Genomic DNA, 72,089 nt, shown 5'->3' with positions numbered 1-72,089 from the left:
TTTTTTTCTTGACAATTGCATTAAAATTACTTCCAATGTCCTCTATACTTCTTTGGCAACATTATGCGTCTGTTAGTTCTCAGAAAATCTGCAAGTCACATGAGGTGGCAGAGGTGTGCCCTCCCACGTAAATACACGTACACGAACACACACACAACTGAAATAAAACAAGTCAAACACCGCTAATATTAATCGGATTCACTGTTTCAGATTCATGAGTGAAAGGAAGAACTATATATTTAATGGTTCGTGACGTTTGCTGAGCACATTAAAATGAGAACAGAAACTGATGCTAAACAAACTATAGGGGATTTTATAAAAACTAACAAAATTGTGAATTTAATGTTACCCAAAAGGTAACTTGGCGAAAAGTTTCTAATAGGTTCGAGTTTTTTGACAATTGCACTGACAATACTTTTTATAACATCCCTATATTTTCCTGGGTAGTGTCGTCTGCTAATTCTCGTTAATAGAGTGGTGAGTAGGTCGACAAAGGAAGGATATAGCATTGATATTTATTTTGAACACCAAATGGCGTGAGGACCTTAAAAGAGCGGAAGACACAAAAAATAAGGCAGACCAATTCAACTGTTACTTCCAGTCCGTCTTCACAATCGATAACGGGCTAGTACAACATCCAGGGATTATGCCACCCACCAATAGCAAATTATCAGAAACCACAGATATAAATGAAAGCAGTATACTGTGTCTGCTACTAAAACTTGAAGATAAAAAGAGCTGGGGTCCAGATGGGATACCGATCGTCTTTCTCAAACGGTATGCTGAACCACTCAGCAAGCACCCCCGCTTAATATTGTTACGAAGTAAAGGAAGATGAAAGACAGAATCAGCTGCCAGGCGCGAGTGTGGCAATCAGCCATTGTGATTCTGGCCTGAAATTGTTCCTCTGTAGTTGCGTTTATACAGAAGTCACTGACCCCGTAACATATTGGTGAGAGGTGCTGGGTAACCAACAGGCAACGGAGCTCCGCAGCGGACGCCGCATCGGTTTTCCAGCCATGGCCAATGCTAAGCCCTCCACGTCAACGTCAGCGTCTCCGACGAACACGATGTCGCAAGCATACGTTTTCACGCCACTCAAGGATCCCGGTACACTTAGCGGGACAGATGGCGTCGACGTTGACGATTGGTTGGCCATGTTCAAACGAGTGAGTGTGCAGAACAGATGGCACCCCACACTTCAGTTGGCTAATGTGCTGTTTTACTTGAGAGGCACGGCAAGGGTGTGGTGGGAAAACAACGTAGGAGAACTCACAAGCTAGGACCAATGCAAAGAAAAGATGCGAGAGGTGTTTGGCAAAACTGCCAGTCGTAAGATCGCCGCCAAAAAGGAATTGGGCTGCCGTGCCTCATTCCCAACGGAACCATACCTCGCATACATTCAACACGTGCTGGCCCTCTGCCGAAAGGCCGAAAGCAACATGAGCGAAGGTGACAAGGTAGGGCATGTCCTGAAAGGGAGTGCCGACGACGCGTTCAATCTCCTGCTGTGCAAGAACTTTTCCACTGCGGACGCGATCATCAAAGAGTGTCGTCAGCTTGAGCAAATAAAAAGTCGCCACATTCTGCAAACATTCGCCCTACTTCTAAACACCGGTGCAACATCGATTTGCGAGGACCAGTCCACACCACAACGACCGTCGCCGCCGGAAGACCTGACACGTGTTGTTCGTCGCGAAATGGAAGCTATGGCACCCTCGGCGTTGATTCGCGCAGTACGAATACCACTCCTGTTACTATTCCTCTTGTTCAAGCCATCGTGCGCCAGAAGCTTGAAAACATCGTAGTGCATTTTTTGTGCCATGTCACCGCCCCCAGAGTCAGCGAACGCCCTTTCGCGATGCCCTCCTCCGACCGACGGTTTTCTCCACGTACTCTAAACCCGGCTGAGTAACGAACTGCAGATGCCCGCCCTATATGTTTCAAGTGCCACCGCGTTGGACATATTGCTCATTACTGCCGCAACACATGGTTCTCGGCACCTCGTGCAACGACTAATATGACCCGTTTCCGCGGTACCGCCCGCACATTTTCACCTGCCGAAGAGTCCCATGCCATTGACCCCTTCTCGGAACACTTGGTACAACTGCTCGCCTTTACCACTTGAGCACCAGTCTCGTTCACCACAAATACGTAGCCCATCGTCCCGTTTGCTGCAGCCACGGTGGTTCTCGTCCGCCGTGGCTATCGGCCGAATCGTCTCGGAAACCTGAGAAATGCAGCCTCCGGAGGTGGTGCTGCATTGACGACTTTCGCAGCAAACTCTCTCTCTCTGTTCCTACCAGACGAAGTGTAATAGACGTTGAAGTAGATGGCGTACCTGTACAAGCACTTGTATACACCGGCGCAAGCAATTCGGTCATGAGTTGAAGCGTACGCACACGTTTAAAGAAAGTTCTGACACCAGCGGCTGCACAAATGCTCCGTGTAGCCGATGGTGGCACGCTGATGGTTTTCGGTCTGTGCACTGCCCGCTTAAGTATAAAGGACCACACTGCTTTTGTTAATTTAGCCGTTATTGACCAGTGCCCTTATGACGTTATTTTATACCTGGACTTCTTGTCGAATCACTCTTCTCTTATCGATTGTGCGACCGGCGTCCTTCAGCTAGAACTGCGTCAGATAGTCGCTGAACACCACACTTCCCGCCGCGCCTGTGCTCTCTTCAGGATGTGCGACTGTCACCCCAGGCAGCCAACTACGTCATTTTGACCACACAGCCACAGGTTCCCGATGGTCAATATGTTCTCCTTCCTCTCGCCGACGGCCTCTCGGAGTGCAACATCGCTATTCCCCATACGCTTGTGACTGTTACTGGCAACTGCACCTCACTCCCACTTCTCAATTTCAGCTTTTGAGCTCAAGTGCTTCCTCGTGGCATGTTCTCGGCCAGCGTATCCAATGCTGACGAATTCGAAATAGCGGCTCTCACCACCGAGATTGAATTACTTAAGTCTCCTGTAGCTAACAAGATCTGTTCTATGCCGAGTCGTTTCTCGAAGATGATTGCACCCAACCTCAATCCTGCGCAACCAACGACATCCATCACCTTCTCGGGTCGTATACCGACATTTTTGATTGCGACGACAGACCTAGCTCTAGGGCAAACATCCACGGTTCAGCACCGTATAAACCCTGGTGACGTCAGTCCTACTCGCCGACGCCCCTATTGTGTCTCCCACACCGAGCGCATAGTTATCCAAGCAAAAGTTGACAAAATGCTCAACAAAGGTGTAATAGAACCATCAAGTAGTCCTTGGGCTTCCCCTGTCGTCCTTGTGAAGAAAAAGGACGGTACCTGGCACTGCTGCGTTGACTATCGCCACCTTAACAAGATCACGCAAAAAGACGTATACCCGCTACCACGGATCGATGACGCGCTGGAATGCCTGCACGGCGCTACGTACTTCTTGTCTATTGATCTTCGGTCCAGCTACTGGCAGATTTCTGTCGATGAGCTTGACCGCGAGAAGATGGCCTTCAATACACCGAATGGTTTATACCAGTTTAAGGTGATGCCTTTTGGACTATGTAACGCCCCTGCCACATTTGAACGAATGATGGACTCTCTTTTGCATGGTTATAAGTGGTGTACTTGTCTCTGTTACCTAGATGATGTGATAGTCTTTTCATCTACTTTCGATAGCCACCTGACCCGTCTCGCGGTGATTCTCGCAGTCTTAGAAACAGCTGGGCTACAACTAAACACCAACAAAAGTCAATTTGGCCGCCGTCAGATTACCATTCTGGGCCATCTTGTTAACGGCGATGGCATCCAACCAGATCCTGAAAAGATCGGCGCCATGCGTAGCTTTTCGGTGCTCTGTTCTACATCCGACGTCCGGAGCTTCATCGGCTTACGTTTCTACTTTCGTCGTTTTGTGAAAAACTTCGCCTACGTTGCCAGGCCACTCACAGATTTGCTGAAGAAGGATACTACATTCTCAAGGGGCCCTGAGCAGGCTCAAGCGTTCACCGCCCTCATCGGCTGCTTAACTACACCCCCCATACTTGCCCACATTAATCTTTCTGCTCCCACAGTAGTTCGCATCGACGCCAGTGGCCACGGTATTGGCGCAGTTCTCGCTCAGCGGCACACGGCAGACAGTGCGTGACAGCTTACGCCAGTCGCCTTGCTTCTCCCACTGCGAGGAATTACTCCATCAGTGAGAGAGAGTGTTTAGCTTTAGTTTGGGCTGTCGCCAAGTTCCAGCCATATTTATAAGGTCGCATGTTTTCCGTTGGTATGGACCACCACGCCCTCTGCTGGCTGACTTCTATGAAGGACCCGAGTGGACGTCTGAGTCGCTGGGCTTTGAGGCTTCAGGACTTTCCTTTTAGCGTCAGCTACAAGTCTTGCCGATTGCACAAGGACGCAGACTGTCTTTCTCGTCATCCGGTGGACCCTCTTGATTCCGTTGTGGCTGACCTGGAGAGCAGCGTGATGGCGTTTACTGATATCAGCGATATGCACGTTGATCAACGACGGGTGAGTCAGTGCGCACTATCATCAACGCCATCAAGTCTGACAGCCATGACCCCGAATCCCGTACGTTCGTGCTGAATGGCGGCATCCTCTACCGCCGCAACATCAGCACTGAAGGCCCTGAGATTCTGCTTCTTATTCCCCGTCATCTACGGCCTGTCATACTTGAACAACTTCACGACGCACCAACAGCGGGACACCTCGGTGTTTCCCGCACATACGACCGCGTGCGACATCGGTTCTTCTGGCCAGGACTGTACCACACCGTGCGTCAATATGTCGCCACTTGCGACTTCTGTCAGCGCCGGAAAAGACCTTCTTTGCTGCCAGTTGGACAGCTTCACCCAATCGGAGTCCCCTCTGAACCATTTCATCGCGCGGGACTCGAACTTCTTGGCCCTTTTCCAACGAAGACACTGAGAAATAAATGGATCGCCGTCGCCACCGATTATGGGACCCGTTAGGCGATAACAAAAGCCATGCCAACCAGTTCCGCCACTGACGTCACCAATTTTCTTGTTCATGACGTCATCTTACACCACGGTGCACCCTGACAGCTGCTTACAAACCGCGGCCGCTCTTTCTTGTCCAAAGCTGTCGACGACCTCTTTCGATCGTGTGCCACAGCGCATATGTTATCTACCGTCTACCACTCACAACATAATGGCCTAACTGAACGTCTCAACCGCCCGCTCACAGAGATGCTTTCGATGTACGTCTCCGAAGATCATCGTGACTGTGACACCACGTTGGCCTATGTGAGTTTCGCATATAATTCATCTCGACATGACACCACGGGATTCTCACCTTTTCATCTTCTGTATGGTCGCGACCCCATATTGCCATTTGAGACCACCTTACCTCTCTAGCCATCTGCTTGCGAGTACGCTCGCGAAGCCATTGATCAGGCTCACATGGCTCGTCAAGTTGCCCAGTCCCGTGTCGTCTCACCAGTCTACAGGATATGCAAAAATCTCGCTACGACCACCGGCATCGTAGTATAACGTTTGCCCCAGGTGACCGTGTGCCCCTCTGGTCACCGTGTCGCCGTGTAGGTCTCTCCGAAAAAGTTTTGTCTCGATACGCAGGACCCTACATCGTCTTACGTCAAGTTAGCGACATCGACTACGAGATAGCGCCATTGCACTGCAATACGTCACGAAGTTCGTCACTTGTTGACATTGTTCATGTTTCGCGCATGAAACCCTACTTCTGTCGCACTTCTTTGGACTCGCACCGAGACGGCGCTCCAACGCCCAGGGGTCCCGTTACGAAGTAAAAGAAGATGAAGGACAGAATCAGCTTACAGGCGCGCGAGTGCGCCAGTCAGCCATTGTGATTCTCGCCTTAGGCTGTTTCTCTTTAATTGCGTTGATACAGAAGTCACTGACCACGTAACAATAATTACTAAATCTATTCAGCATTCGCAGATTCCTTCCGAATGGAAACTTGCGAAAATAATCCCAGTGCATAATTATGGTGACAAATCAACTGCATATCAGTAACCAAGAACGTTCGGTAAAACTATATTTGTCTTACAAATTAGTCTCAGTACTGTGGAGGCTGCAGGGCTGTTTAGCCAATATAAATGGTGGAATTCCTCACAATGTGTTCATCCATGCTGCACTAGCTGCTGGGTGTTTTCATGGCACTTATGCAGATGTGGTGGGTGAGTAAAGGAAGCAGGTTCTAACTCAGAAAAAGCAATAATATAGCAGCACCTCTTGTGCGTGACTTACATCCCATGTGTATAAAATGTTTATCTTCCACTGTATGGCCTGTGATTTTTAGTGGCATTTTTTATTTATATTTTGGTCTTGATGCTATGACAACAATATATTTGTGTTTGACAGCAAATGTTTTCAAACAAATGAATAATCTTAATAATGACAAAACGACCTTCATACTTTGTCCTTATTATAAGCTGGTCTTTATCTATAGCTCATTGAACTGTTTATTTGTGGTTGTAATTGTAATGGGCAAGTAGCAAATGCAAGTTGAGATTGGAGTGTTCGGTGACGTCTGCTTAGGTTGTGCTTTGTTGTTTTAAAACCACAGTTACTTGTGGACACAAAAACAATAAATTCATATGACGTGCATTCTAAATGAGATTACCATATCACATATTATTGTGTATAATATGCGTTCAACGAATGCAGGTATCTCCTGCTTGCCACACCAAAGGGATGCTAAACCAACACAAGGTTGAAATTCAGTCTTGGTGTTGCAGCTGTGTATGAGTCTACAATGAACGCGTAGCCGTGATAAATTTTCCAAATGCTGTCAAAATAGTAATGTTACACACATTAAATGATGCAAATGAAGTCCTCGCTTATTTCGCTTTTTTTCGTTAGGCTTCATTTATTGGCTGTTCTCTTAACTTTGGCGTGCGCTCTTCCTCACTGGGCAAGGAGCAAAGCAGTGGCACACAAACACGTACTTTTAACAATGTTGATTTAAGTTGAGCACTGAGTGGCTGAATACTTTCAAAAAGCTCAAAGAGGAGAAGAAATTGTTTCTAGCAAGTTTTTGGGCACCCGTGACTAGTTGTGCTGCTGCAGTTATTATTGTAGATCAGGACACTATTCTGAGCTCGTTGCACACAATTGCTTGAAATTTAAAAAATATTCGGAGGTGGTTTGACACATTTATTGCAGTTTCATACAGAACTATGTTTCATTGTGTAAACAAAATCTCTTCACTGCAAGTCAGTTATAGTCATATGTGAAGTTCAGGAGAGTTTCACAGAAAGGCTCAAGAAAAGGCTAAGTGATTGCCCCTTGAACGTGAAGGAGATCCCCTGCTTCCAGAAGGTCAATCGAAAGTCTCGTAGACTCAACATTACATGCTAAATAAAATACTTTGGTAGGGTTTTTTCATGCATGGTATAATAAGAGGGGCTTTTATTCGTACGGTCGTCACATTGCACTGTATTGCTGAAATTGCTTAACATAAGTATAATGCACGAATTGCTTTTTGCCTTTTGGGTTTATGCAAATGGTGTGCTTACCCAGTCGGTATAAGTAAATTTGGATAAAATCATAAATGCTTCAAATTTTTTACCACTCTACAGCACGTTTATTTTCAAAATATGCCAGCGTAGATGTGAACGCACTCAGTCACGTGCTTAATTATTGCATCACTATCACCACCCTAACTACAACTGCTATAGAGCATAGTGTGAAAAAAAATAATAGTTCTCAACACTATTGACTGCGTACACTTTCATGTCTCAAAATGTGTTAGTGGCCATACTCAAAGCAGCTTCCGTTCTATTAAGGTCCTCACGTTTTCTTGCGTTCAAAAGAGTATCAATGCCATATTCTTCCTTTTTCGGCGTGCTCATCACTCTAATAATTAGAATTGATAGGCGACACTACCCATTAAAAGATGGGAGTGCTATAAAAGTGTTTTAGTGCTATTGTCAAAAAGCGTGAACGTCATACTTTGCGCCAAGTTATCTTTTCATTTCCTTTTTCTTCACAATTTCTTTAAAAAACTTTTGATAACACCACCTGTAGTTTTTTTTGGCACAATTGTCTCTTAGTTTTCAATATGATGTGTTAAGCAAAGACAAGGAGCCCTTAAAAGTAGAGTTCTTCCCTTTACTGAATAATTTAAAAAAGCGAATTCCATTCATCGTAACGGTGTGTGGCTTGTTTTTAATCAGTTTTGCATGTGTTCGTGTACGTGTATTTAGGTAGGAAAGCAAACCATTGTCACCTGATATGACTTGCAGATTTTTTAATAACTAACATATGCATAATGCTGCCAAAGAAGTGTAGGGAATATTATTAGAAGTAATTGCAATGTAATGTCAAGAAAGAAACGTGGAAGAAAACATAACTTGCCATGCAAGTGACTGAATCTCTGACCTACTAATAGAGAATCCGGTGCTCTACCAACTGTGCTACCGCAGCAGCTATCGCCCTTTCCACTGTGTACGGTGCATATGTACGCCTAATCGTAGGAGAGTCAGCCAGCCCCGCTTCTTGCCATCATAGCTAGCGTGGAACACTTTTTTTTCGCATCACGTAGCACGTGATGTTAGTGCAAGCTGGCAGCTTGACTGACTTTCCTACATTTATGCACATATATACCCCATCAAGTGAACGGGTGGACAAGCGCCGTAGTAGCTTAGTTGGTAGAGCATCAGAAGCGTCAGTCAAAGGTCACACATTCGGTCTTTGCGCCCGACAAGTTACTTTTTCATCCAAATTTGTTTCTTCTCAATTACAGTACAAATACTTCCAATATATCCACTGTACTTTTTCGGCAGCATTGTCACATCTCATTATTATCGCTTTTAACAACGAAAACTAGTCCTTAAACGTATACTTCTTTCCTTCATTCGTTGTGAGGAACTTGTTATAGAGGCTTGGTGCCGTGAGGTTTAAACGAGGGATAATTGGTCAGCTGTTAGCTTGTAGAAATATCGCGTGCTGCCTGACACCAGCAGGCAACAAAAGGTGTCCCACACTAGCCATAATAGGAACAGGTGGCTTGACTGGCTCTCCCACGAATAAGTGCACCTATATACCGCATAAAGTTGAAGGTAGGAAACAGCAATGGTAGCTCAGTTGGTAGAGCATTGGACACGTTCTTTGAAGGTTGAAGGTTTGGTCGCTGTTCAGGGCAGGTTATCTTTTTTTCTCCTACTTTTCTTTCTTGACAACTACATTAAAAGCACTTCCAAAAATATCCCCTATACTTTCCTTGGCCATATTGTCTGTGAGTCTTCATTATTATTGTGTCTAACAAAGAAAAAAACGAGCCTTTAAACATACATTTTTATTGTTATTGTAGATTTTCTGGTGTTTGCTAAAAAAGGGTTCCTTAAAATCTGAAGAGGCTAACAGAATGTGCCGGTGCCAGAGTTGGCGCTTGTAGTGAATACATGTAAGATATGGTTTGAAACGTAATCAATCATTCCGCCACTTGCCTAAGGGATGGCTACAGAACATGGTGCTGGATGCACTTCGTCATCAATGAATCGAGCTATGTTGAATTTTATTCTTATGCATTACAAGGGCTACACATGACAATATTACAGACTTTATTACCACAATGGCTAACCTCCTTGTCCTTCCTCATTTATTCCTCCTCCTCCTTATTACCACAAAGTACATGCAGCGGCCAATGTTATCAATACAAAAATTGCATAACAATAAGGTGAGAACTGCACCCTTAAGGAGGACGGACAGAGAGCACTTGGTGCACGCGGCATTACTGCTGCCAGTCCTTGTCAAGTGAGAGCTGTTTTCGTGTCGTTATGATTAACTAACTAGGTGGAAGTGTGTAGTTGTCATGCATAAAGATGCTAAACGGAAAACTTGGTTTGGCTCGAGCTCTGCCTGTGTCTTTCAGCATACATGGTGTCCTTTTTAAGAGTTCACGAAGACCAGATTGTTTAAAACAGCACACCTATTTATTATATAAAGATGGCTGAAAGCATAAAGCAGTAAAGGCGCCGAATATCAATTTCTATAGAAGCTGTTTTTTGTGCAATTGAAAGATTAGTGGTCAAAGTGTCTGATCATGTAAAAAATGAGAATTCTAGGGCTTGTTTCTTTTCGTTTGACATGAATCGCATGAGTATAATGAATAGTAACGCAGAAATTGCTTGAAATATTTTAAAAAATTTTGGATCTCTTACTACTATGAAGTGTCACAAAACACGGGCTACAAACAGTTTGTGGTCAGCACGACAGCTTGCATGTTTTCGCACTGCAGTTTGCTGCAAAAGCATGCATTTCATATGCATGTGAAGTGCATGTATTTTCCACAGCTTGCCCCGTCGGCAGCGCTGCTTTTTGAAGGTTGACTTCACCGCGTAAGCAGCTATTGGCACAAGTAATATGAATATATACTGTAACCTTGACCACTAATCTTTTTGCACGTCAAAGTTTCAGGCTATTTGCATTAAACAGACAGGCTGCATAACATACTGATTTCTAGGCCGCTTAAACGCAGTTTAAATATGAAATGCTACTCAAGTTGAATAAAGAATGCACTCCAATTGACGAATTTTTATTTTTACAACCAATCACACATTCTCACCACTGGTCAGTCTCTTCAATGAAGAAATCCCAGTCCACTTTTTAGCTGAGCTGGTTGATAACAGAATCGAAAGTTGGGCTAGTTGGATATGCATGGTATAACTTTTTAGCTGACCTGGTCTGTACTGATGTTGAAGTTCGTGCAACGCTCATGAGAAGAAAAACAGACTTGTGTGCTTTAACAGACAACACCTTGTTTGCATTTTCAATTCGTGCCCTACCCTTCAGCACTGCTCGAAATCGATCAGGCAATCTTTGCATAATTTTTAGTATAGTTGAACAAGCAGTGTCACCTTAAGCAATGCCATAAAAGCTGCCCACAGCACCAAGCTAATGTTGCCGTGTGCAAATGAAGTTGTGGTTGTGTTGAATGACTTTATTGTATACAGTACTTAACAAACTTGCTCTTTTAGAGTCAAGTGCATCTACGAATCGATTGCAAATGCTTGCATATGCGAGGCCCTAAGTTTTACAAGTCATTACGCAGTGTGTCTTGAGAAACTGTATGGCCAGTTAAAATTTTATATCAATATACACAACACTAAAGGCCTCATATACAAATTTGTGGAGGTTGATTTTAAGCTGAACACAAGGAGCCGCAGCAGCCACTAGAAAAGAGCAAGCACCCCTCAAGCTCTCAATAATACGAACAGGAAAGTCACTGTGTGGCATTGAAGACTGTTCCAGTGAGTGTCTCACCAGTACACTGTGCTGCTCTTTCATCACGGAAGATGAAGGTGACCATTCCAGAGAAACTTCATGCTGTGTATTGCGAGTGCTTCAGTGGTTTTTGCAGCGACACTGTCAGACGGGTGAACAACAACATTATTGCAGTTGGGTTAGTGCTATATAAACGGATGCGTGACGTAACATTTCACGTGAGTACGGGTGTTATCTGATGACTGCACGTCCAGTCGGGTTACTACTTCATTTTATTGTAGCGCAAATTAATTATGCCTTTCAGGCTGTGGGTATCGACAGGGCTGGCGGTGAGCTCTTGTGCTTTGGCGAAGCTCTCGAGGGGAGTTGTCTTCTCTGGGGCCTTCGTCGCTGTGGGTTGTCCTGTCCCGCAGGTGCTCTCTTGTGCGCCTGCATTCTCGACCCTCTTCTGTTTTAAGGATCGCTGACCGGGGCGTGCTGGCTGGCCTCAGAAAACCCGCTGGTGACCATGTTCACTGGAGGGTGTCGTATACGGACACTGTCTGGCCTGGAGACCGGACAGGCAGATCCATCGTTCCACGGTTGTAATAGACCTTGTGGCGTTGACGGATCTCTCTGAGCCTTTTGTGAACAGCTTTGCTAGGTACTGCTTCTGGTTCCAGGTGGCTGTTAGACACAGGCAGGAGGGTCCTGGTTTGCCACCCCATGAGTCTTTGGAGGGACTTTAGAACATCATCTATCGGGGTATTGCGCCATTCTACCAACGCCATATAAAAATCAACCCGGTTGCGCCCACATTTCTTTAGGAGCTTTTTAGCTTCCTGTACGGCTCTTTCCGTCATACCATTGTCGCGGGGGTGATAAGGGCTTGTCATAATATGGGTAACGCATAGTTGTCGCAAGAACTCTTCAAAAAGGTGGCTGTTGAATTGCGGGCCATTATCCATGCAGAGCTGCCACGGTAAGCCATGAGTGGCGAACAATTCTGTGCACCATACTGTCAGAGCACTAGCAGTGCTCTGCCGGAGTTCACGGATTTTGAAAAAGAAAGAACAGAAGTCCACTATTACGGCAAATTCACGGCCTTCATGGAAAAACAGGTCCATGCCAACAAATTGCTATGCAGTTTTGGGATGTCGTGGCTGTGAAGAGGCATTTCGGCATTCCGTGGTTGATACTTGGGACAGACCTTGCAGTTTTTGAAAAATTGCTCTATTTCACGTGACATATTTTGCCAGTACATTATGTCTCTTGCCCGCGCTTTCATCATTTCAACTCTCGCGTGCGCAGCGTGAATCAGCAACATAATTTCTTGTTTCTGTGAGGTTGGTATAATTACCTTGTTGCTGCGAAAAACAAGACCATCCTGTGTGTGTAGCTCCTCCTTGTAGAACCAGTACTGACGAACAATTTCGGGCACCTCGCTCTTTTCAGGCCAGCTTGTTTCGGCGTAACCTCGAAGTTTGACCAGGGCCGGATCTTCATTTGTTGCAGCACGAAGATCCCTCAGGCGCTGCTGCGAAGCTAAATTGTACTCAAGCACATTCACTTGAAATTGCTCCGTTTGTTCTTGCATGAGCTGTTCGTTGGGAAACCTAGATAAGGCGTCAGCTAGGAAGAGCTCCTTTCCTGGTTTGTAGATTAATGTAATAGGATATCGTTGCAAAGTCAAACGCATGCGCTGTAAGCGAAGCGGACATGGATAAAGCGGTTTGCTGAATATCGGCACCAAGGGGCGGTGATCGGTCTCAACGATCACAGTTTCTCGGGTGAAGATGTAATCGTGAAACTTGACGCTACCATGTACATTAGCCAATGTTTCCTTTTCAATTTGAGCGTAGCGTTCCTGCGCCTCTTTTAGTGAACGTGACGAGAATGCGACAGGACGGCCGTCTTGAATAAGCACAGCGCCAACTCCCTTTTGGCTGGCGTCAACCCAGAGGGTTACTGGCTTATTTGCGTTGAAGAAAGCAAGAACTGGTGCATTTGCTAAGCTTTCACGCAACATTTCATAAGTTCGCTGCTGAGAGTCAGTCCAAACCCATACAATGTCTTTGTGCAGCAATGTTCTTAGGGGGGCTCTCACGTCAGACATGTTAGGAATGAAGCGCTGTACATAATTCATCATGCCTAAGAAGACTTTGAGTTCCTTACAATTCCTTGGCTTTTCCATTTCCAGTATGTCTTTCACTCGACCTTGGTCCAGACGGAGGCCTTCAGTGCTAAGAATGTGCCTGAGGTAGCGGACTTCAGGCTGCAAAAATGTGCATTTCTTTAGGTTGAGCTTGAGGTTATTTTCACGACAGCGTAACAACAAAAGTGACAGGTTGTTGTCGGGCTCCTATTTTGTGCGGCCCCAAAGCAATATGTCATACATTATCACGGCTACGCACGGCAAGCCTTCAAGCATGCGATGCATAGCTGCTTGAAACATTTCTGGGGCAGACGTGATGCCGAAGGGCATTCGAAGAAACCGATAACGCCTATACGGCGTGCTGAACGTACAGAATTTTGAGCTTGATTCGGTTAGCTTAATTTGCCAGAACCCTAACGCCGCATCAAGCGTTGAGAAGTACTTGGCACCGGATAGTTGCGAGGCTGCGTCTTCTAAGGTTGAAATTGGATAATGTTCCCGCAGCAGCACTTTGTTAAGCGCTGTAGGATCCAGGCAAATTCTAACCTTGTCCTTCTTTACAACTGTTACCATATGGCTAGACCACTCGGTTGGCTCGCTTACCTTTGCGATGACGCCCTGGGCTTCCATGCGCTGCAGCTCAGCCTTGACTTCGTCCTGAAGAGCTACGGGAACTCTTCTCGCCAGAACGACGGCTCCCACTGCGCCTGGCGTGAGCTTCATGTCATACTCGAAGTCTTTTAGCTACCCGAGTCCTTCAAAGACGTCAGCGAAAGATTGTACTGGCGAGTACAGTTCATGCTGTAGGTCTCGCATACGGTAGATGAAGCCAAGACTTTCAGCTGCTGCACCACTCAGAGTGGCAGGGATGTCTTGATCGACAATGAAAAATGTTTGTTCTTTGGTTCTGTCATTTGCTGAAAGCATCAACTGAACTTGTACGTGCGCGGCTGTTGTGTGCCCAAAAAATGCTGTGAGCTTAACGTTGCGAGCTTGCTGAGCTTTATATGGCAATTTTTAAACATCGCTTCTTGAAATTACACAACAGTTTGCACTGGTATCTAGCTTGCATGTGATGGGGTAGCCCTCGATGTACACAGTTGCGCTCCAGCCATCACTGGCGATCGCGCTGACAGTCAACGTTTGTAGAAAAAATTCGTTGTCTTCTGCTCGCCGATCTCATATTTGTTAGCTGACGTTTCATGGGTACTTGGATGACCTGCATACTCTAGCGAAACGGTTTAACCTTCCACACTTTCGAAATGTTTTTCCTCTCCCTGGATGCATGTCACTGCGGTGCATTTGACCTCCACATTTGTAGCAACGATTTTTTCCTATTGCGACTGCATTTACTAGAGTGCCTTCACCTGATCCTGTGGCTCCATTTATTTCTATGAAGTGCTCTTTGCTTTGTTCCTGCGCTCGGCACATGTCGGCGGTCTTTTCGTACGTCTGGTTTTCCGCTATCAATCTTTGCTGGAGGACCTTATCCATTGGGCCCAGAATGATTTGGTTGTGCAATATGCGGTCTCCGAGACTCCCGAATGCACAGTTCTTTGCTAACACACGCAGTTCTGTTAGCCACTCGTTAAATGGTTCACCTGTCTTTTGGTTTCTTGAACCGAAATGAAATTCTTGAAATGTCAAGTTTGTCGCGGGCCTGTAGTGTTCTTCAAATTTCTTAATCAGGACTTCAACATCATTTCTGTTTTTCGCTTTCTCGAACTGGAAGGTACTGTATGCCTTTCCAGCTTCTTCGCCTATGGTAACTAGCAAAGTGGCTGCTTGAACATCCTTTGGTTGTGTGTTCAACTTCGTAGCAGTGTAAAACAGCATAAACTCACTTTTCCAAGTTTTCCAGGCAATTCAAAGGTCCGGTGACGCCTCCATGGGCTTCGGGGGTGGTAATAACGCTGACGCCATTGATGCATCAGGTGGGTTCCGCTGCCACCATGTAGCGACGCCGTCAGTCGGGTGAACAACTTTATTGCAGTTGGGTTAGTGCTATATAAATGAATGCGTGACGTAACATGACACGTGATTACGGGTGTTATCTGATGGCTGCACGTCCAGCCGGGTTACAGTTTTGTTTTGTCCAGCCACCAGTCAGAAAATCATGAGTCAGATTCAGCCAAGATGGCGAGAGGGAAATAGAAAGACATGAGTGAACATTTGTCTAGCCAAGTAGTACCAATTTTTGCACTGGCCCAGCCGGGATTACTTTGGCCCACCACTAGGTGCAAATCGCATTTCAATGTGGACCGAATTGACGATATAGTAAAACTCGCGATTTTTTTCTGGTAAACTTTAGCTACTTGAGGGCCCAAGAATAATTTTTTCGCAAGATATACCTTTTGTGTAGTAAATTTTTATTGCTCAGATATTCATACATAGTGCAGTCTTGCTTTAGAGAAAAAATGGAAACAATAAAAATTCTGGCTAATTTCTTGGAAGCCTATGTGGCAGAACAATTTCACTAATATTACTAGATTTGAAATACCTTTCACAAGCACCTTTACTTGATATGTAAACCAAATTTGATATTGCAAGAAAAAGCGATACATTTGAAATTATCTCAAAAACAACACCCAGACGACGTTCTGCGAAGTTAAGAAGGCACCCTTGTGACTAAAACTTTTTTTTTCCCTCAAATATACTCTTGCAATTCACTGTTTTATGTAGAGTCAATTAGCACTATTTTTAACAAAATATATTTGTGATAGTCGCCAGCCAAACAGGTTTTGATGTTTAATCCGGAATGGCCCAGTGAGAAAAAAGGACAAATGCCTGAACGCACTTCAATTTCTGGGCGATTTCGATAGATTTTTATTGTTAGCAGCCATTGAATGAAAGCCCTCTTTCAAAGCTTAGGCATACGAACAAACCAGAATCAAAAATGTAGTCTTGAAATTTGTACACTTTCGCTGTTTCAAGACTTGTGCAGCCTAGTTTAGTGCAAGCTTCAGCAATTCTTCGATTGAGATTCGACCAACAGTTTTCGGAGGCACAGTGTATTTTCAGCTACATTACTCCAGTTACCTCGATGAAAGGCGGCAAGTAGAGGCAATAATACCGATAAAAGGGCATTGCGTATAATAGCAGAGGGCTGCTTCTTTTTTCTTTAAATTTTTTGGTGCTTTGCTTTAATGCTGTGCTTTTTTTGGTATAGTTCACTATTATAGTGACCATAGGCCTTAAAACCTATCATTGGCCTTGTTGAGCCCGATCGTTTGATTATAACCTTGGCAGCCTTTGTAAAAATTGTGACTTGAAATCTGATTGTTCACTTGGAGATTTTAGCCTGCATAATGATATTCCTGTCTTAGTCAATTTTTCTATGAAAAAAGGCCGTGTCATTATGTGCCACTTTTTATAGAGTCATTCAGTTTTACTGCATATTTTGCATTCGTACTAGAGTAGTTATTTTATATGTCGGTATTTACAATGTTATGAGCGGCTGAATGTACTAAGACGTAAACAGTTACAGATAGCACACACACTTAACTTTTCTGTTGGCAGTTCATTTCTGTTACTATTGCTCGCCTATTACTTTGTGGGTTGGCTATAGTAGTCTCGCTTGCACAGATTTGTAATGGCTGCTGAAACGTCCTGCTTGCTTTCATGGGGATTTTTCGCATTGATATATTGCAGAATTTCACGTCACAATAATGTTCAAGGTGCCATTTCTGCACACAAACTGTAAAGTTAAGCAGCAAATGTACATGTACGCAATATTAAATGTACAGTGTAAATTTTTATAAAAGGAAACACGCGAATGCGCAGCCGGGCGCTGTGGCGGCTGCTTGTAGCGCGTTGAAGTGGGATCGATAGCAACCAAAGCCTCCATTCCCGCCAATTAGTGGCGAGCAAAACAACCGGTGATTGGTAATATAGAACCAGCGGCAAAATAGCAATCGTCTCCCTTTCAAGGCTGCCATCTTCAGGGCGATTACGCCCTGATTATGGCAGCCTTGCTCTCTTCACGGCGTAATCACCTTGAAAAGAGCAAGACTGCCATCGTGCTCCCAGTTCCATATCACCAATGACTGTTTTGTTTTGGTCGCCACTACATGACGGGAACAGACGCTGTGGTTGCTATCACTCCCGCTTGATCACGCTTCAAGCAGCCGCCAAAGCGCCCGGCCGCGTGTTCGCGTGTTTCCTTTTATACAAATCGACATAGTACATTAAGGACTTTTACTGGCAGTTCCTAAAATGTTAGTGTGAGAATAATTTTTTTCACCATTTTATAATAACATTTCAGTGGATTTATTGTACTGTTGAAAGTCGTAAGAACAACGTAGTTATTTTTATGTGAGAAGCACGCTGCTTTCCTGCATGCAGCAGAGCTCATATTATTTGTGCACATGTGCTAAGATTCACAAATGCATAACATGAAGGATTGTGTGCATTTCCTTTTAGGCTTCATTTTGTGAATTATAATTCTCTTGCGTGTGAACTAAGGTGCTTGCTTGTGTGTCTGACATCAATTGTGCTAATCATTTACATGTTCACGTGCCTCTAAAGGACACATCAAGGTGCACGTCAGTGACCTGCCGTATTCACAGTGGTGCCAGAGCCTCAACCAGCATTTGACCGATCTCCACAAGGCGTTCAAGAGATAAACACTACACCACACTTTCATAATGCTAAGATTATTGTTTAACTATAAAGTTATCGTTGGAAAATTGATGTCGTTGCACTATGTTTTGTGCCACCATTCGGCGGCTGAAAAACAACTCGTGAAATTTCGGTGCAGGGTCCCCTTATTGGCATATCGTCAACACTAAGATTTGGCTATTCACAGCTAGATTGTACAGAAAAATAAATAAAATTCAGGGCTGCTTTTGATGTGCCCATCAATACTTTTCTAATACAAATACTAACATTGTAAGTTTTCTTTGTATATTGCATATACACAGCGTTATTTCGTTGCAATGTACCGCTACTTATGATGCCTATCATGTTATTCTTCAGCTTCTTAACATATTTTCTCTAAAAGCTCGTTTGGCTCACGCACCACGACTTTTCAAAAGATATAAATGTTTCATTTCCTCATCATGTATCTTCAAGGAATGTTGGGACTATTTTACCCGGTGTTGCATGTGCACTAGATGTGGACGTCCATTCAATCTATAGATAATATTGCTTTTCACTATATTCAGACATGGATTTCATTTCCGCATAATTAATACGGCTTTCCCCATGTGCGGACCTTTCTGCAACTTAAGCCTTTCCTTATAAGCGGACTTTTCCGCTTCGTTCGGCTTTCCTTATATGCGGAGTGCCACATGGTCTTTCCACATATACGGCTTTCGTATTTCAATGATTCCGTGTGGGCGGATATCATACATAAGGAACATTTCAGTAGGGACATTGATATTGGAAAAACGTTTTCATTCATATATGGTAACAATCTTTGAGTGAGTGCCTTTTGCGGCAACCTGTGCAATATATACTATGTATAAGACCGCCAGCAATGATAATTACTACCGTGACTGCTTTAATTGAAGAAAATTATAGACACACAGACTACAACTAAAAGGAAGATAACAAAATAAACTAATAACGTCGTTTGTGGTCTTACAGTGAGTCTAGCAAGTGACCATACAAAATACGTCTAGTGCATTTTCGCTATGTGAACGCATTCTAGCAGTTTTGTCTAGACAAAACGTAACACAGGAATAAGAGAGCGCTAACCTAGCAAGGCTGTTGCAAATATTTTGTGGCCATTTATTTATTACATATTCAAGACAATAAGCGTTCTCCCACTAATTTTCCTCTTGCCATAATGTGTTGTAATCAATCCTGTAAAGTAGGCTAACGTTGATACTAATATATTACAAGAGCATATGAACAACGTAGCTGCAATTTTAACTAAAAATGTGGCACAGGATGAAGTGAGTGCGGGAGTGAAAACACTTCATTATTTTTTGCAATAGACGTGAGTGAAAGATGATGATGTAAGAAATAAGCCTGCAGCACTGGTGCTTATAACTATGAGGTCAGTCGTGACGAGTTACCATCGATTTTGCAAAGGCGCGCTTGAGAAGATGCTTAATATTGCTACACGAAATAAACAAACGTTAGAGGAACTTGTTTTAAGATTATAAACACTGGCTCTGTAAAAAAAAAACTTTGTTAATAGCGAATGCGAGTGACAAAGACTCAGTTCATGGTGACACGACGTCTCTGCAAAAAAGCTGAAAAAGGCATTCGTTTAAGTGCCTGAACATTTCAAGATTCTTGCCCCGCCACGGTGGTCTTGTGGCTATGGTACTCGGATGCTGACCTGCTTGCGGTAGCTGCGTTTTCGATGAGTGCAAAAGTGCTGTAGGACCATGTGCTTAGAAATGGTTGCACGTTCGAAAACCCCAGCTAGTCGAAATTTTCGGAGGCCAACTCTACAGCGTCTTGAATTATGATATGGTGGTTTTGGGGTGGTAAACAACCCTGATCAATCATCGATTTGACCTCTTTCACAAATTCAAAATGAATATTTGGGCACATTCAGATAAGGTATTACTTAATCTCAATGAAGCTTTAGTTCAAAAACAAAACGAAATAACAAAATAAAATGTTGGGATTAAAATACTAATTCATTTGGATATCAGGGCTCAGAGCAATCCTGAAATTATTCCCGTGTCATCATGCTAAACAAAACACAAATATAAATGGATGCTTCAAAAGTGTTGAGCGACCCCTTCAATGCGAAATATTGCCAAAATTTATTTTGAAGATTTGCTGTGCACATGTGCAGGCGCTCGAACTATGACGAGCAATGACGCCATCACATAATCATAAAGAGGAAGCAATTGCGAAGTCATCTGAATTTGTTGATGTCTTGAAACTAAGACTGGTTTTCCCCGATAAACTGCAAAAATTTGGCACACAAGGATAAGCACACAGATGATGTAGCAACTGAAATATTTTTTTAAAGAAAGACATAAGCAAACTTTCATGGAATATTACGAAACCCAATGAGTCGACGAAGAACTACAAATCTTACGCTCACCATGGCGTCATCTAGTGATGTTCTAGAGAGGTCATCGTCTCCTCCTGCAAACCCATAGAGAGATAACTGATGCAATTGAGCCCCTGCCTCTGGATAACAAGTGCTTCCACAATCGACCACTGCACCAGATTAATTGCATAATTCACCCCTCTACCAGTTTGAAGGCGGGGAGATACTTTTTCTGGAATCTCGCTTGACGTTGACAATCTGAGCGCAAGTTTTTTAAGAGGAAGCTCCTTAGGATGTGGGTCTTTTCCTCTTCTGTAGTAATAAGTTGTTGTGGTAGCCACTAGTTGCTGTAGTAGCCACTGGGTTTGTAGCAGCCACCAGTTTATCTTAAGAACCACACACTAGATGACATTGCGTGTACATCAACTTGGAAATGTTATCACTTGGTGGTATTAGTAGTTTTCGTATAGTTGACCTATAAAGTGGACAGACAGATAGACAGACAAACAGACAGAAAGACTGTCGGACGGATGGACAAACAGACAGGCAGACGGACGGACAGGCAGGCAGGCAGGTGGACAGGTAGACAGACAGAAAACAGACAGACGCACGGAGCTTCGCCCCACTCATCATTATTCACTCCGTGCATAAGCTGTGAATTTTCTCCTTGTCGGCTCGTGGGGTTTGATAAGATTTAATGAAGGTTAGATGTGTCTTTACTGAATAACATAATCAACTTATAGCAGCGTGTTCTCTGTGTCCTCTTCTTCCTTGTGCGCCCCCCTTTAGCGCCCTTCTGTTCACCATAAGCCAATAGTAACATGCTTAACTTTTCACCTAACTAGTTTTTGAACCAATATCCGTAGCGGCGGCGGCCATGTTGCAGCCTTGTGTTCAAATATGAGCCAAGATCTGTCAACATTTAACAACGTATACTTAACATCAAAATGTGACGTTTCCTCAGCATCGCTGTCGAAACAACTATGTGGAAGGTACCATATTGATGACCAACATTGTGGAACCCTGAAAGAAGGGTGCTCGATTTGGGCAACATCCTCAATATTAAAGCAACATTGCTTGAATAATGCCTGTTGCCAGAGGTATCCCTTTGTTTAGATAAAATAAATGTAATGCTTCAGCATGCAATTAGTCAAATAGAACACGTATTGCAACGAGAAGCGAAATGCCTGGAATCATTAAAAATAAAAGGATATTGGTTATTGCTGAAAAGTTCATCCCGGACATTGATCAGTAAATCGATGTACCGGATATCTGCGATGCCGTACTAAGAAATGTTGCCCTCGAATTTTAGTTCTGTCATTTAATGTCCTATTCCACACTTGTCATCCAAAGCTGCGTTGTTTTTCTTCCACCCCTGCATGAACGGATCTACCTCATTACGTGGTATTACGATTACTTAGGTCAAATATTTTTTGTGACTAATAAGCAGAGATGACAACAAAAAGGTCAATTGAGAAGGCCATGCCTCGCTTGCGAAGCCATGCGAAAGTTCACTTATTATTCCACCGGGACAACAAGTACATTTTCGATACTGAGTAATATTGTTTGCGTCGATGAGGCAGTCAATTGTCCTTGTCATTTGAATTTCCGTAGGGAGACTGGCAGCAATCTTTTATACTTGAATTGGGGTCAGCTTGTGTTATGACATATGTAAAGTTCACGTGCATGCATTCGTGTATGTGTAGCTTATTTTGGCATCTTTTTGAGCCAAACTACAGCGCGAAATCACAAAAGCAAGGCATAGTATAAAAAAGTCGACGTTACGGGCACCATGCACTCTGCAAAACGGCGGAAGATTGGGTGAGTTGTCTTCAGGCGGGGTGTTTTCACTAAACTATATTTTCTTCTCCTCCATCCAAAATAACGCACCCTTGTGCGTTTAAATTCTTAAGGCCTGCGACTACTGCCGTATACATACCTAGTATGTCAAAAGCCAATATCTGTCTAACAAGTGGTTTTCGCGCCTTATGCAATGTACCGCTCACTTCATCGTTGTAGTAGTATCAAAATGATCACCGTTCCTACAAGATTCGAAATATTTTTTTCGCTAGGGCTAGTTGCCATGCCAAGTGCCCAGCAAAAGAAACAATTAAACTTGCTTTCAATGTGACCTTACTGGATTGTTGGGCGACCGCAAAGAGGCGCAGCACCAATAGTCTTCAGGGCACGCGAAGTTTACATATAAGGCTTAGCATTCCATCACGTAATACCGGCTCAATTGTCGCGAGAAACACTGGATAACACAAAAGTGAGAGGGCACGAGTGATAAAACGATATTGAACAGTGATGAGTGACAATCCAGGTTAATTTCATCAACAAGGCGGCGAGCATATGCACCTTCGAACAACCTGTGCACCTATTTTTTAAGAGACACGAAGTATTTGAATACTTATAGTGCAGTGCCCATACCTGTAACTAGCTATTTCTGGTGCAGCGGTTGTGGCTATGACACGTGATGTTTCCATGGTCTTAAATACGCAACTGGCATAAAATAGAGCGCAATGGCCATTACGTGATTTTTCTGTTGTCCAAATTACTTTCCTCACTTTTCGCCACGATCAAACTGCGAATGAAGTAATAGATACGTTGTATTGACACACTTGTGCAGTTGAAGTTTGACATTGCCCCCACTTTCCCAATATTCCTTTGGAAATAGCCTGTAGCTTCACCAGCGTAAGAAAGAGGTGAATGAAGCGAAGCCTGGTGCTTAGCGAAGGTCTATAGATATATCGCACAAAATTTCGTACAGGCTACCTTAAAGTAGACCATCTTCGTACTATCAATCAGGGGATGAGGAAGTGCGCAGAACACGTCCAACCCCTGTACATAGTTTCCATAGATTACGTGAAGGCGTTTGATTTAGTCGAGACATCAGGTGTGATGAACGCGCTACAGAATCGGGTCTTGACGTACCCTACATAAACATACTGGTAGAAATCTACAGCGAATGCACTATTACCATAGTTCTGATTAAGGAAAGCGGCATTATCCCAATAAAGAAGGATGTAAGGTAGGGAGACACATTCTCTCGAATGCTATTTACCGCGTGTTTACAGCAGGTTCTCAGGATCCTAATTGGGAAGAGTTGGGGATAATTACTGGAGAGTACCTTAGTCATCTGCGATTCGCTGATTACATTGCCTTGATGAGTAATTCAGAGGAAAAATTACAGCTCATGAGAACTGAACTGCACATGGAAAGAAGAAAGGTAAGTCTGAAAATTGTTATCTGCAAAACTAAAGTAATGTGCAACAATTTCGCCAGAAAACAGCACTTTGCAATAGGTGGAGAGGCGCTGGAAGTTGTAAAAGAATACGTCTACTTAGGACAGGTAGTATCTGTGGAGCCGAATAATGAGAATAAATAAAAAGAAAAGTAAAGATGGAGTGTTTCACATTTGAAAAGCATTCTCAAGTCATGAATTGTAATCTGCCACTAACCATCAAGAGAAACGTATATAACGGCTGCATCTCACCAGTACTTACCTAAATAGCAGAAACCTGGAGGCTTAGAAATAGAGTTGAGCTTCAATTGAGGATGACGCAGCGAGCGATAGAAAGAAAAATATTAGGTGTAACCTTATATGGCCCGTAAACCACCGGGATGTCGCAATTGAGATGTGGTGCAAATTGTGCACGAGATTACGACGAACACGGAGCCGTCAGAATTTTTCGAAATGGTGCAATAGCGCAGTTTGACGCGTTTGATTATTCAAACCACCATGATCACTTTTTTCACTCGGTCCTGCGCTCCCCTTCGCTGGTATCCTCTCCCAAGCTCTTTTCCCTCTCACTTAGCGCCCCTCCCATGCGCCTCGCGATCTCGCGTAGCATACGTCGTCACTGACGTGCTGCTTGAAACACTGTGTACTTCCAGTTGCCGTGACTCCAGCCATCGACTCCGTCAGTTGCGTGTAGCTGCGTGCTTGTTGGTGAACCGTGGCTGCCATAATCGTGCCGGTTTGAATCCTGCGTTGTGCGCACGCCTTCAAAGGATCGCCAACGCGATAGACCCGTACGGGGAGACGCCGTGCCCCGTACGTGCTGCACGCACGCGGGCAGCACGACAAACAACAACAAGAAGCGCGGCCAGCGGCTTGCAGACTGAGCGGAAGTCGTAGCTTCTTGCTTGACCAATCGCAGCATATTTGGCTCGGCGCGTCAGCGATATGGAACGGCGCACCACGCGGAGCCCCGAAAGGCCCTGGAAAAAAGAGGGACTGTTTTCGGAAATCTGTGGTGCGCTGGTGGATCGTAGCGTGTCCCCGTGTATAATCGTTGATGGCCTCGGCGTTCTGCACACAATGCATGCGTTAACTTCAATTGTTTGAAAAAAAATCTGAGGTAGTTTATGGGCCCTTTAATGGACAAAAAGAGAGCAGAATGGGTCAGGAAACAAACCGCAGTTAGGAATATCATAGTTCAAAACAAGAAGAAAAAAAAAGGACATCGGCTGGCCACGTAGTGCGTAGGCAGGATGGAATAACTCTTGCTTATTTGTTATTAAGGGTAAATTGAGGGTAACTGTGTGGATTCGCATAAAAGGTTAATGCACGAAGGGGAGACAGCAAGATAGGTGGGTCGATGCGAATAAAACGTTCACAGGTATAACGTGGCACAGAAAGCACAAGAAGTGTTGAATGGCGGAACAGGGGAGAGACGTTTGCACTGCACTGGGTGTAGTCAGCCTGGTGATTATGCTGGATATAACAGCATGACAATCATCAGCAGAATATTTATTTTAAAACATTTCACTTGTTGTTTAGAGTGTGAGTAAAAAAACAATACGGCTATGGCGCAGAGACTTTTCAGTAATGAGTGTACCAGCTTCTAAATCTTTGCATAAACACGTGTCATAGTGAACGAAATCAACGTTTAAGTTTCTACGGCAATCTGCTCGAACTACCACGTCTTTTTCTAATACGACACACGATGATGTGGGTGAAAGAAACGTAGCTTTGCCTGTAAGCTAAAATTGATTGCAACAATCAACTTCTGCTCGTTTTAGCTGGAAGACATGATTTTCCGGGACAGACATTTTTCAAACTCTCATACAGTAGACATAATAAGATGGTTCGTAGGCAAGGAAATACTTATGTATAAATACAAGATTAAAACGACCGTGAAATAAGCACAGGTGCCTAAAGTCGAAGCCCTGCACATTAAGTCACTGATTAGCTAGAAAATATTATTCTTAGTTTTAGATTTCTGCTCAATTATATACCTAAAATGACTTGACTGACGCTAATACTTTCCAACATTTCACCAACTTTGGTCACGAACAAATTGATAGTTTACCTCTCAGGAGGATACTTCCGATTTCGCCGGATCAGCAATTAATCCTACCAAATACAGTAGAAGAAACATTCTATACTACCTTCAGTAGGTGAGGGGGGGGGCGATGTGTGACAGAGATGAAAGCGAAATGAAGAATGAAGGCTGTTTCGAAATTACGTGAAATATGTCTTCTTTTTTTGCAGAGTCATGAACAATATCAGTGAAGGAAATAAATAATTCGTGTATTAGGATATCTCCACGTAATAATGGGAAACATCGCCTGTCTCTTTTTTATTTTTGTCGCAATAACTTACGGTGAGTTCAAAGAATTTAAATACTGTGTCCTAGTATTGCAGAGTTCCCTGCATTGTTGCGTAGTACATAAAAATTGCACATTTATATAAATGCTTGCTGAAATTTCTTTCTCAATATTGTGATATAATAGAAGTTCAAAAAAAAGTGTTTATATGAGCAGGTGGCAAAGTTTTGCGTGAAATGTAAAGCAAAAAATGACATCGTACCTGCGTGCTTGGCTACAAATTATGTCAAAGACGATATTCATCGGTCTGAAAAGGAGAATAAAGTGCGTGTTTGACAATCTGCGCATGAAGATCGTGGAGTGCTGCGTGAGATATAGTGGCATATGGCAGAAATGTGAAGAAACGATTTTTTTCCGAACGGAAGGCTGCTTGTAGGTGACGGCATCACATCGTTTCAGTGAGGCGTCGGAAACACTAGCTTTTTCCTTCGTAGCTTCACACAGTCAGCACAGCGTAATAAACTCTGCGGTGTTTAAATTTACATATCTATGGATTCGATAGGTAAACGCACTGCCTAATACTTACGTTATTGAAGTTGCGCCGCGTATATGCGTATAAATCGTTTTTGATTGATGATGTTCACAATAATGAAGGCAGCTATCAAGATGGGTGTGCATTGAGCACAGGCTTAATCTTTCGCCGCTGGCTGAATCCTTCGACAGACAGACCGAGAAACAGATATGAAAATCGAAATTTCGGTGTTCAAGAGTAACAAGAAAGGCTATCGTCTTTCAAAGAACACACTTCCACGCTGAACAATAGTATTAGGTTATGCTATGGCTAATGAAGGTCAAAGAACGCTTGTAAAGGTGTTCAACTAACCCTGCTATGCGTAAGCTGAAGCCATTTTCTTTTAACGCATTTCTCAACTGAATAAGGTCACTAAAATGTCGCCGAATCTTGCCGCAATTGCATTCGAAAATCAAAACTGAAGACATAATGTACGAGAACGTGGTGAATGAACAAATGCTTTGAAAGAGCAAGGTGCCCTTAACATTGGGGAACAAAAGCAACAAACTGAAGATAAAGAGCGTTTAAAGAAACAGTGTAAAGGAACCATGTCACGCTACTCATCATGCATGCAAACTTAGGCAATCACTACAAGCGGAGACTACAGATTGCAGTATATTCAGTAAATATAACGTGTGGCTTGGGAGCTCTCCCGAAATAGTTACATGTAATCTACGGATACTTTGGCACACATACTTATCGTAGGTGTTTATAAGACCAAATAAACTGACTTTGCTTGGTCAATCAGCAGGAAGCCCTTTTGCAAAAAAAAGCGTCCCCAGCGTAATGCCAGTACGTTTTTTGGCACTGGTACACGCTGGAGACACCAGTACGTGCTTGTATTCACTGGCACTTCGCTGGGCGCATTGGGAAAAAGCTGTTTTGCACTGGTAGGGGTGCTGGCTTGACCGCTGTGATGTTGGTGCTCACTGCAAAGCGCTGGAAGCGCTGGAATTTTCACTGGCAAGCTCTGGTAAATACTGGAGCACGCTCTGTTTCTACCAGCGCAGCGTATACATTATTGTAGCGTGTGCCGTGGTATGTGTGGGTGTCGTTGAATATTAAACAATTGAATCGATGGCACGGAGAGATGCTACCTTTACTGATACCGAACATACGTAGTTTTCACGGCGCACGTACGTATCGCAGAATAAATAATGCACCTTTGTCGTATATGCCCCCGCGTATACCGGCCATATTCGCATAAGCCGTGTATAACAGTAACGATTCCAAGTGGCAGCGTTTGTAAGCCTGGAGCTGCACGCCACTCCTAACAGAAAGAGGAATTTGGTTTTGCGCCAAGTAGAAGAAACGTAAAATGAGCTCTCTCGATCGCTTCGAAAGGTTCCCAGCGCAGGCGAGAAAAAAATCTGTCGTTCCGATTCCGCCACGCCGCATAAATGAATGTCTGGCCATGCTTCTCCTTCTACTTACTTCAGGTAACAGTTAGAAACGTTCCAAAGCTCGAATGCAGAATCTTCAAGCATGTCAGCTCACCGCGTCGAGAGTGGTCTTACCCAATGCCCGGCTCAGCGAGCATTAATCCTGTCGTCCTGGCCGCGTTGGTATATATGTTACCGGCCATTCTTGCTTCATGTACACACAATTTTGAATTGTGAGAATAACTGTAAAGTATAATTTAGACATCCATGAACCTAAATCAACTATTTCGCCTTGTGTCGATGTTCGCACAAGGAGCGCTGACGATCGAAGCGTCGCGTTTTCAGCTACGCAGGCTGTCGGAGAAAGCTGCCGGCCGCACTTCTCTGACTGATATGTAACATCAGGTTTCAAGTTGCAGATCAATTGAACTTTAGGGCTAGTAGTGCGACTTTGAAGAAACAAATAAAGAACTTATTCATAACCACTGGTCTACACTATCGAAACTACGTAATGGAGTCTGATGCCTCTGCAAATGCTTAAATTGTTCATAAACTTCTATGTCAATTATACGAGTGTATACAGCGGAATTCATTGTATCCGCATGCATTTTGTGTCTGTTTTTGAGTTGTTTCATTGATATTGTTTAGTTGTGAATTTTAACGAGAGTGACCTCTAATTCTTAAAATATGTTATGTAAACTTCTTATGCTATTTATGTTTGAATTTTGTGTTTACAAGTTCAGGTTGCTTGAAACCAATGTATTGAATATATATATTGTTTGTCAGTGCTGATGTCTAAGCTTTGCACTGTCACGGACTGCGGAGGGACAAGGGCCTTTGTCAGGCTGTTCGCCTTTAGCCATTTGCCCCTGCAGTGAGCTCTTTATCCGGCTTACTGTAAATAAAAATACTACTACTACCACTACTATTAATGTGGCACGTCTTCGTGAACTGACTCCCTGGCATAGGTTTAAAGCGGATTGCATCAGCATTTCTATGGGTTTTTTTTAAACTGTTGGTATTTATATAACTGCATATATCTGTACACTGGCACGCCCGCTGTATACCGCCAGCGGAGGCCAGAAAAACGGCTGTCGCTCGGAATCGCCACTCCGTAAATGTATTTCTGGCAATGATTGACCTTCTACTTACATCAGGTACAGTTTAGGTAAGAGTTAGAAATGTTTCAAAGCTCAAATACAGAAACTTCAAGCACCGAAACTCAGCTGCTGCGAGAGCAGTCTTACCCTGTGCCCCGTCCCAGCGAGGCATCTCATGCCGGCCGCGTCGGTGTACCTGCTGCCAGCGCTGTTCTCTTTAGGTAGGCACAATACTAATGTGTAAGAATGACTGTAAGGTACAGTTCAGACAACCCTGAGCCTAAACCAACCATTTCTCCGCGTGTACGGTGCCCGCACAAGGAGCGGCGACGAACGATGTGTCGTGTTTTCAGCAACACAGGCTGACACCGAAACCTTCCTTCTGAGTGCAAGAGCCGGTACTTCTCTGACACATATGTAAGAACGCGCAATTTTGCTGGTAATTTGGTACGCTTTAGCGAAATAACAAACTGGCATACTTTTCAGCGGATTGCATTAGTAATTTCTTCAGCACTTTCTTAGTTGCAGGTATTGATATAAAAGTAAATATGTATTCTAACACGCTGGATGAAAACTGCTACATCATCGCTTGCGCAAAAAAAAAACTCGATATTCACTCGTGTGCCTGGATATCTAATAACCAATACATTTTAAATCATCTGTGCATGTTGACCAGTAGCAAGTGCGAGAACTGGCTGTCAAAGAAAAAAAAAGCTATCGGCAGCAACAGCCGACAATCTGTGGCTGCCACTGCAGTCAGTTTGAGATTTTTCAGAGCTAAGATGCGGATGCTTCAAGAAAACTTCGGGCTCTTGCTAATATGCGCACGTCATTCGGCGCCCGGAAGCCGTTCGTCGCTGTCGAATCAAGACGCAATCATTAGTTAGAAAGGAATATCGCGTCAACCTTGACTGAGCGTTTTGTACATATGAAGTAGAACTGTGCGTTCTTTGGATAAATAGTCATTTTACAACCCAACGTAATTGCGCATGTGAAGTTATTGATCATTATAATTTGTCTGCAAAGAGAGACAGGAGTGGTGAGCTTTTATCCGGTATTGTAGATAATGCAGGACTAATTGACATCGGGGTCTCGAATCGGGCAACAGCATATACAAGAGTACAAGGCAGTTCTCATGCTCGCCTTGACCGGATTTACGTGTCCTCATCACTCCTATCTCGTAAAATGTCCTGCAGCACCGAAGCTGTATCATTCTCAGACCATTGTATTGTCATAGCGCAAATTGGTGAAAATCATCTCAAACAATTCCGTCCCAAGTGGGCCCTTTGGAAAATGAATGCGAAGCTCCTCTGTGACCAGGAATTCATGAATCGCGTCCAGATGGCATTGAGGCAATCTTTTTCGATTCCTTTTCATATCTTCGCTGCTTGGGAGCTTTTTAAACAAGAAGTCCATGCTATATCTTTAGAAATTGTGGCTGTTAAGTCTTTCTATAGAAAGAATGATGAAAAGATACTTGTTAAAAGTCTTTGCAATCTTTACGAGATGGAATGCGAAATGCCGGGAAAGTACATCAAAGACATTGAGAATATTAAGTGCCAACTACAGAGATATGATGCTGCTCCCTACCAAGGGGCACGTATTAAATCTCGGAACCAGTGCACTTTAAATTCTGAGCAACCGACGCTCCAAGCTTTACTTGATGAGCAACGCCATGTGATTTCTAAAGCTATTTCAGACTTGTACGTTAACGATGTGCTCAAAAAAGATAACGGAGACATTACTTTGGCGTTCGAAACGTACTATAACAGTTTATTTAGCTTTCCCTCTGATGATCTTGACGCTCACCTCAAGGCTAGTTTTGTTTCTCTTGTGAACCCCTTAAAGGACAATGATTGTGCAGTCATTAAAGGGCCCATTACTATACAGGAAATCGAGCAGGCAATCGACAACCAGCCTTTGTTGAAAACACCGGGCCCTGATGGCATCTCAGGCGAATTTTACAAAGCTTTCAAGAAAACACTTGCTCCTATATTGCTGAATATTTTTCAGATGAGTTATGACATAGATACACTCCCACAATCTTTTTGCAAAAGTCACACTGTGTTAATACCGAAAACAACTGACAAGGAAAAACTTCGCTTCGTCGAGGACTACAGACCAATATTGCTGTCAAACGTGGACTACAAAATTTTCGCAAAAGTATTAGAGAATAGGTTGTAATTTGCTATGTCGATCCTAATTGGGTCTCATCAGACATGTGGAATCAGAGGTCGATCCATAGAAAGCAATATACATGTCGCTCGAACAGTGCTTCAATACTGTCATGGTTCAATACTGTCATGGTTCTTCAATACTGTCATGGTTCTTCAATACTGTCATGGTTCTACCAGCAGCGCTTGATGAAGTACCATATGATATGTTTTTCCTCATGGGTATGCACAGCTTGTGGAAGACACGAATGCAAGACCGCAATGCAGAGCCCACCACCTCTTCAAGCGCACACTTCATTCAAATGGCTATCCACCTAAAAAACATTTACGATGAGCTGGACTTTAGACCGGACTGGTACTCCGTATTAGAGAAATGTTTGACCTCACCCCTTTTTTGTTTGTATAACACGATCTGAAGAACTCTCCATGTGAAAAACTCACGCTGTGTAGCCATTTAGTGTTTATTAGTAACGCTTGAGCGCTTACATTCGCGATTTGATTGTACTTTTGTTCGCTTGATATTGTCATTATTGCGCAAGTACTTTATAAAATACCATGAAAAAAAAAAGGTGTGGCGTAGTTGGTAGGGTACTCGGTTCGAAATCAAAAGGTGGCGATTTCGAGTCTGGTCAGGAGGCGCTTAATTTTTTTCTCATTTAACTTTTTTTTTTGTGAATGAGCGTTCCTTATTTATATATTTATGTATTTATTGTGAATGGACACCCCTGTTTCAACCCTGTGAAGCCATTTTGCGCAGAGTACTGGGATGCTGCCACTCCAGCGTCCCAGTACCTGTGCTGGGAGGCTCCAGTACCAGCGCCATACTGGGCCCATAATCAGGCATGGCGCTGGACGCTGGTATCCAGTGGCACTGGTTTTTGCAATAGAGAGGGCAGACAACTGCTGGCCAGTAGCGCAAAGGGCAGGGTTACTGGGGATGGGAAACACAGCCTACTAGGAACGAACTGATATGGTCTGACGAAGAGAAGAAGCTGGAATAATTGATGATTGAGTTGTGGCGTTTAACGTCCCAAAACCACGAAATAATTATGAGAGACGCCGTAGTGGACGGCTCCGGAAATTTCGACCACCTGGGGTCCTTTAACGTGCACCCAAATCTGAGCACACCGGCCTACAACATTTCCGCTTCCATCGGAAATGCAGCCACCGCAGCCGCAATTCGATCCCGAAACCTGTGCGTCAGCTGCCGAGTACCTTAGCCACTAGACCACCGTGGCGGGGCAGAGAAGAAGCTGGAGGAAAAATAGTAAGAACTGCGTAGAAGGTCACGTTAATTTAAGACCACAAGGAGGGCTGTTTGTCCTCCAGCGCGTTCGACTGATGACAACAAATGTTTGAAGTTTTTTGACTGGACCAATGTCAATGCAGGTTTCGTCGTTATCTCAGCCATTGAGATGGCTACAGAGCGTGGAAATCCTGTGCCGGGAAGTTACCCTAATGAAGGAGCAAGGACTGATCCCAATGTCGTAGCCACCATGGTTGGTAGAGGTCAAGACTACACCGACTGAACCGACTCAATGACTTGATTTATCGACTGCAACACCTAGATCGGAAAGACCACGAGACGACGCTATGTTTCCACTGCGTGAGGTGGATTTACGAGGGAAAAAAGGAATAAAAATACGTCAACACTTCACGAGACGCTTTACTGATATTTTTATTTATTCAACAGTTACCGCGCATTGCCCTTGGCGTACAGCAGGGGGGTGTACAACAGAGATACAAATAGGTCTTTATTTACACAACTTACTTGTTCTACAGAGAGCTTGTTACATTCGGCTACATACTTCGGGAAAAAGAATTCGCAAACATGAACGTCATGAGCCGGTATTCACGAATTTAGTGTTTGAGATCATTACGCATACAAACATATAAACGTATATTTAGGTAATTGTTTGTTTATTCTTATCTTGTTGCTATATATCTGAAAAAAAAACAGTTTTAGCCTTAGCTTTTGTTGTCGCGAAGACAACAATTCTTGATTCAGCTCTTTTTTGATCATTATGTCCGATCTACAGTTTCCTGCCCAGTATTACCTGACTGCTCTGTTTCGGATACCTTCTATTCGAAAATTGAGACTGGCTTCCTAATGGATCCCAGAGTTGGCAGGCGTACTCTAATATTGGTATAACACAGGTAGTATACACATTTCGTTTCAACTCAACTTCGCAACCTGTTGGGTTTTGTTGAACAAAGTTCAGCGCCCCTCCAGCATTACCAACTGTCTCGCTGATGTGCGCATTCCACGAGCAGTCAGCAGAAAACGCGACGCTTAGGTACTTAGAGACTAACATATTGTTGCACTTTTTCGCAATAAAACACATGTTGCACTGTTTGCACCAATCATATATTCTGTTCATATCTCCCTTTAATGCTGTCGCATCTTGATCACAAGATATAACTCGGTACACCACTCAGTAATCTGCGAAAAGTCGCATGGAGGACGTAATATGAAAATTTATATCATTCATGCATATAAAAATAATAACGGTCCTGATATAGAGCCCAGATAAACTCCTTAGGTGACGTTTACGTAACTTAATTTTTAGCCATCAATAACAACTCACTGGCTGCGCTCCGATAAAAAAATGTCAATCCATTTGATAACATCTCTATGTATACCTATTTGCCGTAGCTTGTAAATAGGAAGTGAATGCGTAACCGCATCAAAAGCTTTTCGAATATCTAAAAACAAACAATCTATGTGGCCCTCGGCATCAATTTCACTCCCTGAGTTATGATATTATTCTACAAGCTCTGTAGTGCAGGAGCAACCCTTGCAGAAACTATGCTGTACAGAAATTAGGATACAGTTCTCGGTGAGGTGACTCACGACGGCTGAGGAAGTTATATATTCCAATATTTGCCTACAATACGTGTCAGGGACACGGGCCTATAATTCTCGACATCTTTTTTCGAGCCCCTTTTATGAAAGGGCACAACGTGGGCTATCTTCCAGACGTAAAGCAATTCACTAGCACGAAGCGACTGCGTAAAGATAAGGAAAAGGTAAAGAGAGACGGTCGCAGCGCAGTGCTTTACCACGCGAGGTGAAATACCGTCAAGGCCAACTGCCTTGGTTTCGTCCAATTTCTCTGATAACTCTTTGATATCGTACACGCTGAGTTCTACCTGCATCATGGGCGGCACATTGCTAGCAACTGTCGTTGTAGTGTCGGGTTTCGCTCGAAGAAATAAATACTGAATGAAAGAAGTCATTTAGGTATGTTGCCTTTGCTTCGTCGTTTGTAACGATTTGGTTATTGCAAATGATTTCTGCAATGCCCAGATCACTTGATCCGCACCCCTTCAAATACTTCCAAAAAACCTTAGAATAGGTTTTCACCCTTTAATTAAGTCCCTTGAAATAATTTTTTTTGAGATCTTAGTAGTGAGCTTGAAATCAAGGTTAATTTGTGCCAATCTCTCATAATGAGCTTTATCTCCGTTTTCTTATACTTAGCAAAAATTCATTTCCTTTGTGTATAATTTATATAATGAATAATGTTACCCAAGTTTTTTTTTGTTTTTGAAACTTTGAGAATTATACGTGTGGTATATGTTCATTCACAAGCTCCCCAATTTCACTTTAAACGTATTCCACAGTTCATGAATGTTACAATCGTCCGCTAAACATTCAAACGTTGGTAGGTATTGAAGCAGTTTTCGGTTGATACCTTCATAATTCCTTTTATCATAAAAATATCTTTATATTCTCACAAGAACTGAATCGTTGAATTTTGATTTGGACGGTAATAACAAAAGCCGAATGGTCACTCACAAAATCATGGCATGACTATTATAGAGCTTAATTCATTAGGTGAGCTTGAAAACAACAAATCTAGGATATTACTTCCGCGTGTTGGTTCTCTTACGTATTGTACTAGATCATATGTGTCTACAAGCTTTTTTATTTTAGAGTTCGCAGCACAACTAGCAAGAATGTCACAATAATCGTTATGCCAACGCAAGTCCGGCAGATTGAAATCACCACCGAACATTATCACTTCACTAGACACTTCTGAGATAATTTCACACTAGGCACAGACTGTGCTAGGATCAGAGCTCGGCGCACGGTAAACCGAGCCAACAATCACACTAGAGTTGTTAGGCAACATGATTTTGCACCAGACTGTTTCAATAGCTTTGTGGCAGATATAGAGCACTAGACTGCAGTGCCGTATGAACAAGCAGAAAAACGCCCCCTCCGAGGCTTGGACTAACTTTACGATAAACCGCGTAGTCTTGTGGAAACGCCTCGCTATTTCTAACAGTTCGTTTGAGCCTAGATTCAGTGCCCGTTACAATATCTGCTTCCGCTGATTCTATCAGTCCAGCAAGCTGGTCTACTTTATTTGTTACACTTCTGCAATTAACTACTAAGACAACAATATCTTTGTGTTCTTGAGCTTTACTTTTATAATTGTTCGAGTTTTCGAAAACGGGAGAACCTTTTCTTTTCTTTATCCCAATCAAGCGCTCTACCAATCACGATGGGCTTATTAGAACTCAGTGTAACCTAATTCTTTATAGGCCTTCTTTACTTAAGCATATTGCCATACAGTTTTTTTAATAGCACGCGTTTCAGGTGAGTAGTCCCAGTCGATACCGTACGCGGTCTCTTTAAGTTTCCTGGGGTTCAACACATTGTTTTTTCTTGAAAGATGAAAGACTTACAATGATTGGCTTTTTTGCTTTGCTGTCATAACGTCCCACGCGATGTGCCCTTTCAACAAATTTAAGCAGAATGGCCAGAAAAAATTTACAAATATCACTATTCAGTAGCTCCTATTTGTCCCAATTTTCAAACTAATCATTATTCTTTACACAGTAAAAAGCAGTGTTTCTTTTACGGCTTCAATTTTCTAAATCTACAACCTTCAGTTCTATTTTTTTGCTTCATTTAAGAGGTATTTATTCACATCAGCTTGTTCGGAGACCGATTTCTTGACCTCTTGCAGTTGTCGTTGAGTGTCACCTAAGTTTTGCTCATTTCTATCATTAAAGTATCATGTTTCGTAAGTCTTGCATTGATGGAGTTTAGTTTACTCAAAATGGCAGTTTGGCGATCCTGGGTGTTTTTTAGCAAGATATCTGTGTCACGAGAGCTAGTATGTGGCGCAATGTCGCCCAATAGCAGCAACAACAACAACAACGCAAGATACAGCATTAAGCTTAAAAAAAAATAACAAAATTTTAACCCTCCCATAGACCCGCTTGTAACAAGGCAATGTCACACTTGCTTGAGTGGGTGGTTTCGGCACAACTGGTAGAAATTTACGGGTCGTAAATGAACATTTCGACTAACCTGCACAAGCAGCAAAGCGCGAGTAGCATGTCGGCGAAGGTGCCGGCTCCAAATCCCATGGTGGGAAAGTGTTGCTCACTTAGGTAGCCTTCTTGGTCATCACGTGGTTCATCACGTGGTTCTTAGCCAGCAAAACGTAGTGATAAGATGCTTCCGATGTCGTTTCGATTGTCGTGCGTGGACAGTGGCTGCCCGCTGACATCACCGACTACAGGCGGGAGCCAGGTGATATGCGATGCTGCGCGCATGCCGGTCCAGGAACACAGCGTCACCCCTTCAACTTCATCGAAAGTAGATTCACGGAACAAACCCCAAAACAGCGCAGATACCTGTGCGAGCAGCAACAGCGTAAGTCGCATGTCTGCGAAAGTGCCGGCTTCAAATCCCACGGTGGCAAATTGTTACTCACTTTAGTAGCCTTTTCGTCACCACCTGGTTCATCACATGGTTCCCAGCCAGCAAAATGTGGCGGTACGATGCTTCCGATATCCTATCGTCTGTCATGCGTAGACAGCGGCTCTTCGTTGACGTCACCGACTACCGGCGGGAGCCAGGTGATATTCGATGCTGCGGACAGGCTGGTCCCGGAACACAGCGTCACTCCTGCATATTCATTGAAGGTATATTCATGGAACAAACACCAAAACAACGCAGATACCTGCACTAGCAGCAAAAGTATGAGTAGCATGTCTACAAAGGTGCCGGCTTCAAATTTGATGAGAACTAACAAACAATAATGCCAAAGAGAGTATAGGAGGTGCTGTTAGAAGTAATCGTAATGTAGTTTTTAAGAGAGAAAAGTGTACGAAAAGATAACTGGCCGTGGGCCCAACTTGCGGCCGGGAAGTTATTTTTTGGTCCACTTTTCTTTCTTAACCCTTAAATGATTTCTACGAGCTCTACTCGTCCAGCTCAAACTATTTCCATACTGCTTTGTACGAGTATAACTCGTCCTAACGAATTAGATATTCTCCTTTAGTGTTCATGTGGAGAAGTGCTCATTTACGGCTTACACTGCAAAAATGGCGCCTACTTACGGGCAGAAAAGCTGACATAAAGTCCAGGTAATAAACACACTCGACCCCTTTGCCAACATCATGCATGCAGCTAATGTTTAGCAATAACAAACTTTTCCACATAGCGAATATCATGGAAAGAGCACACATTTATTAATGACGTTTCACTGGATAGTGCAAAAAAAGAAGTACCTCTTCCGTAAAAATACTTAGCCGAAAATAATCACTGCCAATACAGATGACCTCCGATAATTCATACTAATATGGCCGTCGCATAGCATCACTTCACCGGACTAGTACTGCACCACTTTTATTCTACGAAACTGTATTTGTTCCCAAACGCTGCTTTAGGCTGGCGTACATTCTAAAAAATCTCTCAGTTTACACATGATCTTTCTGGTAAATTGTTGCCGGAGGATTGTCGTAAATAAAAAAAAACAGCAGGCTCCATCTTATGGACGCTCTCTAAATTTGTTTTCTATATCGCCATGCACAGCACCCTTTCGTTATTACGTGTGCGTCATCTATGTCGGTTTCTGAAAACGGCAGCTGTGTTATCCTTAAGCTTGAATGACTCTGTGACTCAGAATACAGCATTGCCATTATTTCAAAACAAGAAAAAGTGGTTGTCGCAGAACGGGCTGCCCGTAAATTATTCTGTTATAGAATGAAATCACCGGCTTAAAGAGCTTGTGTCACATTAGTTGAAAAATTTAGACACAACACGAAGCACAAGAAGAGAGCAAAATGACGTTATTTTCCAGTGTTTGGTAGTGCCCACGTGCCTAAAATTTTCTTCTAAGGGTTTTGCCAAATATCCCAGTACAAGCTCTTCAAGGTACTCCTGTAGGATTTTCTATTTCTCTTTACATTTTCGAGCTTACTTGAAGAGGAAAACAGGTGGCTTCGTTTATGGGCTTCTCTGCACTTTATTGAGCTGTCTTGTTTCTTTGTTATATTAAAGGAAACGTTACTGTTCCACAGGTCATAAAGTGCAGTTAGTTCTGGAGGTAACCTAAATTGCGAAAATAACTAAAGCTTTTGCAGAATTGCGGGCAGGTGTGGAACAATAGTACTGTGAAAAAGCTGATGTTTCATAAGGCAGGTATTGCTTCTTATGTTTTGAAAGCAGGGCCTTTAATCATATTTGATGTACAGACTGAAAATCAATGTTCTCTATTTTATGGGTTTTTGTGCATTTGACATAGCTGTTTCCACTTACTCTGTAGTGAGGTCTGCATGCGCTGTGAACACACCACGCATGCTGCTGCAGGCCAAATACATAATAGCTACCCGTTCAACAAAACATGACTTCAAATATTTGAACAAAATAAACAGATCACGTTCACCAACTTCTGACATTTTGAAGGTGCTCAGACTGCCACTTCAGCACTTTGATCACTTCTGAAAGGAATGTAGAAAATAAAAAGTGATGAGAGCATTTTTGTTCATCAACAACACAGACACACTCGTGATTCTTGGCATAAGTATGAGGCCCTTGCTGTGCACATTACCATAATTGCAGAAAGCAGCGGCAGTGTGCTACAGGCATTGCCCGACGGGCTCTGATCACGTCTACAGTGAACAGTATTATTTTCAGAAATGATTGTTGGTCTCATAGAGAGAATATAGCACTTGAAAGACGTGAAACGTCACACGCAAAAGACCACCGTTGTCTGTGTGTATTAAGCGACTGGTACACGAAACAGGCCATTACAGAAAAAAAAAACACGGCCTAACAAGCAGCAGTGGCTAGCGTTTTCTTTCCTTGTGTTTTGTTACTTGTCGCGTTGATTCCGTGTGCACTTGACACATCACGTGCACGAGTTGTTGAATTTTGTGCTTGTATAGCATAGGCAGCTGTCGTGCCGAACAGTAAAGGCTCAGGTACACTTTCGCCTATACCAGTGTATCATACACTTCGTGATGCCGACGGCTGCTCGGTGCCACCACCAGCTTATAAGCACCTTCGCACAAGCGCTGTTTCATAATTGACAGCCGTTGTAATAATTGCTCGCTGTTAATTGCGATGACCAAGGGTTCGTTAACTTGAACTTAAAATCCAAATACACCAGACTCAAGCATTTCCACCTCCATTCAAAATGCACCCGCCGTGGCCAGGATCCCGCGAACATCGGTTCAGCAGCTGAGCACCACAGCCACTAGACCGATGTGGTGAGCGAATTCAGTGGCAGACCGACCACAAGTAGTCGTTCAACATACGACAAACACAAATTGCAGGAAAAGAATCCCACTGTATTTATGTGAAACACGCTTTTTGTTGGTCTTTTCGCAAATCGGGTTCGCAAAAAACAAGAAAAAGCGAGTGAAGGGCGCTTGGTCGATTTCGATCTTTGGATCTTGGGCGCTTCGGAAAAAAACATAAACGCGCGTGTGGACGAATGGCAGACGTAGCAGCACAGGGCGCAGCACGGAAGGGGCACTTTCAACGTACGAACGTGTCACTGAGCGAAGGTTCGACGACGACGAAAGAACAGAAAGCGCGGAATGTGCCCGGCGTCTCGAACGGACACATCAAGTGTTTTTTTGTAGAAAGGCCTGCATGGGGGGCCAGATAGCACTGCGCAGCGCGTAGCGTATATATAACAGTATGTACTGGGCTGCTTACTGTTCAATGAAACATGGAAGCCACGGCGACCACTCGGCACTATTGCTGGCAGAGACACTGAATGCGTCTCAACGGCGGTGGCTGCGCCCTGCTCCTTGAGCGTCTTACCCCGTATTCTAGAACATCCCTTCACTCAAAGCTCCACCTTCACTTGAGAAAGCCGATGCGAACGCTGTCTCTAAGCACGGCGAGTCACTGCATAGTGGCGACAATCTGCTGCGATTCTTAAGTAGCGCAGTGTCCTTTTCAGCCAAGCGGTAGCGCAGCGATCAACTCTGTCAAGTGAAGGGTGGAAGTCGAGTCGAGGAGCGTTCGTGAATACGGGGGTCAGTGCTTTAAAAACCGGTGCATAGCGTCGGGGCCTTCCTCACCCACATTTAGTACATACGTTGTAAATAGAAATGTTTGGTTTCTTTTTGACTGCTCTTTGCCTTGACATTGCCTGGATGCTCCCTGCCCAGCGTTTGCCCTCGCGACACGCTACCCAGGAGACCATTGGGACCTCTCTCTTCGTAACGATAGAGTGATAACACCTGAAACAAGAAACAAACACCCCATAAAAAGAAAAATCAAGCACTTGCCTGAAACATTCGTGATGACAGTATCATTGACTGCGAGCAATGACAAACAATGTGCCGCCATTGTATGGCGGAGCCTCGATGTATCCAATTTTGGGAGCACACAGCCGCTTTCTCCGTGAAGAGGCCTGGCTAACACACAACGCGCGTACGACATCTTTGATCACACCGCACCTCAAAACAGTCACACGCTCAAATTAACCAATAACTACGCGCGAACATGAACCACAAGATATCCAACAATGCCCCACCACCACAGGCGACGAGCCAAAAAAATGACAGCATATCCCGGGAGTGAATGAAGGAGAGTTCATTCATTCGTTCTTGCTTCCATTCGTCCGCGTGTCCATCTGTGTGGCCGTCCATGCGTCCATCCGCCCATCCGTCCGTGCGTCTGTTCGTGCGTCCGCACATCCATCTGTGCGTCCGTGCCTGCGTTCTTCAATGCATCTGTCCTTGCGTCTGTTCCTGCTTCCATCCGTCCGTGCAGCCATCGTGCGTGCGTCCATGCATCTGTATGTGTGTCCGTTCGTCCATCTATTCGACACTTCCATTACCACCATCTCGCATTTTTTTATCATATATTCTCCGTACAGAAGCACCGTCATCCAGCGGACATTCCAAGGATTAAAAGAGAGGTGGCACACGCACACTTTCTTACGGCTTGCGCTTCGTATCTACTTCCCACCTTTAACCACCTCGAGCTCGTGGTATATACTAGTTCACTGTATTCATGGCACTGCGGCTCAACGCTCGCTAAATGGTTCTAAAACCAAGGAGTTTACGCCCAGTGAGTATAACGTAGCAGCATTTTCTTGTCAGATAGTGCTCAATGTACATGCCAATGGCTGCTAATGGGGAATGAGAGACAGGGGAATTCAGCTTTTAGTTTACGCGCACGGTGCGAATTTTTTATTCTTCAACAACGCACAGGAGAAATCCGCCATCGACACCACCTTGCGGGTCATAACCTAAGACTGGTTACACACTAGGACTATAACTACTACGAGGGATGAACGGGTGCCGCTTTAAGGAGCTTCGCCCCCTAAAAGTATAAACGGCGTTGCTTCCACCATCCCGGATGCTAGCGCACTAGATGACAAAATACATCAGCTTGACGTTATTAAATGCGAAGCATTTCTTAGCGAACTTCGCCGACTTTGAGCGTATCTATCTATCTATCTATCTATCTATCTATCTATCTATCTATCTATCTATCTATCTATCTATCTATCTATCTATCTATCTATCTATCTATCTAGCCACCTATGACTTTTAGCTCTCCTGGACGTTTTCATAGTGGTATCAATACCAAACTTGGTGTGGCATAAGGTGACTGTGTGAAGAACGTAATTGACTTGTCATAAAATGAAAATTATGACATGTATGTCATGAATATGATGATTTAAATTTCATATTCTTTTAGCTCTTGCGGTCGTTTCACTCACTTGAGATGTTGCAAAACTGCTATGGTATAACATGATTGCATGCCCTAACATGAAAATTATAATATGCCTGTCATGTAACAACATGACTACATGCCAAGCTCATGATGCGCTGGCGGCCGTTTGGCTAGCTTCACATATACTGGATTTTGTATTACGGGACGTGAGGGGATGACGAAAGTATGATACTGGTGCAAACATGATGAACATGTGATTTGTGTCATGTAATGACATGACTACACGCTACGCTCCCGATGCGCTCAAGGCCATTTCGCTGGCTTCACATTCACCAAACTCGGTATTATATGGCACGAACGGACGGCATAGGTAAATGACACATCGAATCATGGTAATAACGACGTGCGTTTCATGTAACAACATGACTACATGTCACACTCATGATGGGCTCACGGCTGTTTCGCTACCTTCACACATGCTAAATTTGGTATTACATGACGTCAATGGTTGACGAAAGTATGTGACTGGAGCAAACATGATAATCATGAGATGTTTTTGATGTAAGAACGTGACTACTTACCACAGTCAATGCACCAATACATTGCGACGTGATGCAGTGTGCGTGCTCGCCGACGTTCATTTCGTCGCGTCACGCTGGCGTTGCCACGCAAGGTGCTGGCTCTACCGTGTACTCGCAGGCACGTGCCGCGCTGTGTTGCTTTGACGCATGCGCGTTTCAGTGCGTCCGGCGTCCCTCCGTCAAGGAAAGAGGGAGACGCAGTGTTGTGCGGGTAACGCATCAGCGCGAAATGCAGCATGTCGCCTTTCACGCTGGTTGTCTTCGAGCCGCAATGACAGACGTTTGTCGCGCCGGGCGCGCCTGGCGCCAGGTATGGAGTGCTCGCGTTTCGCTAACGTAGCGTCGCTGTGCCCAGCGTGCGCGCGCGTCAACGCTACATAAGAGTAGATTGGGTCCTTCAAGATGCACTCGCGGCCGTTTTGCCAGCTCCACATATAACAAATTTGGTGTTACGGGAAGTCAAGGGATGGCAAAATATATGAACGGTGCAAACATGATAATTCTGACATGCGTGTCATGCAAGAAGATGACAACCTACCACGCTCATAGCGTGCTCGCGGCCGTTTCGCTAGCTCCACATATATAAATTTGGTATCACGTGACGTGAATAGATGACGAAGGTAAACGACTCATCCAAACTTGATAATCACTACACGGAAGACATGTACGGGGTCATTTACCTCCACCTCGCAAAGTTCTGCTGATTTTATTGTGATATATCAACTTTACTCATTCGTGCTTCGCATAACATTGATTGCCACTGTATGTGGGATCCGCCTTTTTTTTGTGTTTACGATATGAGCATAGTAACGGAAAGTTGGAGTGCTCATTTATCGTGTTCCCCGTCGTTTTATCGAAAACACAGCAGAAGATTGTTCTTCTACGTCCACTTCCACGAGTTTTCGAGAAACACAACACAGGCTGTAATTTTCATTGTCGAGAGACAGAGAGAGATAAGTTTATTTACAGAAAGGCAGATAGGTCGGCCTGAGCGATAGCTTGCTCTAGCCTGCTACTCTACACTAGGGGAAGGGAATGGGGAAAAGAAAGAATAATGGATGATGATGGTGAGATAGAGAGGGGAGTATGTAGTGTTCTTTCTAGTTGAGACACAATTTAGAACCGCGCATATAGTCCAGTTGTTTCCAAAAAGGTTATAACTGCTCTTGTGACCGCAGTTTCACTGTTGGTATCTGGCCAAGGGCCCAACACGGTCTCATCAGTTAATGACCTACTGCAATATAGTTCACTAGAAGGAATCAGTGTTTGTCGTTCACGTGCGTATGCTGGGCAGACACAAAATATGTGCTAAAGTGCTTCTGACACACCACAGTGTTTACAATTAGGACTGGTGTCACTGCGACCGATGATATGTGCGTAACGTCTGGTGTACGCTACACCAAGATGAATGCGGTGAATCATACTTGTGAGTTGCTGTTTCAATTTAGGGGACATGCGGAACCTCATTTCCGGGTCCCATTTGTGAAGTCGCTGGTGTCGCCGTTCCAGTTTGGTCCAGTGTTGAAGTGTGTAGCTGCGCATCACGCAACGAAGCAGGGCGTTCGTGTCAGCTAGTGAAACTGCAATGCCTACTTCAGGGGCACTGCTCAAGGCATTTTAGCTTCAATGTCTTCCTCTTCGTTTCTCATTACGCTGCAATGCACGGGAATCCACTGGAAAGTGATAAGAAGGCCATTTGTTGAAGCAACCTGAATAAGTTCTGTGATTTCTATTGCCAAGCTGTAATACGGACCTTGCTTCATGATGCAAATAATTGTTTTCAAAGCGTGTTTGGCATCACAGAAAATTGTCCAGGCTCGAGTTCGCTCTCCGGAAATAAATCTTATTGCCTCCCGTATAGCGGCAAGCTCTGCGGCAGTTGATGTGGTTTTATGGTCCAATTTGAATCGTCGAGCGATATCCATGTCTAGGATGACAAAGGCTGCGGCGAAGGCGCTTAGCGTGGTGTACACGTGCAGAGAATCATCTGTCGGTGTACACGTGCAGAGAATCACTTTACGTTGTATGAATGTGATATAGAGTCAGTTGTCTGAGGCCAACAGAAAAAATCAGCGATTTTTTCGCAATTCCAGGTATCGAAAAACAAACAGGTGGTTTAGGCAGGCCCCATGGAGGCACTGCTGGGGCATTTGGCGGGAAAAACCTTGATGGTATAATATTTTCATGCCGCGATATTACTTTTGAGAACCTGCAATCTCGGTGAGTGGCGGGTAGTACTGACAGTGGGTGCTGTCTGTGTCTGCTCAGCAATCGAAAGTGAACTCTAAGTGGCTCGCAGAGCATGTATACACTGATGGCACAAGCCTGAGCCTCTGCGATACTCCAATTTGTAGAAGTACAGCCCGGTAGACCCAAGCATCTTCGTAAGCATTGAGCTCGAACAATTTTCATGGTCAGTTCCGACGTTGATCCACGGATTTTGTTTACAGTGTATAGTGGAAAGAAAAACAATTTGACTGCGGTGGGCGTCCCGCCATTGTCACTCTTGTGTCGGCAGTCCCTACTCTAGTCAATACCCCGACTACCTTCCTCAACAGATAGGCCTAACACCAACGACGCACACACCAATGATGCACACTGGCTAGCGCTTGTTAAAGACGGTAGTTTTTCTTCGGGGCCTTCGACACCAAACTTTTCGTGTGGAGGGTCCGGAAATTTCGACTACCTGGGGTTCTTTAACATGCCCCCAAATCTGAGCACATGGGCCTACAAATTTTCCGTCTCCATCGGAAATGCAGCCGCCGCAGCCGGGATTTGAACCCGCGACCTGCGGGTCAGCCGCTGGGTACCTTAGCCACTAGACCACCGCGGCGGGGCTGTCTGTCTGTCCTGTCCTGTCCTGTCTGTCTGTCTGTCTGTCCTGTCCTATCCTGTCTGTCTGTCTGCCTGTCCTGTCCTGTCTGTCTGTCTGTCTGTCTGTCTGTCTGTCTCTCTGTCTGTCTGTCCTGTCTGTCTGTCCTGTCTGTCTGTCTGTCTGTCTGTCTGTCTGTTCTTCTGTCGGTCTGTCTGTCTGTACATTTGTCTGTTTTTCTACACTTAACGGTACCCTAAATGGCATCAAAGTGACCAAACGCTACTCCAAACGACCGACTCATCCGCAGCGCCCACCAATATTGCTCAAGGTTCAGCGTTCATACTTGTGCGATTGCGAATTAAAAGTAATTATTGCACATATCTAAGGCACCTAACAACACGTCAATATTTTTCACTCGGTGTACATTTAGAGCTGAGCACCTAGCTTCTCATTTATTCGCCGTTTGTGTTACAGCTCATGCCGCTAATCATCTGTGTCCTGTAATGCCTATGCAATATCTCAGATTAGGCCGCTTTGAGTAAAGTCGAGACAATGAAATGCAGTACTCCTTAGTCGGTGTTTCGCACTAGTTTTCGTCTTAGCGCTTCTCTGGTGAGATTCGAATAAATCGTTTTCTTGTGGCTTTTATCGTGTCTGATATTTCTGAGGCGGAGTGCATACTGAGAGCACAAAATACAGCATTTGCTGAAATCGCGGATTGAATATGTTGATCGTGTTTACAGTTCGAGCATAGGATTTTCGTTGCGCTCTGACTACTTGTGCAGAGCAGTTGCATTACTTCATGCCAACAGTGTTCAGGCTTGTCAGCGCTGTATGCAGTGTAGCTGTTTAATGTTTGTGCCTCCCTTGATGCTGGCAGCGTTACGTGAGCCTCTGTTTACACTGCCGGGTACGCCGCCGCGCCGAAAGATTAGGTGATACCTTGGCGTGCTGCAGCCTACACACATGTTTTCCCTGTGGAGCCGAAGCTCATCTCTTCCGCATTGTCTAATAGAAGGTGGCTGACAGCAGGTAGCATCGAGGTGCGACCAGCCAGAGAGAACTTTACCTCAAGAAATCGAAAGCTGCATGTGAACTCTTCCAGAAAGCTAGAAACCACGACACGTAAAACACGTTGTGAAAAAAAAAATGTAAAGAATCTGTGGTTCGTGTGCCGCAGAGGAATAGTGGTTACGGTGGTCGGCTGCTGACTCAAAGACCGTCGGTTCAACTTGGGCTGTGGTAGTCGCATTTGGTGCAGAAGAAATGATAGAGGCCCGTGTATTGCATATTCTCAGGGCACTATAAAGATGACCACATCTTTATCGCACTCTACGACGGCGTACTTCATATTAATATTGTGGTTTGGAAATGTAAAACCCCACAAATTATTTTTAAAAATCCATTAATCACCAATTTGTTTTGGAGAAAAATTTCTGCTAAGAACAATTGTAGTATTTTCAGTATATGAACGGTCCTCATTGGGTAATTTTTTCATAGAGAGATAACATTTAGTAAAATATCATAGTCCTCTTAGCTGATTATCAGGAAGTATTTTTCTGTAGGCAAAAAACATTTTGATATGTGTACAGTAGGACAAAATTTTTATAGGTGGTGAAAAATTTTGCAAAAAGCTGGTTTTTACATGTTTGCATGTAAATTTGCATTGGGGTGGCCCTAGTCACTGAATATGGTAAACAACACATTTGGTAGTAACCTTTAATGTTTACTGACTGAGAAAGTCACTAATCAAAGTGCTTTTTAATTTCAGAGATAAAACATTTTTTGTTGTGACTTCTGGACTTTCAGCTTGCCAGTGTTTACACCTTGTACCAATGAGTCCTAGTGGTGACGACTAGCTCCACAGGCTTGAGGAAAATTTAGACAGCATATCAGTTTAGTTTGTGCTTACCTCAATAGTTGGCTATCTAGTATTAGCCTGAGAAAACGAGAAGTTCAAAGCATACATAGATGCACCTAAGAACATGCAGCTATGTTCACACAGTTCGAATATCGAGCATATGCAGCACTGGTAAGTGGCACCGAGGCGTGCAACAACCCATCATCTTTACAATAGAATTTGGAAGTAGCAAGAACAGCACAATGAAGAGTAGAATCCATTAAATTAAAACAAAGTATTTTTTTAAGCAACCACTACAACTGTGATGAAGTTACAATGCGTTACAGCAAAGTTCAGACGCACGGATGAAAAAAAAGCAACATGAAGACACTGATAACTACAGGTGTTCATTAAAGTCTCTGTATATTACGTGGCTGCTGCTATCTGCAGCAAAAACGAGTAGTGAAAAATTGGAGAACTGAAGAAAAGATCTAAACAATAGAGGGGCAATTCTGCAAGTTGTGGATTCTTTATAAGGTGAAGCTTCATTAAGAAGTTGCTATCTTTCTCCTCAGTTCTGTTTGAACTTTGCAGGGTGAGAGCTGCTATCTTTGATCTCACTCCCACCTTGAAAGATGCAGCTTTGATATCCTATTGTGGTTAATAAAATAGAGTCCATTCATTTTTTGACTTGGAAACAGAGATGATAACCTAATATTGTGAACGAAATAGAACCAATTTTTTTATCAATTGAAAACGTTTCAGTCTCTTATTGCTCAATGATTCTTGCTCCGCAAGGCCAAACTACAGCTTTCAAAAAGCAGGGTAGCTTGCAGAGGGCGCATTGCAGTTCGCAGTTCCTCATCAAAACTGCTGAGCACTGTCAAAAGCAGACAATGTTTTGGTGTTTAGAACAGTGGTTTATTTCTTAGACCTATTGATCACCTGTAAACGTATAGACAAACTAGCCAAACTGCCTTAACAACAGGGCTGGGCACTATCGCGATCCAAGGTATAGTATTTCAGAGACATTTTTGAGTATCTGTATTGCTTTATCGAGATACTTTTCAAAAACGTAGTTGTATTTCAGTAGTGAAATATGTTTACGATGTATCGCCCGTATAGCGATACTATGCAAGACACAGAGATCTCGTAAATTTTTTTTGAAAATGGGCTGAGACGTGTTTACAATGAAACAGATTGTTCTCTGCTGTGACCTCGGCAGTCTGCGGCGAGATATGCACCCACCATTTCTACATTTCTGCTCAGGCTGAAATTGACTCCTACCTTCTTCAAAGCTAGCTAGTCACTTTTCTACCCACATCCCAATGCACACCTCCAAGACAGGGGCGGCGCCAGGGGGGGGCAAGGGTGGGCTGGAGCCCCCCCAAAATTCTCGCCTGCCCCCCCTATGCCCACCTAAGTGCCCGGAAGCATATATTGAAAACCTAGTAGGAGCAGAGCTAGCTTGCCCCCCCGGAGGAACTCACTTTTCGTGGTTGCCCCCCCAGTAAAAACATCCTGGCGCCGCCCCTGCTCCAAGAAGAACTGAAATGTGTTTGAATGATTGTCTGCTTGAGTTTGCCAACAATGCTATACTACATGTTTGATTTCCAGCAGCGATATTTTGATTGTGAGGAGCATTGTATAGTGCGCAATGGGTGCCAACCAACAGTGTCCTTTTTAAAATATGTTCTCTCATGCTATATAAACCAAGAGTGCTCTTTTTTGTTTTTTCTTCTTTTTTCCGCGGCGCCCATTTGAAAAACCAGAGCTTATCGCGGAAATCATCAAACACCAAAAAAATTTGTGTGTGGTGCCATGTGCCACCAACGATACTTCTTTCTCCAATGCATTTGTGCAAAAAGCTAGCGTGGCCACATGGTGATTAGAAGCAGGTCTTCTTGCATTTCTTCTCACATTCCTTCTGTTTTTTGTTCATCATTACGCTTTTTGTATGTTTCTAGAAGACTCTAAACTTTCAGATGGAAGTAAGCGCTCGTCTTCATTGTTCATGTGTTGCCCTCCTGCTTCATGTTAGACCACTTTACTAAAACTGGAAACCAACTAGCCTTAACCTCTAGTCTACTAAGTAGAAGGATGTTGATATAGGCGCCGTAATTACAGCGGCAGCAAGGGATTCAGGATTCCTGCTTTCATTCTTTTTTAGTTAGAGAGCCATACTGACCGTTGTGAATAAAAGCATATAATTTGTCAATTCGTTAGTTTATGCTTCCCGCACTTCACTTCCCGATTTCGCTGTACACTGCGTATGACTATTGCTCCCATACAGCGCATTTTTTATTGCAACATATATCTCCAAATATGTCGTTCTGAACAGTTATGTGCAGTGTGAGCCTATTTTTTATTGCCTTAACAGCACACGGATTACGGGGATGAATTTACAGATTACGCTGAAAACGAATAAATTTATTTGCCAGTTTCAAAGCATTGCTCATTTTAAATAATATGCTGCACATATAGCTGTACGGAGTGTGAGTATTCCCGACAAAGAGAAAAGTATTTCAGTATCTGTTGTGCTGTATCTGTCTTCCGGAATACTTTTTACTCGTTTTGCTAAAGTATCTCTTAAATACCTCGTTATGTCAACTACAAATGTAACTCAGTATCGGTATTTTCAGCCTTGATACCGTAAATTTTGATGTGTGTATTCCGGAATACTATTTTGAATATCTCTGCCCAGCCCTTCTTTAAGAGCAGTTTATTTAGAAAATTAAGGTAAAAATTTCATTTCATTTCATTTTATTACCTTAAAGACCCCACTAGGGGGTGTTACATAAAGGGTGGGTGTAGAGAAATTACACAAAAAATGAAAACGCTAACCATGTATGTTAAGTGCGAGACAGACAATGTGTTACATTTTGTAAAAATAAACTCGGGCAGGTAATGGCGGCACTGCTGTGGGAAAGGTCGTTCCACTCAGATGATGCACGTGGAAAGAAGGAGGCAGAAAATGTCTTGGGGTGGCTGCGTGGACGGGTGACTTGTAGGGCATGAACGGTGCGATGAGATATGCGGGCTGGAGTGGTGATAAAGTCCGGTCGGTCACATGAGCTGTAATAGAACTTATGGAACAGAGCTAGGGTGGCAATGCGACGACGAAGTGCAAGAGTTAATAGAGATGATTCTTCATTCATTGATGACACACTGACATGATATGAATGTGATGAATGAATAAATCGTACCGCGCGGTTCTGCAGTGCCTCAAGTGAATTTGTTAAGTAAGCCTGAGGCAGGCTCCAAATGGTAGCCGCATACTCAAGCTTTGGCCTGATAATAGATTTGTAGGCTAAAAGTTTCAGGTGTTTGGGAGCGTGGCGTAAATGACGTTTCAGAAATCCAAGTGATTTGTTAGCACCCGCTATTATGTTAGTGACATGCGCGTCCCACGTTAGATCATATGACAATGTTACACCTAGATACTTATAAGATTCGACGCTGTCCAAGTCAACATTACCGAGTGTGTAAGGCAAAGTTAAAGGGTTTTGACGCCGTGAAAAAGATAAGGATTTGTATTTAGTTGGGTTAAGTGTCATGAGCCAATGGTCACACCATGCTTGAATAGAGTTAAGATCATGTTGAAGTGCTTGCTGCTCAGATGGATTAGTAATAGTACGATAAATGACGCAATCATTGGCGAACATGCGAATGTGACATGAAACGTGCAAACGGAAGTCGTTAATGTATATTAGAAACAGTAGAGGACCTAACACCGAACCTTGCGGAACACCGGACGTAACTGGAAGATGGTTAGAAACACACTCATTAACAAAAACTGATTAGGAGCGATTCTTCAGAAATGCTGCAATCCAATTACGAACGTTAGGGTTAATGTTTAAGCTAGAAAGTTTAAAAAGAAGGAGCTGATGAGACACTTTATCGAACGCTTTAGCGAAATCCAAAAAGATGGCATCAGTTTGCTGGTTACAGTCTAAGTTTAAGTGTAAATCATGAAGGAAGTTAGCTAGCTGAGTTTCACAGGATAGACCTTTGCGAAAACCGTGCTGTGAAGGATTAAAAAATCATTTAAGTCTAGAAAGGTCATGGTTTGTGAATAAATGACATGTTCGATGATTTTGCATGGTATACTTGTTAACGAGATTGGACGATAATTTAATGGTGACTGCTTACTGCCAGATTTATGGATGGGAATGACCTTTCCCACTTTTCAGTCATCGAACAAATGACCTGTTAAAAGAGATTGAGAAAACAAAAGACACAAGAATGCAGCCGAAATGTTCTTAGTATTAAGTAAAAACTTCGAATTAATTTCGTCAAAACCACCTGATGATGTTAACTTGATACTTTCTATGCAAGATATTATGCCATCAATGGAAAATACAATGTCAGGCATTGGTAGTTCACTGGTAATATATCGAGATCTTAGTACAATCGGAGGCATGGCATGGTCATTAGTAAATACACTTGCAAAGGCGGTGTTAAATACGTCCGCACATTCTGCGTTACTTATAACATCATTGTTTTCATTAGCTAGTGTTATCGTGTGTTTTTGTTCCGGGTTAATCACCCGCCAAAATTGCTTAGGATTTTGTGTTAGCATACAAGAAAGGTCATTGTGAAAAAACTTGTACTTAGCGTTTTGTATTGCCGTGAGGTATTCGGTTTCCGCTGAGTAGTACTTATCCCACAGAAGTGGGTTGTTGCTCTGTTTAGCAGCTCGGAAATATCTTTTTTTTTATTTTCTAGTAGCTTCAGTGATTTGTTGAACCATGGTTTATTTTTGTTAGCACGGAAACTACATACCGAAATTGATTGATATGTGGAGTTTAACGTCCCAAAACCACTATATGATTATGAGCGACGCCGTAGTGGAGGGCTCCGGAAATTTCGACCACCTGTTCTTTAACGTGCACCCAAATCTACATACCGGAATATACTTCTCAATTAGCTCTAGCACTTTGCTCTTGAAAGGCAACCAGTTTTCTTGCACTGAATGATTACTACTTTGCGTCTCAAATACCGGAAAAAAGCGAATTAGCTCGCTATTGATAGCTTCATAATTGGCCTTATTTTAAAGTTGAATTGTTTTTTTGTAAGTTTCACATACTAGCGGGGCAAAGTTAAAGGTTGCATGAACAACCTTGTGGTCGCTTATTTCCCTTAAGTGTGTTATGGACGTCATAGAGTCGGGGTTGTTTCTTAGTATCAAATCTAGGGTGTTTGACGACCTCTGTGAGACACGCGCTGGTTCAGTTATCAACTGCGAGAGGTTGAGGTTCAAAAACACATCAACAAAGTTAGTTGCTTCTGGGCTAAAAGTTGTGTAGTTATGCCAGTCAATGCGAGGATAATTGAAATCTCCGAAGAGAACGATGTCAGCGTTTGGATGCACTCTTGTAAGAGTTTAGAATGCTGTTCAGTTTGCACGGGAAATTGGGGTTACTTTGGGGCGGCCTATAGCAAATACCTAAATGTACGGTTTGCGGTACCACGCGGCAGATGATCCATAATATTTCAATGTCCGAAACGATGTGTAATACTGAAGATGATAGCTGCTGATTCACTGCCACAAGGACCCCCCCCCCCCCACGTCCATCTGTGCGATCTTTGCGATAAATATGGAAGTTAGGCAGGTCGGCTAGAACTTCATCGTCACTGATGTTGCTATGTAGCCACGTTTCAGTTAATATGAGTACATTGCTGGTAGATGATAAGACAACATTTGATACAAGCTGACGTTTCGGCAAGAAGCTGCGAATATTAGTTAATATTACAGACATTGTAAGGTTAGCCCGAGGAACTTTGCTATGATGGTTTTTTTTCTTTTACAGCCCATTGATTGCTATTTGAATTCTCTGACAGATTGCGAGACTTCGTCATAAATATATTTCTTTGAGCCAATAGAAAGTGTTTTGTAGGACAGTTGAAAGCAATCATATTTAGTTTTGGCAAAAGCTACCAAATGCTTACGAGCGTTTCTGACCGAGCGGGAGAAGTCCTGTGCGATACTGTAATTGGTCCTTTTTAATTTTCGAGCGTTAGAAAGAACAGCTTCTTTCGTTCTGTAGAACCTAAACTTAACGATGATGAGGCGACCGCGCTCGATAGGGTGACGGCCTAGGCGATGAACCCTTTCCATTTCTTTTGGATTTATTGTAAAGCCAAGGTGGTCACGACAGTGTTGTATGACCAATCCTTCGGTTTGGGTGTAACTTTCCGAATTACTAGGCTCGGGCAGGCCATAAAATACCAAGTTGTTTCGCCGGGATCAATTTTCGGCATCGTCAAGACGTGTCTCGAGTTCCAATACTTGGCGAGCTGTCTGGGCAGTGTTGGACTTTATGTTGTCTATTTCTGTGCGAAGCAAAATAAGGCTCTGACAATGTTTTTCAACATCATTTATCCGCTGACTCAACTGGGCGATAGTTTGATTCGTAGTTAGAAGTTGGTCTTTCAGGTCATTTACTTCTGAAATTAGTTTGGACTGACCAGCTGATATTTTATGCAATTCGTCGAGTATAGCGGTTGTGGTAGGACCCGCATTTGACTCGATGTCGCCCGGTAACATGAGCAAGGAACGAATGACGTCAGCACACTCAACAACAATTAAAAAGCAGCACCGTGCGCTCGGCAGCTGTAGCAAAAAGTAGTTGCTTGATTTCTTTGAGAACAGAGCGTACCGTTTACAAACCTGCATGGCAAAGGTAAGCGGGTTACTGCTTTGTGCTGTAGCACAGCTGTCGAGCCCACGAAGCGCCGCGGTAGATCGCAGCTCTTTTGTAGGCGAGAAACAGGTTGATGTTCCAGGCGATGCGGTCTCCCACGGTGAAGTGAGGACCGAGTGTTCCATAATTAGCGCCATCTGGTTGGTTCAGGTGCTGGCTTCCGGTTGGTAAGGGGCGTTGTTCGGTAAAAGGCCTGACTTTCCCAGCCATTTTCTTGGAACCGGCTTGTCGACGTTGTTTCGGTGGTGGCGAACGATAAGGCAGGGGCGTGAGATAGCAAGCCTGAATACCTGCATGGCAAAGGTAAGCGGGTTACTGCTCTGTGCTGTAGCACAGCTGTCGAGCCCACGAAGCGCCGCGGTAGATCGCAGCTCTTTTGTAGGCGACAAACAGGTTGATGTTCGAGGCGATGCGGTCTCCTACGGTGAAGTGAGAACTGAGTGTTCCAGGGTTAGCGCCATCTGGTCGATTGAGGTGCTGGCTTCCGGTTGGGTAAGGGGCGTTGTTCGGTAGAAGGCTTGAGTTTCCCAGCCATTTTCTTGGAACCGGCATGTCGACGCTGTCTCGGTGGTAGCGAACGATAAGGCAGGCAACAGCACGCGCGAGATAGCAAGCGTGAATACCTGCATGGCAAAGGTAAGCGGGTTACTGCTCTTTGCAGTAGCACAGCTGTCGAGCCCACCTCCAAAATATTTGGATCTTACCATCTAACATCCAAAATATTTGGATGTTAGATGGTAAAGTTTTTTGTAATTTAAAAAGCAGCAGTCATGCCTCTCTACAAAATCTGGAGGGCCGATTATACCATCAGGATTATGGTCACTGCTGAAAAATGGACACGTGTTACACAGCAAAAAGAAGAGAAAGGCACCTGCTGTTCAAGCAGTGCGAAGGTGGCAATTCCAAGCGGCTAATCTACTGCCGAGAAATTTGTAAGCGTAATAGAGCTTTTACATTATTATGCAACGTATTTGCACCACTAATGCAGCACTTGACCACTTAATGACTTCACTAAATTGTGTTTAGAGTGATCTTTCCTCCTTTCCTTCCATCATCTGGTACAAGCATAAGCCACAGAGGCATGAAAACTGATTGGCCAACTTGCTAAGTTAAAACAACAAACGTGAAGTATGCCGTAATTGCCTTTGGGATCATAGCCCTACATATCGCGGTGCAATGGGCCCCAGCTGCAGGTTTAACCTTCTCAGCTTTTCTGGCTGGAGCCTTGGTGTTCTTATACTGTGCACATGTATTTTTCATGCTACTGTGATGGTTCGCCTGCTGAAAAGGCAGATAAAGTGAAAAAGTGGTTTTGGTTATTGTTTCATTGTAAAAAGCTCAGCTCAATGAAGGAGAGTGCTATTGTACCTAACCGATAACTTGAAGAAAGAAAGAAAAAAAGAGAGAAAGAAAGGAACAGAGAAAGCCTAGCGGCTGCTACCTTATAATTTCGCAATATTGGCCACATTCAATGCAAGTGTCCATGTGTAGAACAACAAAAGATCCCATGATTGCAGTTTAGGAAGTTTTCGTTCAATGCAATGCATAGTTATTAAGCTTAAAGTATTCTGCAGGTGAATAAACCTACTCTAAACCATTCACTGTAGTTTGGCTCAGTTGTGCAATTCCAAAGGCATAGGCTGTATTCGGGGTTACTCTTGAGTCGTTTTTGTTTGTTTTCATCTTTACTTGATTGAAGCATGCCCAATGGGTTAACAAGATTCAAGTCCAAGTTGTAAAGGTGGGTCTACACTATCTTACGAACATGCGGAAGGGTGTGCTATGAAAATCAAATAAAGGTATTTTGGTCATTTCATGGTGAATCCAATGTTGCTACAATTAGAGCTCAAACTTGCATATCATAATGAAGACTGGATTATAGGCAAATGCCAATTATTTTGCGCACTCTTATCGTGCCATTTCGGCATATGAGCATGAGTTGGAGCCCAAGAAGAGGTTTCCTAGTGTTTGTACAGTGCTTATAAATGCCTATTTTAAACCTTTGTGCCTAAACTTCTAAAAGAGCGTATAAATGCCTATTTTCGAAATCGGTGTTTAAATGAACGGTGATTGACCTAAAATTTTGTTTTCGAGTACAATTGGAGACGGGTATTTATGCTACAGGGCAAAACTGAGCTTTCAGAACTCTGTGGGGTGCAACCTATGCTTTATATCATAAGCCCCTTTCGTCACTGTCCAGGCTACAAAGCCTCTTAGCCGATAGGAAGACCAAGTAGGCTCTACACAATTATTTGTTCGAATCGCGTCGCCTGCTGGGCATGTCCCCAGCGTCCGCGTGCGTGTATAGTGAACAGAAGGTGCTTCCATGCAGCCGCTGGACGAAGAAGAATGAATGCGAAACCATGCAGTGTCATAAGTGAAGAATAGAGGGTAGATAAAAAAATACCCACACGTTTTTTTTTGTAATTTACGTCTTACACGACGCTTCACTAGGTCACATAAGAAGTTTGACTTGGACACTGGAAGTTTGTTACCTGCCCAATGAAACCATTTGTACTACTGTAATATTTATTGGTTCATTAAGAGCGGCAAAACAATGATGCTGCGAGATGGTGCTTTTGAAACATTTGCCTCTCACCCGGTGTAGGATTCACAAGCAAAATTCCTTCCCTGCTTTATTTGGCATCAGAACAACTCGCAGCAGAAATATCACACAACGCAGAAACTTCCACACGTCATGCGCACACAAGGTTAGATTCGTATGACATGCTCATGCCAGACCATGCACGCAAGCGGTGTTGTGTCGTTATGACGTTCTCGTTAATGTACTGCCTGTTTCTGTGGGATAGATCCCTCTATGCGAGCACGTTTGGTCAGGCTGGCATGAATCCTGTATCCTTACCACGATACACAGCGTCGCACAACTGTAAATTCTCTAAGGGACGATGCACCAACAACTCACCAAGCATTGTGAATGCTGGCACTGGCACAATGGTAGAAAACCGAGAACACCAATGCAAACAAATTGAGGCAGCTTATTCACGCATCTCACTCGATACGAAGTTAACAAAAGAACTTGCATGAATTAAACTTGCATGTCTAATTACTTTTGTCAACTTTCATACTTTTATTTAGCAACAAATTGTCAAGATCACGCATGCCGCTTCGAATAACTTTCGCAGTGCAAAGTACTACTTTGACATACACAGGACCATTCCTTGTGAATGTGTTACCTGCATGTTACGGCGCGCGCTCGCGCAATGAAGGTCAAGCGGAGGTCAGTCGTACAATTCACCTCTTTCTGGGACGAGTAGAATTTCAAATCTTGGCAGGTGAGATGGTGAGCGCCCAGTGCGTGCATTCGTTTTGCCTTCTCAAAATTGTCAAACCTGAGGAAAGGCCTTTTAAGGCGCTAAAAGACAAAGAAGAAGCCGACCCTATGCGGTTAGACCAAGTAAGCACGAGGCAGAAAGACATCTCTGGCTTATTAGCACTCTGGCTATTAGCCCTGTGTTGCCCTTCTCAACTATGTCCAAAAAGAAAGAGCCTTGAGAGCGTGTTTATGCAATGGTGGACATTTAACTCACCATGCTGAAGTGGAAAAGAAGAGACTTATTCTGCAGACCATGCGCCAAAACAATGTATGGCTACGCTAAAGAAGTAGCTCCTTTGTAGCATCATAAAATAAAACATCCCTGTTTGCTTCCTCATCTTAGAGACAGATGCCACACGTATATCTTCGAAAATTTGAATTTCGTCAAAGTTTATTGTGCTCATATTCACGGTTTTCTAGTCCTAAAACATTGTCTCGCCCGCCTATATTTGGCGCGTAAAACTCAGTTTTTAGTGCCTTCCATTCCAGCCTCTATTTATCATCATCATTAGCCTGACTACGCTCATTTCGCGGTCTTCCTGACGTGGCTTCACTGCTATGTCATATTTCAAAACCGTGAGTTCATGGAGTGGAACACAAGGCTAAAGTCTAAACTTAGGACCATTCCATATGATATTTCTAATATTGGTGGGAATGGAAGCTCCTTCCATGCAAGCTCCTCCATTGGAAGCTCCTCCACCGTGTTGGTCTAGTGGCTAAGGTACTCGGCTACTGACCCGCAAGTCGCGGGATTGAATCCCGGCTGCGGCGGCTGCAATTCCGATGTAGGCGGAAATGTTGTAGGCCCGTGTGTTGAGATTTGGTTGCACATTAATAAACTTCAGGTGGTCGCAATTTCCGGAGCCCTCCACTACGGCGTCTGTCATAATCATAGGATGGTTTCAGGAAGTTAAACGCCACATATCAATCAATCAATGCCATGAGTATAAGGCTGCTCATGCCTCGCTAAGGCTCGTACAGTGGTTTCTTTATGAAAGCACCAACTCCCCCAACAGTCAACTCGTTCGGGCTTTTGGATAGTTCAGTAATGGGCGAAGTTGGTTCTGGATAGTAGATAATCCAGCTTACTATGCATAAAACGTCTGTTAGTGTAACGTCATGTGATATGTAGGTATGTTTACTACAGTGCTAAATTTACATTCTGACCTAAGGTGTCATGTTTTTTTCAAAGAAGCTGCACCTTGGCATGTTCTCAATATTGTACTGTCATCTTACCTATAACAAAAGGTCTAGAATGCATTGATGTTGAGAGCGTTGCCGAAGCCACCTTGTCATGTGTTCGCCTAAATTTGAAACTTTTTGACGTAGCAATTCCTTTCACATTTACATTCACACAAGTGCTGCCTTTTTTCACACTCGCAACTTCATGTGCTATGGTGAAAACTAGTTTTTAAATGTTAAGTGGTTTACGTGATGGGTTGCAATATTGCCAACTTTGTATACTAAATTGGAAAGCTTTTATTTTTTCAGAGACAACATGAATATTATAGGGCAAGTATTCTGCTCAGGTTGGTTAGGGTCAAGATGCTTTTGAAGCCCATATGCGCCTATTTTCATATTCTGTTACACACTTATTATTAAACAAATTTTTTCTAAACATACTGTTTTATGGAGCAGTGACAGGATGGAATAGTGACAGGTTAATGGAACAGTGACAAATTATCAAGCAACTTATAAACAAACCTATATCTTCGTTTCATGAGGTTAGAGCACTGCTGTCAAGATGTTTCACTCACTGTTATTATTTCGCATTACACAGTAAGAAACAAGCCTCTACCTAAAAGTTGATGTTTAACTTGTTGTCGTTATTCAATTTGAAATTTGCTTTTGACATCGCAATTTCAAAACGTAGGCTTGGCAAGGTGCCTTCAAGACCCGCAGTTGTAAGTTACGCATTGAATTTGGCACTGGCGACCTCGAACTGTACTCAGTGCCAACATTCAGTGCTGGCAACATAGCAAAGTATTGTAAACATCACTGACATCTTGTTACTGTGTTTTACAGCATACCACATTACTCAGCTGGAGCACGAAAAGTCGAAAAAGCACCCACTGGGGCATCCAAAGTGTCCTTCGTAATTTTACCCTACTTCAATGGGGTGAGTGGCGGTGCCATGAAGAAGTTTATATAAAAGTTCAGCAACTGTACCTTACATTTTGAGAGTGCGTATGTAGATCGCATGTCAACTAGTAAGATCAGACCCAATAATGTCAACTTTTACAACGGATAAGAAGTTGAATCTGGGATGTGTAGCAGCTTTCCTGCTGCATGGCAAGGTCATTAACTAGCTGGAAGCTCATAACTTTATTTTCAGTTGTAGTGCGGCTTTCGTATTTTTTTTTCATGTGGCACTGAACATGCTGGCCTTTTTGACTGTATACTTTCGTTACTTGACATGGGCTCTCAGGTTCACGCAATTTTTCCATAATTTTCTTAAGCTCTAGATAGGGTTTCTCACTGCATATTTAGCTTAAAAGCATAACATTCCTCTTGATGTGCTCACTTGCATTTAAGACTTTCTTTTGTGCAGAGCTCTGTTCAAATCTGTTATATTTACAACTTCTCTTCTGCTTATGTGACAAATGGGGTATTCTAAGGAAGTGTGCTCAGTGGAGTCATGTAGCCAGGAGAATGTCTCAAAAGTTTGTCTCCCCCTCCAAATATCGCATGCTTCAGGTTGTCTTACTGAGCATAAGAAATGAAGTCATTTTACATGACCTTTAACAAGTGCCTTCCCAACCCCCCACTCCCCCCCCCTCGAAAACATTTCTGGCTACAGGCCTGTCATTTTATGAGTTCGTTATTTCTTGTTGCTCGTTTGTCATACGCTTTGTTTGTACCTCACATTGTCTGCATGTATACAGAATACTGGCGTTTCAAGAAATGTGTCCAATATTCTTTGAAGCTAGAGCAAGGAGGCACTTGCGTGCTATTTCTGGCGTCGCCTTTCCTGTGACAAAAGGAATGTTCAGATGCGTACAAACATGAATTGCAAAATATTGCAGCAATTAACAAAATTACCTTTGTAACTAGTGGTAGTAGCCGGTCAAGTCATATGGGCGAATCCAAGCCCTCCCTACGAAAAGTCGAAAACCACTTTGATACTCAGGAAAAGTGTCCACTGGTAATCACTGCAGGGCGATGCAATCTGCCTACATTATCTGGCGGAACAAAAACCGACGCACCAAACAGCGCATATACTATTCATTTCGACAATATTCTGAATGCCGACTCTCTTTCCCTCGCCGTTTTCCACCCTCAGTTTACACACCCATACACGCTGGGTTCTTCTCCCCCAATGAAAGGGAAACAGAGTTGTCATTGAGGGCTTTGTCGAAGTGAATGATAGACGCGCTGTTTGACGCTGTGGTTTCAGTTTTGCCAGCTAAATTAGCAAGATTGCATAACTCTGCGGTGATTACCCGCGGCCACTTTTTTGAAATTTTAGGGTGGCTATAAACTATTCGTAGAAAAGGCTTGAAATCACCCATTTGACATTGCCCCGCCTCGGTGACCTAGTGGCTAAGGTACTAGGCTCCTGACCCGCACGTCGCGGAATCGAATCCCGGCTGCGGCGGCTGCATTTCCGATGGAAGCGGAAATGCTGTAGGCCCATGTGCTCAGATTCGGCTGCACGTTAAAGAACCCCAGGAGTTCTAAATTTCCGGAGCCCTCCACTACGGCGTCTCTCATAATCATATGGTGGTTTTTAAACGTTAAACCCCACATATCAATCAATAATACGTGAGGTCAATGTGCATGAATCCTTTACCGTAATTGTTTATTTACGTCCATTTATTATTATCAAATTCAGTTGCTTGTCACTTGTGAATATCATAGGTCCCGCTTCGGATCTTAATGCGTAGAGGCTGACTGCAAGAACAATAGGCAATGATAGTGGTATAATGTGCGCGTAAGCAGTCAATATACGAGACACAGACTTACACTAACAAGCGCTCTTTTGCATATCGATCAATATTACGTGAGGTCATTGTGAATCCTTTAGTGTTATTGTTTATTTACGTCAATTTATTACTATCAAATTCAGTTGCTTGTCACTTGTGAACATCATAGGTCCCGCTTCAGATCTTGATGCGTACAGGCTGACTGCAAGAACAATAGGCATTCATAGCAATGTAATGTGCGCGTAAGCAGTCAATATACGAGACCCAGACTTACGCCAACAAGGGCTCTTTTGCATATCGACCAATATTAAGTGAAATCAATGTGACTCTTTCACTGTTATTGTTTATATACGTCAATTTATTACTATCGAATTCAGTTGCTTGTCCCTTGTGAATAGCATAGGTCCCGCTTCGGATCTTAATTTGTAGAGGTGGACTGCAAGAGCAATTAGCATTCACAGTGGCATAATGTGCAAACAGTGACATAATGTTTAATAACAGTGGTATAATAGCATAACAGTGGCGTATTGTGTGGCATAACAGTGACATAATGTGTAAGCAATAGTGGCAGCATAACAGTGACATAATGTGTAAGCAGTCAATATACGAGCCACAGAGTTACACTAACAAGCGCTCTTTTGCATGGATACCCATTGACAAGTCGCATTACCTAAAAATGATATATCCTTCATACACCACGCTTACGCGCGTAAAACCTAAACACACTTCATGCTAATGCAGCGTCTCGTATCCTGTCTACTTACGCGCTCAAAATACCCCTATGGATCAGTACCAAATTGTAAAGATTCTGTGCTTCTTAGCAGTCATGTCCATCATCCATAAACTTGACTTATTATTGCCAAATTGAAAGGTAAGCAATCTGCCGGAAGATGACATTTTTTGAAAATAATGTTGCCGATCTTTTTTCTCTTGTGTCACGTCACTGAGTTGAAATGGCGATTGGTAATAGCACTGTTGCGTTATAAAAAAAAGCAGAATAGCACAAAGCCATCACTATGTAAATAGCGCCCACTTGTACTGCTTTATGTTGAGCTACATTTTTTTCTTCCCTCTTTTTGCACTTCTTTATCTCGTGTCCAATGCTTCGTACCTCTTCACCTTTCGAGGCTTCTTTAAGTACCCCTCCTCTAAATTTGCTTGGAGTCCTCTTTACATTAACCACAATCAACTAATCTATGCTCAAAAGAGATATCGTTCGGCCTAGTTGCTAATACAATAGGTAATGTTTGCGCAATCTATAACAAAGTCTACAACTTGGTACCAAGACCTATAATACTTGAATCTCTGTGAAATATGGCTGGTACGTCTTCATCGAAATGGGCGAGGACGGGAAGCGTTTGCACGCGCTAACGAAGCTCTTGAAATGCCGGTTGTTCGTCCTTGTCCCATTCAAAGGTGATACCTCATGTGATCTGTGCGATTCGTGACAAATTGCAAATTAATCACTGGTAAGAGGCACATAGTTCTAGAAAACGTAGAACTGATTTTTAGTCTGACAGCGTTGGGATACTCGCTACGGCAGCAAGTTTCTCGGATCAATTCGAATGCCTTAGCTGCAGAAGTCGTGGGCGAGGAATGGAAGTTTAGAAAACCAACGTTACATTTTTCGCGCTTCAGTGTAAGGTTAGGCAAACGTATTGCGTCTGAAAATAACTGCTTTTACCCTTCTTAAGTGCTTCTCTAATGTCACCAAAAAGACAGTGATGTCATCGAGGCACAGCAAGCGGTCTGCCACTTATTTCACGTTAGTAGTGTGCATTAGACGCTAAACAGTAGGTTGCGCCGAACACACAACCTCAAATTCATAAAGTCCACCAGGTGTAATAAATGCGTTCCTCTCGCGGTCTCTCGCATCCACTTAAACTTCCCAATAACCGCTTTTGAACTCCATGGACGAAAAGTAGCATCTATTTCGTACACTGCCAAAAATCGCTTCATTTACGGGCAGAAACGCGGGCGTAGACTCGAGCGAATGAACGGGTGCACGTTAAAGAACCCCAGGTGGTATAAATTTCCGGAGCCCTCCACTACGGCGTCTCTCATAATCATATAGTGGTTTTCGGACGTTAAACCCCACATATCAATCAAATCAATCGAGCGAATGAACACACTCCACCCCTTTGCGAACATCATGAATACAGCACGCGTTTAGAGGGTAGCTGAAGGAATTTTAGAATTCAATCAAACCTCGCATTTAGGAAAGACCGACGTGATTGTTGATGATGCCATAATCTTTTTCGCGGTTGTAGCAGCAGGTGCTTTAGAACGGTGAAACAGAAGCATGTCTTGCTCGATGCCTGCCCGCGCACTGAAAGTGTGGGCGTGGAAACACACGTCATCTTCGTTTTCTATTTGTGGTCTTTTTTATCTTCAACCATGGCCTCCGTGACCAACTCATGACGTGTCCTTGCCGGAAATAATTGAAGAAACCACACTTCAGCAGTGCTGCTGTTGCAGATGAAGTGGCATGCCCAGAATGACGTCACCGTGTTCGCTTAGCGTCTCAAAAGCCCGGCGGCTACATCTACTAGTTTTAACGAAAAAGTGATATTGAGTTTTATTTTGAGAACTCTCACAATGATTTTTATTTCAGTAGGGGTAAAACTGCCCTTACACGCTCCTAAGTCGTTTTTAGAAGAGTGCTTCAGCTTCCCTTACACATTGACGTTTCTCTGAATAGTGAAAAGTTAAACGTGTCTTCTCGTCAAGAAAAGTAAAACTCAAACGAAAGTAATCATTTGCAATACAGATCACCTCCAGAAATGAATACTAATATGGCCATCGCATACCCTCACCGCACCCATCGCTGCGACGAGTTGTGCACTGCTTTCGTCTACGAAACTGTATTTGTTCCAAAACGACGTTCAGGCGGGCATTGCGGAAAGAGGAAGTATTTGACTGCGGCGGGCACACTGCCATCGTCATTCTTCTGTCGGCACTCACTACTCTAGTCACTATTCTGATTACCCTCTTTAACGGCTAGGCCTTACGTCACTGACGCACACACAGAACGGGACCCGACTGGCACTGCTTCTTTCAGTCTTTTGAAGGGGAGTGCCTAACTTCTCGTTTATTTGCCGTTTAGGTTATAGCTCGTGCCGCTAATGCTTTGCGTCATGTAGTACCTACGCGATATTTGAGATTAAGCCGCTTCTAGTAAAGTCGAGGTCATAAAACGCAGTGCTCTTTTGTGAACGTTTTGTACTACTTTTAAGCCACGCGCCACGAGAGTGTGATTCGAATAACTCATTTTCTTGTGGCTTGTGTCGTGCACGCTTTTTCTGAGGTGGAGTGCATACTGAGAGCAGAAAATACAGAATTTACGAAAGTCGCGAATTGATTCTGTTGGTCGTGTTAACATTTCGAGCGTGACATTTTTATTGCACTCTGATTACTTGTCCACAGCAGTTGCATTACTGCATGCCAACAGTATGGGCTTGGCAGCATCGTAGTGCAGCCGTTTAATGTGTGCGCCTCCCTTTATGCTGGAGGTGATGGATGAGCCTCTGTTTACGCTGCCGATACGCCACTGCACCGAAAGACGAGGCGATATCTAACGCAAAATCTTGGCGCACAGCAGCCTACACGCGTGTTCTCCCCGTCGTGCTGAAGTTCATCCCCTCCACGCTGTCTAAAAAAAATGTGGCTGACAGCAGGTAGCAGCGAGGTGCGAACAGCTAGAGAGCTAGAAAGCAGGATTCATAAAACACGCTGTAAAAAAGGAATAAAAAACTGTGTTTGGGATGGTAACCCGCAGGCCACGTGTTTGATATCGGCCGTGGTATTGACGTTTTGATAGAGGACAAATGTTTCAGAACCCTGCTTTGTGCAATGTCAGTGCACAATAAATATGATGACATGGGCGAAAGTTTCAGAGCCCTCCACTGCAGCGTCCTTCACTTTGATAACGTAGTTTTCAGACGTAAAACTCCAGGAATGATTTTTAATATTCCGTTTCTCCCCACTTTGGTTAGGACCGAAATTTCTTTGTGAAACAATGGTAGGATTTTCAGTATATAAAAGATATGGTCCAAATTTAGATTTTTTGAAGACGATAGTTTTTCTTGGAGACCTTCGATGCAAATCGTTTCGGTCTCTCTGTCTGTACATTTACTATTTGTCCGCCTTTAACGGTACCCTGAACGGCACCAAAGTGGCCAAACAATGCTCCAAACGGGTGACCTCATTCTCAGCACCGAGTAATATTGCTGAAGATTCAACGTTCATACTTGTGCGATAGTCAAATAAAGCAATTATTGCGCTTATCTGAGGCACCATAACAACATGTCAATATTCTGTATGTGTGTCTTTTACTAGAAAAAGCATACATAAGTAATTATAAGGACTGTAGCGTTTATCACGTTGCGCTCACGAGGCAACGCTTGCACGAAAAGGCAAGGGTTTCCACCGCTTTGCTAAGACGACACGGTGGTGGCACCTACCCGTCACCTTGCGTTCCACACATCACCACCACTGAGACAGGCACGCAGGGCGCGCTTGCTTCGTTTTTTCAAAATAACTGCCAGATATCGCTCATGTCTCACGTGTGACTTGATTTGATGCGCTCGTTCGCAACCACTGCACGCTGTAGGCACTCTAACGCAGCGCCTCCACTATACCATTCACAAATGTTCTTGCGCAGAACATCAAAAAAACGTTTTGTTCACTCTCTGCAGACACAAGACTCGTCTTTTGCCGACTTTTGCAGTGTAACATGCAGATACGGGGCCATTTAATTTTTTCACAGAGAGATAATATTTAGGTAAATATAGAATTCATAATAGCTGATTTTTAGGCACTTTTCTCTGTAGGCCAAAATTTTTTAGTAAGCGTACAACGCGAAATTATTTTTACAGCTTGTGAAAAAAGTTTCGAAGTTGGTTTTTGTACATGTTTGGTTGTAAATTTGCACTGTGGTGGTCCTAGTCACAATGTATAGTAAATACCACATTTAGTAGTAACCTTCAATGGTTACTGGCTGAGAAAATCATCAAACTACTTTTTATATCAACAGATATAATATTTGTGATGTGGTTGTTGTGCTCTGTGCTTGCCAGTGTTTACACCTTGTAGCAATGTGTCATGGTTGTGAGTACTAGCTGCACAAGCATGAGGAACATTTAGACAACATATCACTTTCTTCTTTGCTTACTTCAATAGTTTACGATTAAGTGCTAGCCTTAGTAAACGAGAAATTCGAACCGTACTAGGGTGTGCCTTACAATTAGCTGCTATCTTCTGACAGTTCGAATGGTGTGCTTATGCAGCACTGGTTAGGGACCTTGATGCGCGCAGCAACACATTTGCTGTACAATAAGAGTTGTTAGTGGGAAGAACACTTCATTTAAAAAAATTAGTGAAATAAGGTACAAAAGAATATGTTTTGTCCTGAAGCAACACAACTGTATTGAACTGACCATGCATGTCGAATGGTTTAGGCAAAGTTCAGGCACACGGATGAAAAAATAGAAACATGAAGACACTGCTAACTGCTGGCGTTTATTAAAGCCTCTAAAGAACATATGGCTGCTGTTATCTGCAGTTAAAAGCTTCTGGTCAAAGATGGGAAAAGTAAAAAATATGTAAATAATAATGGGGCACTTTTCGTAAAGGTAGCCGATTCTTCATGGGATGAAGCTTCATTAACAAGTTCTGTTCTTTTTCTTCAGTTCTTCTTCAAGTTTGCAGGTTGAGAGCTACTATCATTGATGTCACTCCCACTTTGAAGAAACACAGGTAATACCTTCATTTAAATACTAAAATAGAATGAATTCCTTTTTTCACTTGGAAACAGAGTGGACACCTAAAATTGGGAATGCACTCTTTTTTCAACTGAAAAATATTCCAGTCTAATGTTTTTTGAATGCACCTTCCTTTGTAAGACTGAACATCTGCTTTCAGAAAGTAGGGTTGCTTGCAGAGAGCTCCATTGCTGTTCAGCATCAGAACTGCTGAGCACCATTCAAAGACAGGCAGTGTTTTGGTGTTAAAACTGTACTTTATTTGCACAGATTTCTGGTTTATGAAAATCAGGTGCATGCCTCGGGGCAATTATGAGCATATTACCGTTTCTACGAGGTAAAACAGCGCATCGCTGTAGGTTGTTGTGGGATATATGATTACATATTTGTTGCTTATTACAATGTTTTCAACGAAGATAGATTAGTTTGCAAACATATTCAACATTGCTCCAATACGATGCCTGCCTAGAGTCTTTTTACTTACAATCAGAAGTGTGGCTATGTACACGCCTGAAGTTCCAGAGTGCAAATTATGCCACAATTATGATATTTACTGTATCATTTCATTGTGAATTTCGCTCGTTGTCAAGCTGCTGTTGTCGCCAACAGGTGTGCTGTTCTTATGTCTCCCTAATGCTTACTCACTAAGATTCCCAAAGTGCATTCTGTCTGTTACTGAGTTAACATAGCCAGTGAAACACACGTGGGTCATATCTGCATCCCACAGGCAGTAGTGCGCAGGTATGCACACACGCAACTGATGAAAAAGGTTTTATAATGTGTTGCACAAGCATATGTCACGTTGTTCAAGTCATGGGGCTATGACAGAGCAGTTACAATGTTACGCTCACTATTTATTTCGTCAAGGTGCTGCTTCTATTCTTGGGCCAGCCTCTTAAGGCGTCACTATGACTGTTTATGCCACAAGCCTTTTTGTCTCCAGATGTTGCAGAAATTTGTGTCACTGCATCCCCAGCATAGTATCAAGCGGCATCATTTTCGCTGCATCCCCCACAGCCAATTATGGACTGTTCAACGTTCTCAGTCGAGCAGCATGAAACAGTGACAGGGTGATAAGCGCACACATATCCTTGTTGCATGAAGTTATAGCTCTACAGTCAAGATGCCATACTGATTGTTGATGTTGTTTTAAATTAGTGAGTATGAAACAGACCTGTACCATAGAGTTCATGTTAACATTTGCTGTCTGGTTTGAAATTTGGTTTTGACATCGCACATTCAACACATAACCTTCGAAAGGTGACCTTCGAGACCTGCGGTAGTAATTTCTGCGATGAATTTGACACTGGTGACCTCGACCCCTAGTGAGTGCTTTTTTTATTTTTTAGTGGAAACCTAGCAAGAGTACTGTAAAAATCGCTGACATATTGTTACTGTGTTTGACAGCATACCAAATTAGTGACCTGGAGAATGAAAAGTCAGAACACCATCCACTGGAGCATCAAATTTTCGTTCGTAATTTTTTACATCACTTCAATGGAATGAGTGGTGGTGCCATGAAGGAGTTCAAATAAGAGGTCAGCCACTACAGCTTCAATTCTTAGAGCGCCTGTTTAGGCCACTTTTCTACTAGTGAGATTAGTCCCAATATTGCCAACTTGTACAACAATGAAGAAGTTGTATCTGTGAGGAGTAGCGGCTTTCCTGTTGCAAGGAGAGGTCATTAACTAGCTAGAAGCTCGTAACTTTGTTTTCAACTAAATTGCTGCTTTCGTAAGTTTTTTTTTCGTGTGTGACTCAACATGCCGGTCTTTTTGGCTGTATACATTTGTTACTTCACATGGGCTCTCAGGTTGACCCACTGTTTCCACATTTATATAAAGCTTTTGATAAGGTTTCTCACTACATTATTCACAAACACAGCCAAACACAACCTTTCTAATAAACGGTTTAGTGGCGAGAAAGCGCTTGTCCTCTCTTCCTTTCTGTTTATTCGTGCGCTTGAACTGACAGTTATACCATGTATATCCAACTAGCCCAACTTTCGATTCTGTTACATTCCTCTTGATCTGCTTACTTTGATTGAAGACTTCTTTTTCTGCAAAACTCTGTTTACATCAGCTAGTAAGTACTACTTTTCTTCTCCTCATGCGACTTCTGGTGTATCCCAAGGGAGTGTGTTCAGTGGAGGCCTGTGGTAAGGGAGATTCACCAAAGGTCCCCCACCTCCCTTAGATCGCATGTTGCTCGTTGTCCTACTGAGCGGAACTAACGAAGAAAGTCATTTTTCATGGCCTTTGACATGTGTTCCCACTTACCTCCCCCCCCCAACAAAAATTCCTGGCTACGGGCCTGTCTTCCTTAACTATTTCTTTTTGCTCATTTCTCATACACTGTGTATTTTTACCTTCCATTGTATGAATGTGTTTCATGAAATAGAAGGTGTTTCAAGAAATGAGTCCAATATTCTTTAAAAATTCAAGAAAAGAGGTACGTGTGTGTTACTTGTGATGTTGATTTCCTGTGACAGAACAAATCTTTAGATGCATACAAACAATAACTATGGCAGCAGTTATGGCAAATAACACAATAACATTTTCGACCAGTGGCAGTGGAGTTTCGAGTCATATGGTCAAATTCAAGCTCTTTCTATGAAAAGGCTGTAGCCACTTTGAAATTTCGGAAAAGCGGCCACTGATAATCACTGCAAAGGAATGCAACCTGCCTAATTTAGCTGGTGAATTGAAAAACGACGCACGAAACAATGCATGTCCCATTCATTTGACAACATCCTCAAAGACTACACTGTCTCTCGCCATAATCAATCGTCAATTTAGGCACTACACTTCGTAGCCGCTTATTGACGCTCGCATAATGTTTCCCTCCCCCCTCCCCCCAATGCGAAGCAAACAGAGTCGTCATTAAGAGCGTTGTCGAAGTGAATGGTAGATTCGCTGTTTGGTGTGGTGGTGTCGATTTTGCCAGCTAAATTATGCAGATGGCATCGTTTGGCGGTATTTACCCGTGGCCGCTTTCACGAAATTTTAAAGTGGTTGTAGACTGTTTGTAGGAAGGCCTTGAATTCGCCCACTTTGGTTGACCGGCTATTACCACTGGTTGCAAAGCTAATTGTTTTTAATTGCTATAGTTACAGCAGTATTGATTGTTTGTACATATCTAAAAATCTCTTCTCTCACAGGAAAGGCAACATGGCAAGTGACACACTCATACCTCATTTCTATAATTTTTGAAGAATATTGCTCACATTTTTCAAACACCCTTTGTATCTGTTAATATTGTCTTTAATGAGTCATTCCATGCCAAATCATTCAATGTTTTTCTGACCATCATGAATATGGCTGCGAAAACTTTCACATGTTTGTCAAAGTGCGACATTCGTCCTCGTCATTTATTTACTTGCCAAAAATTTTCCTCCCTATAATTGAGAGTGTCGTTTGACTGCCAGTGAGGTGAAAGACCTTAAAAAACATTATTTTTTTCAAAAGACGTTTTTAAAATGCACGAGATAAACCACATTTGCGCGAAGGTAATAAAGTCATCCAACTGTAAAAGTAGTGACTTAATTATGTATAGAAATTCATCGAGGGCTTTTCGTACGGGCAATTTGGAAAAAAATGTTGCCAAGCTTGGGATTTTTTCTGGAACTATGGCAAGCTTAAGGACAGATATAAAACATGTAGTGATGGCTTGTAGGACATGCTACAACTTAAAACAATTTAGGCAGTGAAGCTATAGCAGATAGTCTAAAGAAATTGTGAATTTCACTTTTTTGGTGAAAGCTCTATTCAACATCATAAATTTGTCTTGGTGGCTGGATTAAAAATATGTGCAGTATTTTATGTTATAGCTACTTGTACTAGCTATATGTGGGTGAAGCGACTAGAAAATATCATTCTAAAACTTGAGAAAAATGTATTTGAATTATGCATCTGCACTAGTTTTTTGCCAACATAATTCATGTGCCATGACACAATCCTAAAGGCAATCTTCAGAAGAATCCCAGATACCTGTGATACAGACAGCAAACTTGGTGCTTTTTGCAGAGGAATTGAAATGGGCATGGGGTTATCATCTGCATTCTATGGCCAACAGAGGGACACCAAAAGGAAGGGCATCAGTGTGGTGACTCCAGAGGAGCCAAAAACTTCAGAGATTTAGAGTCTTAAATCCTACTTTGCTGGGGTGTTCTGCAAATGCAGTGTGTTTTAAACACTTGAATAAATGTTTAGTAATATTCACTAAAACAAATAAAGCTATAGCACGCTAGTAACATTGATGCAGTATACTGATTAACGCAACCGTAAAACAAGCACTTCATTTTGCAAGCTTTCAGGAGAGTGCATCCTGCTTGCTGAGCCCAAGGCTTCTCATAGGACTACACAAGCGAAGCAAACTTTAGATCAGGAACTGATAGGAGAGCCGGCAGTCTCTTTTATGTTGTGCGAAATGAATTATTGTGTGCTGCATACTTTTCTATGGCTTGATGGCTCACCTGGGGGTCAACACCATCCACGTAGCCAGGAAGGTAGGTGGAGTTGCTTAACTCCCCCCCCCCCAAGCACAGTCCAGGTTTTGTTTATTCTAAAGCCGTGAGTTCTTCCTTCTGTTCAATCAATCAATCAATCAATCAACTTTTATTTCTCATAGAGAAATATGGGGGTGACGGAAAAAAAGCCGCAGTACTGCGGCTTGACAAAGCTCCGGCCCCCTACAAAGTCCAGCAGTAACAATGATCAACCACACAAAAATTGATTTGCTGGAAAATAAAACATTTGATTTGAATGCACATTGACAGGAAGAGGCAAATGTAGCGATTTCTAGGAGAAACATGGGAGGACTTGGTCTTTATACATCATTATACATAGTAATACACATTCATAAGACTTATGGAAAAAAGGACAAAAAAGAAAAACACGAACAGTTGTAGGTAATGATTACGTGTACAACAGAAGTTGATAAATAATCCAACAAAAAAACTGCAAAGGCAATAAATCAGTATTACACTGAGAACATAAAAAAAACGTTAAAAAACATGCCGTAGTCATTGGTAAACGACGTGAACGTAACAGTCATTTGAACGA

General features: G+C 43.2%; 1 long non-coding RNA gene across 1 annotated transcript; it reads left to right on the top strand.

Moving 5' to 3' along the window:
* The first annotated feature begins 25,867 nt into the window (after positions 1-25,867).
* LOC142803496 (uncharacterized) lies at positions 25,868-32,782 on the top strand. Its single transcript, XR_012894140.1, has 2 exons — positions 25,868-25,936; positions 32,497-32,782. It is a non-coding gene; the product is annotated as an uncharacterized LOC142803496 (long non-coding RNA).
* Positions 32,783-72,089: the final 39,307 nt, after the last annotated feature.

This window comes from Rhipicephalus microplus, chromosome 3, assembly GCF_043290135.1.
Source record: "Rhipicephalus microplus isolate Deutch F79 chromosome 3, USDA_Rmic, whole genome shotgun sequence".
Lineage (NCBI taxonomy): Eukaryota > Metazoa > Arthropoda > Arachnida > Ixodida > Ixodidae > Rhipicephalus > Rhipicephalus microplus.
The sequence above is the reverse complement of the archived record's forward strand: the minus strand, read 5'-3'. Positions and strand labels throughout refer to the sequence as shown.